Below are 72,089 nucleotides of genomic sequence, written 5' to 3'. Positions count from 1 at the left end.
TTATTGCAAGCACACAGTTGAGATGGCAAACACCCAACACGCCTCGGCTACACTTCAATGATAAATGCCACAGATAATAACTGAACTTATTCTACCGCGTGACTGATAACAGGTTCACACAACGAAGACTCTGGGGTACCTTGAACTACTCCACACGCCCCAAACTAAATGCCAGCATTTGTTTTTATAGTTTTTGTAATCTCACCTGCTAAGACTCTTATCTTTGTAAAACCACTGAGTTCCTGAATAAATATTGTGCCACAGATTTAAATCTTCTGGGGGATTTGAAGCAAGTGGCTGCTGGATTTTGCGTCTCAGAAGCTCATATCTAAAACAGAAGACAAGCAGGAATATCATGATTGTCTCAACGAACATTATTACTGAGATTCAGATAGCTTAGTGGCATATATATGACGCATGCATGAAAGCAGAAATAATACCTAATTGCAATTATGAAATATTTCCAGATAAACACTTTTTCTTCCTGGTTTAGCTGTCATATAGTCTGCTAATTGCAAATTATCATGTAGACTCACATGTTTTGATCACCAGTGGGATGGAAACAGTTTAGATTTCTGTATCAGATTTGCTCAAGATCTGTTGCAAGTTTCACACAAAGTAGGACTATAAAAATCTTATCAAGTTAATGATTTCCTAAGACTCCATTAAAATTTTATAAACAGTGATGATATTATCCACTGTTTCCTATGCCATGTATTCAGTTCTGGTGGCTGTAGAGCTATTTCAGAATCACAGTTCTTGGCTTCCATCTTCTCTCGAGAAGGGAACACTCTTCCTAAGTCCCTAGACAGTGGTGATATGGAAATGGCTGCATGGTTAACTTCATAATTCAGAGACACCGCTGTCCTACCATGTTACACAGAACACACGCCAGAGCGGCCAAGCAGAATAAAATTAGTTTTTGAAAAGAGAAAAACGATGAGGGGAAATATTAGCTATGAGAGAAATGTTTTAAGGATTTTAGTTTGTCTCGATATGATGCTCACTCTTGACTAAAGAGTCCCCTTAATACAATGTGCTATTACACAAATGTTAAGAACAGAGGGATATTGTGTGGTTATTAGGAGTTTGTAGGAGTACATAAGTATCTAGATGGCATTAATTTTATGTTGAGATGTTAGTGAAACCCTACCTCCTTACTTCTTAGAATGACAGAGCTAAAACAAACTGCAGAGGAAAGTCCTTTCTCTTCTACCTCAAATTTGGTCCATTTGGCTTGAATGGTGGCTGCCAAGAAATCCCAACACAAGATTTGCTTAGTGGAATCAAAGACGATGGGGCCAGTTCCTGAGGCAGGGCTGGATGGGGGGTGACAGAGGTAGGGAGACTCTCCGTGCACCCTCCTAGGTACCCATTCCCTCTGGAGCAAGCACAGCAATTGTGATCAAGTAATTAGTGAAAGAGATGAGATGAGGTTCTGTTAGGGATCGTGATGAGAGGGTCTGACATGCAGATCTCATAGCTTAGTATGTCTCTGTTCTGGAGGAATGGGGCTTTCCAAGTGACCTGAAATAAAAGACCAGCAGCATCAGTGTGACAACACAGGAACAGAGCAGTGATGTTCACAGAGTCTAGAGTTTTGCTGGCCTCCTTTGCCTCGAAGTCATTTTCTGAAGGTCCACATTCAACTTAACCCCATGCACTAGACAATAAGGAAGGACTGGGGACCATGAGCTGAATGCTAGGAACAGAGTGGGAGCTGCTTCCTGGGCTTGACTTTTAGCTGTGATGCTTTATAGAACCATCAGACTAATACCCATCCTGGTGATCCATCTTCACCGTGGCTATGCTAAAGAACACAGAGCAAGCACACGGAGGAAGTTCACACACCCACATGCATTAGGGCAGCATGAGGACTTGAGAGTTTGCATGTTTATAACTCAATTACATTGAACTCAGAGCTCCTAATTTTACCTTGTGGGTTAAAGAGGTTGTTTTGCAAAGGCTGGGATGGGTGGCCATTATTTGTATTTTCTGACATTCACAATTGAATTCCTGAAGCTGGTGTACATTTTAACAAATGAAGCAATAATGCATTCTAGTCTCAGGATAAGAACATGTAGAAAGCTTTTAAAACTTCAAAGGGTCGCTCTGTTTGAACAAGTTTCACATCAAAAAACAGAATAACATCTTATAAATTCCATCATACCAGATGAGATATTTCTCTCTACAGTTTACTAGAGCTTGGTGGACTAAGGTTCAAGGTTAGAGGCCCCTGATGGCTCTATAAAAGAAAGCTTGTTGCTGCTGCACACATACATACTTTGGTGATTTCCGCACTTTATTTTATTTCTCAGTTATTCTAAGTGCTTTACCATGGCAGTCTGTACATTGGCTGAATCCTGTTTGAAATCCTTCTTTTAAATCTGATTTTACGCTGCTTAATTATTTCATTAAGAAATGGCTTTCAAATCTTATGAGGTCATTTAAAATGATTGTTGTCATTTTGGGCTTGCCTGTGTGAGCTTCTGTACACCCCATGTGTCAGGTGCCCAAGGAGACCAGGTTGTGTTGGACGCCATGGAGTTTTAAGCAGTTATGGGCTGCCTGATGTGGGTGCTGGGAACTGGAGTTCTTTGCAAGAATAGTAAGAGCTCTTAACTGCCGAGCCATCTCTCGAGTCCCTTAAACCCTTTTGGGTTAAAAAACTACAGGCTTTCTCCTTAATTGGTTAGTGTAAGAGGCATGATGAGAGACAGCAGGGCATTGAACTTCCATTTTTGGAATCGGATCAAATTTGTCCCATTAGATTATTCTTTTGATCTTCTGCTTAATTCAATTTGCTAACATTTTATTCAGAAGTTTTAGATTGATATTCAAATATGAAATTATTCTATACCTTTATTGAACTGTTCTTTTCAGTCTTAGTAGAGACTGTCTACCACCCTTCAAGAAGGAAATAGTCTTCTCAGGAAATTAAGTGCCACAGGGAAGTACACAGAGTTCATTTTTTCACATAATATAATTACTTGGAGTTTTCCTGATGGTTAGATTTTGAGAATATGAGTTAGACCTACCATGCCCTCAGTTTCCCTTGCTTAATACTTATGTCTTTACCAAGCCATGAGCAATTGTTTTTAGTAGTCAAGTATTAAGCTCAGAGCCTCGCACATTCCAGGTAAGCCCTCTACCCCCGAATTGCATCCTCAACTTCTTGTACATTTGTGACCGGGTTTCATTAAGTCACTCAGACTGCCACAGAAGCCGGGGTAAGGCTTCAATTGTATCAGCCTCATACAGGACTCTCTTAGATTTGGCTTGGGTAGCAACTCTTTTTCTACTTAGCAATGTACTACTCTGTAATTGTCTTTTAGTTGTCTTACTTTGTTACTTTTCTTGCTGCCCCTGTTGGACAGTAGCTTCTGCAGGCGGCATTGCACAGAGATAGCAGGGCTGGTGACGTCACTTGAATACAAGTCATCCCTCTGTTTACTAAGGGGAAATTTCACTAGAAGATATTCCCAAGTACAGTGTGAGCCAATAATACTAACACGGAACTGTGTTCTCTGAACAACATTTAAATATACACCATGAAACACTAGATTAAGTCCAGTATCCCTCGTTTTTCCTAATTAAATAATGGGAATTGATGACACTGAGAAGCCCAAAGGCATTACTTGGCTGTCATACCTCTATGTTTCAAGATCTTTCTAAAAACTTGGGGCCCATATGTAGTGGTGTGCACCTATAATCCCAGAACATGGAAAGCAGAGGCAGGTAGGTCTCTTTGAGTTCAAGGCCAGTCTGGTTTACAAATTGAGTTCCAGGAGAGCCTGAGCTGTTACACAGAATAACCCAGTCTTGAAAAACCAATGAACCAATCAAAAATACTCACACACACACACACACACACACACACACACACACACATACCAACAAAACAAATCAAAACTTGACCTAGTGTTTCCATAGTTCTCTTGGGCCTGAGGTGATGACCCATGGAATTCAGCTCCCTTAGACAAGCTGATCAAAACTTCCCTACCAATCCGATAGACATGGACACCCTACTCCCTTTCCTAGATGAAAATGTCATGGCCCTAGAGGGGAAATAAAGGCTGACTAACTCCTTCCAGATATTGGGACCCTGGGGTGTTGACCCACTCAAGCAGACTGGCTCACTGTTAGCTTCTGAAATCACGCACACATTTATTTATTTTTTTTGTCTTTTTTGATATTCTACAATCAGTGATGCCTAATTTTTAAAATTTTGGCGGAAAGAATGAGAAGAACTTTTGAAGTGTAGCTGCTGCCTCTGCGAAGGGACCGTGGGTGCCATGCCACATGCCGTCTGTCAACGCTGCACAAAACCCGCCCCACAGAACTCTTCAGAGAGGTGAGGCAGTCCTGGGATGATCACTGATTCTGGGTTTGTTTGTTTCCTTTCTTTTCTTTTTTTCTTTTTTCTTTTTCGTTGACTGAAGACAAGTTCTTATGATTTTTCGAGTTCATAGATTATCATATATGCTACATGTAAAGATTAAATTAATGTTACATCAACGGAATTCCATACGCTTTACTTATTTTTCACCAAATTTGCATTGCTTTAACAATTCTCGGGTCAAAGATACTTAAGATTATTTTGGGTGTTTAATTTTCAAAGACTAAATTAAAAAAATTGCTAAATGGTCACTTCTAGTTTGTGGGTTAAATGAATTTTCTTCAAAAAGTTAAATTATCTAGCGCCATCGAGTGCCTGCCTTTCGCTGGCAAGAGAGAACTCAGCCTGGATCCAAGCAATAATTCCGACAGACGAACTTTGCTGTTATGCAAATGCCCTCTGCTTTGTGCTCTGGTGAGCAAGCCACTGTACCGAGGCTCTTGGCAGTGGTACAAGGCTGGATCCATGGAAGCATGTGTGTATTTACACAAAAGAGGCTTCTAAGCTGCAAAACTCCCTCCTGTTTGGTTACACTAATTTCCCTTGAATGAAGTTTGTATGCCAGCCAAAACAATGGTAGTTATCCCATCCTCTAGAGTTCAATCCCCAAAGAATGAGGCCAATAATTGAGCTTTCTGGATAGCCCAGCAATATGCTATTTTCTTAATTTCTTTTCCCATTATTTCAATTCTTTGATTTTTTTTCCAAAAGAGCACGGAATATTAGCGCGTGGAGCTTTTGTTTGTTAATATGCTTCTCAGCACTTCCATTAGTCTCCCCATCTCTGCTCATTTCCCGATCTGTTTAAATATGACGTGGTCCTGAGGCTAAGCATCCCACAGTGGTATCAAAGTATTTCATGTGTGCGAGGCAAATAGCAGTCTCTCAACAATATAATTAAGGGGATTCAGGGAGAAATGAAAAACTGACATTGAATTCCAGATAGTTTGGGCTAAAGGCCAAAAAGCCAGTTTCTGCAGCAATTGCCTCAGACAATGAACGTCTTAGTCTTGTCAGTAGATGGCTCTGTTAGACAGAGTGCACTCAGGGTAAGTCCTGCATCTGGAGGACCGAGAGAAGCCAGAATGCCCAATGGCTTACCTTGACTGCATCTGGTCCCAGCAATGCACCCTGGGCAGCTGCACTCCTGCAGGCCGGGAGGGTATATTTGTAACTTCTACCCAGTCGCGGCTTCTTGTGCCTCCATTAAGAGAGCTCCCCAGAACCCGGTATTCATATTGTGTCCAAGGGCTGAGGGCAGGATAGTTGTCAATGAACTTCATGGCATGACTTCTCGAGAGAGGTGACAGGCTCCTTATTTCCTCTTTCCCTTTGACTCGTCTCTCGATTGTCAAGTTTTCAGTAAAGTCACTGGGGTTGGTGGGGGGTTGCCAGATACAATGACAGATGTTGGAGTGTCTGGAAACAGCTCTGGGCTTGGGATACCTTCGGTGTTCCTGGGAGTTTCCACACAGTCTGAGACTCTGGTGACTTCGAACACTCTTTGGAGGTACAGGCTTCTACCTGGAACCGATACCCCGAGGCCGTGAAGTACAGACGGCCATGCCAGTACATATGATAATGGGTAATAGTCCTATTGCGCTTTACGGGCTGCTGCCAAACGATTGACATCACTCTCGAGTTCACGTTCAGAAGAACTGGAGGATCTACTGGCCCAGGCCCTGTAAGAACACACCCAGGAAGTCACGGATCTTACAAACCTCGCATATCCTCAACAGTAAAACTCAAATGAATGAGCACTTGGTGGAGACAAACAGGTAAAGGGCGCACAGATGCGCAAGACAGCCCTGCCCGCGATGGTATGAGAAATACTTGTTGAACTTGTTGAACGTGACTGAGCTGACGCTGCCCTTTCCTTCCTATCATAGACCCAGCAAAACCATTTCTCTTCATTAGAGCTAATGCTGAAAAAATATCAAAAGGATTTTTACAATTATTTTAAATCAAGGCATCAGAAGAAAAACACACAAGCTGACAGTTTAACCAGAGTTCGAGAAGGCTGTGGCCACATTTTGGCCCCTGGGTCCCCAGTCCTGATTCTAACCAACATCACTACGGTAACAGACCCTTCGACAGCATCCCTCATCATACATTCCATAGGATGCTGCCTCTGTTTATCATGCTAATCCATGTTTTGCGATTTATCTACTCCCTGTTAATATTATCAGTGATTTTTTACTGTGCCTGTGACAGAGCTGACGACGATCCAGCTCCTTCACCTGCTGATAAATAAACAACGCACAGATCTGACCTTTAGGTTAACGGGTTTTACGTCTGCCCCACTCAGCACTCTAACTGATTCAATTATCATAAAGGTTCGGGAGGCCCCATGAATACTGAAAAAGGCCCACCATATGCCTGCAGAGGTGGTGGTGGGGGGCAGCAGGCACTCTGCAGCCCTCCAGAGAAATTCCTTAATTGTAAATAATTTCACCGTGCGACACAATCAAGTCACCTTGAATGCGAATCCCCTCAGCCCGCGCAGGCAAAGTGTTATTTAAGCTTTACTGGGCTGCGTTAAATTCTGCAATTTGAAGGGCTGTTAAGTTTTTCAATTGAAATTTCATTTAAAATGCAGGTGCTTTTTATTATATCGCGGCTTTACTGCTCTCTAGGTACAAGCAGGAACACGGCGCAATAACACAAATCTGGCTCAATCACTGATCAGTAACAGCTGTAATTCCGGGACGTTTAGCATTCTTATAAACCATGGCCTGAGATCTATAAATTGCTACAACAGATCAAAAAAAAAATACTATAGCCCTCTTTTCTGCCCACAGCAATTTTGGCATTTATGAGATTTTTTTTCTGTGAACATTAGATTTTATTGAAAATCTTTTAAAAAGATATAGTTGGATTTAGTAATTGTTTAAAACAGCATTGATTTGAGTGTGAATGTGCGGTTCAGTAGCCCACCGAGGGCGAAGTGTTAAAGGTAGCCACAGACTTGTGAAGCCAGTGACCGTGGCAATAGCTATGTAAGGGACGTTTCCAAACAGAATGGGCTACGTTTTAGTCACCAACTGAAGTGCTGATGATAGAATCAAAATTTGTTTTGTGAAGGGACCTAAAATCAAGCCATTTTTGACAATTTGGTCACCCACCCTTTGTGGGGAGAGAAAGCCTAGCATCAGGGTGACGGTGTGGGCATTCCCCAGGCTGGTCTGTTGTTAGCTTTCACTTGAAAGCCGACGGTGACATTTCTTCTCACCTCGCCAGGGCATGGTACAGAAGCAATTATCATACCAACATGGGGATACCGCTCCTTTCTTAGCTGGCCATGCCATGCATGTTTAGTTATTCCCAGAAAAATCTGAGCGTCTTACAAGCTCTAAATGTTTTGCAATCTTAAAAAAAAAAAACCTCTAATACGGGAGCTTGTAAAATCAACGGTGGAGATTCGAGTCTTTAGCCTAACCCTACCTCACCCCCTCTCCTCACTAAAGAATAATAAATGCTTTAAAAAGCCAGAATGTTTTCCAGCGGGTTTTCATCAGGGTCTTGCATAATTATTCCCTCCTCTGTGAGCTATCACACCGCGGAGCTTCTTCAGGGAAAAGCACCAACAAGGATGCAGTTTGTTCTCTGTGATGAGGATACGGCCTTTTATTTCTCCTGAAGACGCCTATCGTGTATTGGTAAAACATCCATGCTAATGAGCCGGACTTACACTTCAAACTCCCACAGAACACAGCCCTTCCTTAAAGACAACCTCTTATCTTGGGAAGAGGAGACATTCAATTTCAATTTCATGATACCCCCACCACACACCCCCAGAGCCAGAATACATTTTATTAGCTTCTCTCTCGGGAAAGCCGAGCACACTCCCCGGCTTCCTCTGCAGAAAGTCCTCTAACGCATCCTGGAGAGGAACAGAAGGAACAGAAGCAAGCTTAATTAGCTCCTTTGGCTAGGCAAGTGTTAAAACCTGACTTCTGGCACTCGTTCAATTTGGGGCTTTGAAATGATAAGCAGGATCATCTAATTCTATATACAAACCAACTGTCCTGCTACTGCTCAGTTGAAAGGGTCACCACAATTATGTAAAACATGAGTAATAACTATAATTGGGGTAGTTGGCTAATACAATAAAAAGCCGTGAACACGAGGAAAGTTACGCTCGCTGCAGTAGCTATCACTCTCTAAAGTAAGAATTCATGGGTGAAATGACATGAAAAAGATGGTTATAAAAGTTTAATGGAATGATAAAAGGCAAAAGTCGGCCTCTCAGCTGAATTCTTAAAATCCCTATACATCACGATCAGCTCCTTAACTGTAAAATCAATGTGGAGTAGAACATGTTGTCAATGCCGCTGTCACTCAGGGGAGATGGGGAGGTCTGGCAGGCGCACAGCTCAGCCGCCCAGTGCTGGAGACATAAGGCAACAGCTCTCTCGGCGGGTGTAACTGTCTAGAGCACAGCCCCCTGGAGCCAGGCACTGAGTCTCCTCTCTGGTCGAGCCACAGACTGCTGTTTCAAGGTGGTCTGCGCATTCACAACTGAAAGCGGTCTTGTTTTGGTGAAAGGCTCGATCTTTGTGGGCAACTGCCTGCTTCATGTGTAAGGTTCAGCCCCAGCCCAAGAGAAAGTCATGACCTTGATGGGAACTGGCCTTGCTGTGCTAAAGTCAGGTGTGCATGCTGGCGCTGGCGAGGGTGTGTGCGTGCGCAGGCTCTACCCTGTCTATGGCTCCCAGTTCAAGGATACGCGTGAGGTTCGGCAGTTTGGGATGAAAAGTCTTTCACACTTGTTTGCTGTGGTGGATTGATTTTCCTGTTACAGTCTCAAATGTTGTCCTCAAGCTAATATTTTACCATTCTCATAAAAAGAACCTCGCGTGGTTTAAAAACTCTTTTCAGTGATATTAACTCCTAAGTGAACAGCCCCTAAATTTCCCAGTGAATTAAAAACCATGGGGGTGGTTTGCGGAAGCCCTTAGACAAAGCTCTGCATCACACTTCAGACGTTAAGGTAGCCATGCTATTCATCTCTGACGCCGTAGCTGAGAGAACGGCAACCTGTCTTTTTAATCATGAATTCTTTCGTCAATTTATTATTTATACCCAACAACTTCCCCAAAGAATTTTTGACAGCTAATAATAAAAGAGCCAAATGCAAGAAGACCAAGAGAATAAAGAGAAGGGAATATTCATGTGGTAATAATGAAGATGGTGCCATGGCATACCCACCAAACAAATATGCAGAACATGAGCTAGCTGTGGGCTTGTCCACTGTCAACTCCCACCTTCCCTGACTGGGAGGGAAACGCCAACACCGTGTTCCGGGTTTAATGGCAGAGCGGCAGCATTCCAGCCATCGCTGAAGTGGAAAGGGCAGCGCTGCCCCGTCTGTCGGTAAGAGGATCACTTCTGAAGACCTTCCGTTCCCCGTTCTCCCGAGACCAGGAGGAGTGGAGGTCAGGAGGAACGGCTGCTCATCTAGACCTGGGGCAGAGGATGAGGGGATCAGCAGTGCATCCTTCTTCAGGGTGCTTCCTCGAACAGTCCAGGGCTGCTAATAAAGTGTGCTGTCTGGCATGAGAAGCAGCAAGGTCCCACAGCATAAGTATCTACTGGTCAGAAATGCAGCCGTCCTCTCAGAAGAGGCTACGCCTGGGTCCCACAGGTGTAACCAACCCCTCAGCTCCGCTCACAGGGTTCTTTTCCTCACCGCCACTGACTGCTCTTCCAGACCATGGCCCTCCTTTCCAGATTCTTATTTAATCAACCCTGGAAAACTGGGTTTCCAACTGGGATTATGATCAAATTGAGTGAGATCCTGTGATTAAAAGAACCTATGTGGAGTTTTAGTGTTCTAGAATGTTCCTGATAGATAGAGGGGTACAGGGGTGTGTGTGTGTGAAAGAGAGAGAGAGAGAGAGAGAGAGAGAGAGAGAGAGAGAGAGAGAGAGAGAAAATCTATTGAAAATGACACAAAGCCCCTACCCTTGTTAATGGTCAGTGGGCTGCAGGTGTGGCATTCAGATGGGCATATCTTAACCCTGGCTGTTTAACACACACATGTGGTTGTTACCAAGAGATCTTCTAACAAAGTCCACTGTGAACTTTCCAACATGGATCATCTAAGAACAAAAACACTTTAAAAAAATTGTTGACGCCATTCCACAGATAGCGATCTGGCACAGAATAGTCTCTTAGTAAAGACAAACGCATAGCAGCAAGGCAACTGTGATAAAAAAATACTTATTAATTTCTTAAACTAAATGTAAGAAAGGCTGGAGAAGCCTGGGCTGCGCGTCACGTCGATGTGTGGTTTGCATCGGAAGGATGTAAGGAATAGTGCAGCTCGAGACAAACTTTGCAAGAGCAGCCTGCTTTGTGTGCTCAAAGGGGATTCAAGAACCCACGAGAGAAACTGAGGCCAGATGGACCCAATTTTCTGTTATTTAGTCCATCATTTTAAAGACACTTCTGTTGGCAACTTGGCTTGGACAAATTCAATGTTAAGATTATACAATAACAAAGAAATATAATAAAATAGTTGCTCCTACTAATTACAAAAATGTAAGAATTTGGGTCAGTGATCTAGGCAATAGAAAACAAAGCTTACAGGGATGAACATGCAAAGCCTTCTATTTTTAAGGTTAGAGAAGCAGCTATGGATTTCTGTGGCTGGAGAAACGGCTCAGCAGTTAAGAGTGCTTGCTGCTCTTGCAGAGGAACTGAATTCAATTCCCAGCACCCACATGGAAGCTCACACCTGTCTGCAACTCTCGTTCAAATGGATCCAACACTCTTTGGCCTCCATGGGCACCAGCATGTATGTAGTGCACAGACACACACGAAGCAAACACCCACACATAAAGAAGAAAATGGGCCTTTTGTTCTCCAATCTCTTGTCTGTAAAATAGACAAGCATGTCCCCCTGTGAAAGTGTAAGGGGGCAGCACCCAGCCCTGAATATTCAGAGTATGTGGGAAAGATGCCTGAAGCAGGAGGAACAAAATGACTACGTGGCACACCTGAAATTTATAGTTCATATTTCTTCACTAATGAAAATGTTAATACTGATACAGGCACTGTTGCTAAAATCTTTTTCCGGGGTAAGTCCTAGCCATGTCTATCCCTCCTAAGATCCCATTAGCAAAGGAAGGCGCAGGTCTGCTAAAACTCACTCTAGGGAGCAACACTTTTATGGGGCTTCCTTACGAAGCAGAGGTTAGGGGTTCCTCGCAGGGTGTACATCCTCCTACCGTGACAGGCTGTGCCTGAAAAGCCTTTACCCTGCATGAACGAAGGCGTCCCATCACTGCAGAGTGGGCGCCTCCCTCTGTCAGACGCCCCAAGCCTACACATGTGCTCTAGCTCCTCCCCGCCACCTGCAATTAAGGCAGAGTTGCTTTGAGGGTCTTGTGACCTATGCCCAACTCCTCCATAAGGAGATGGGACAGTCACTAAGCCCAGCTAGGCAAGCTCCTTTGAAACAGGCACAGCTGAGCTGCCGCAAGGGACCATCATTTACAAGACATTCAACCCAAATTTAAAATATTTTCACATTCCTCTATCTAGAGCCCTCTTAAGGATGCTGGTTAAGGCCTCAACATCCTAAAATATATGAATCATAAAAAAGTTTGCTGTGCAATATTAATTTTTAAATTTAAACACCCCATGGACACACATTTACATAATAAATAGTTTGAGAAGTCTTATCCTAGATGATCTCCACCAGCTAACTGAACTTCACTCTTTGTTTTCCTCCCCTCTCCTCCCCTCCTCCCCCCTCCCCTGCCCTCCCCTCTCCTTCCTTTCCTCCCCTCCTCTCCCCTCCCCTCCCTTCCCTTCTGGCTTTAGAGTCCCCAGAAAGGAGTGTGGAATCTTCCTCTGTGACTCAAGAGAGCTGCTGAGGCCAGGTGTGTATCACAGGTGTCCCTGCATGGAGACCCAGAGAGACCATTGCATGAAGCTGTGAAGGTGAAGCCTGGATTGCCTTGGAGACCCCAAGATATTAGAGATACCAGAGCCATGGATTCCTGTGAAGAGCTGCTAACAGAGTGAGGAACCAGGCCCAGAGAAAGAGAGGTGCTGCAGTCAACAAAGCTGAAGGAGTTGGAGATCTGAAGAGCATTTTGATATCAGATATGGGGATGCAGAATTTAGAGCTTGGCCAGCTTGCTTTTGGTCTTGCTTTGGCCCAGTCTTTCCTCACTATGCTCCCTTTCCTCCCTTGTGGGATGGTGATGTATACTCTGTGTTATTGTCTGTTGGAATGTGATCTCCTCTCTGGTTTTGATTTCACAGGGGGTTACAGTTAAGAGAGTGCCATGAGTCTTAGAAGAAAATTTGAACTTTGGGCTTTTAGATAATGTTGAGACGGTGATAGACTACGGGGACTTCTGAAGTTGGATTAAATGCAGTTTGCATTATGATATGTCCAAGAATTGTGGTGGTTTGAGTAAGAGTGGCCCCAGAGGCTCATATGTTTGAATGCTTAGGTCACCAGGGAGTGGAACTGTTTGCAAAGAATAGAAAGATTAGGAGGTGTGGCCTTGCTGGAGAAAGTGTGTAACTGGGGGTGGCTTTTGAGGGTTCCAGAGCCCAGGTCAGGCCCAGTCTCTCTGCCTGTTGTCTCTGGATCAGGACGTAGCCCTCAGTTTACTCCAGTGCCATGCTCCCCACCACAGTGACAATGGACTAACCTGATATTGTGAAGACGCCCCCAGTTAAACATTTCCTTTTCTAGGTGTTGCCTTGGTCATGGTGTCTCTTCACAGCAATAGAACACTGATTAAGACAGCTAAGCATGCACCCACAAGTGAGCCAGAAACTAAGCCAGGAAGCAGCCTTCATTCATGGATTCTGCTTCATGTTCTTGCTTGAATTCCTGCCCCAACTTCACTTGACACACTGTGAACTAGAAGTATAAAACAAATTAATGCTTTCCTTCCCTAGGCTGCTTTTGGTCATGAGTTTTGTCATGCAAAATGAGGAAATTGAAATAGTCACTTCATGCAATTATAAAAATACAAAAAAATCCTAGATTGTATGCAATGGATCACCAAAGTATGCTACTAATGGCCCTAAATATCATAGTATATGTCATGTGATATATCTTTTTTTTATCACTCTAAAAACAAACTCATGGATAATGGTAAAAAGACAATGAACAAAGATTAAAAACATCTATGTGAACCCCCAGTATGAACTGCTCAGACTCCAAAATTCCATTTATGGTATTATATTATATATGTGTTATTATATAATATATATTATGCTATTATATAAACATTATTATAATGCCATTTAGATTTATGCTTAAAATTAAGAGTGAGTGTCCTGGCAGGGGGGGCTGAAGAGAGGACTCAGCAGACAAGAGTCCACAAGCACTATTCTTTCAGAGAGCCTCAGCTCAGTTCCCAGCACCCACACTGGGTGGTTCCCACTGCCTGGGACTCTAACCCCTGGAGGGATCATGTACCTGTGGTCACCTGTACTGACCTGCAAATATTCCCCTACACACATGTGCATAATCAAAAACAAATCTGTAAAGGTATATCAGTGCAAAATTTTAAATCTCAAGTTTGTGGTAATGGTCAAATCCTTTAAAATGCCTGGCCACAAAATCATTTGTTTGGAGTTTTATTTTGAGGTTAGCAATGGTTTTTAGGAAGCAATTTCGATCTCATTGCTTGTGTATGGATGTAATTTTGTCAGACTGACACCCCCCCCCAAAAAAAAAGCAAAAACCTAAACATTACAGTCGAAATATAACTAAATATTTGTCTCTTCTCCTGGAAAATCTTTACTAAAAGCAAATTACCTGACCCTCCCTGGTCTTTCTTTGAGTTTTTCCTTAATAGTGAAGTGGGTGAGCTCACATTTTGCATGGAGCTGGAGTTTAGGAGGAAAAGCCCCTCTGTGATTTTGTTTAAAGTCAAGTTCACAGAACCCTGCCCCAAACTACAAGTTTTCTATTTATATACTACACATAAAACAGCTGTCAGTGTATGAACGCTGTAGAATAACTGCAGTCCCAAGTGGGAAACCACTGTATGGCTTAGAAAATATCAACACTATGGGTTGGGGAGATGACTTTCTTCTCAAGAACAAGGACCTCAGTTTGATGCTCAATCCTGTAGTATAAAATCTGGGTGTGGTGCCACATGGTTATAATCTTAGTGCAGGGAGGCAGAGACAGGTGGAGGCTTCCTGGCCTGACCTTAGCCAACTCACCAAGTTCCAGGCTAATGAGAGACAGTGACAAAAGAGGGGTGGCCAGCATCTCCCAAGGAATGACACCCACGCGCTGACCTCTGCATTGTATATAGCACACACATACACACACATACACATGCTTACAAATCCACAGATTTATACACACACCCCATACACATGCTTGCCAACACAGAGATTCACACTCCTACACCCATAAATATACCCACATACCCACAAATACACACACATACCAACGCCCTACTCATAAACATACAGATTCACACCCATACACATGCTTGCCAACACACAGATTCACACTCTTACACCCATAAATACACCCACACTCACCTGTAAACACACACACACTCATAAATATACAGATTCACACATACGCTCATACACATTCTTGCCAACAAACAGATTCACACACAAATACACATACACAGAAATAAAATGACTAGAAAATATTTTCAGCTCCTAGGTGTCTTCCTTCTTCCTACTATATTAAGTATATTCATCTGAGTCTAATGTAATCATTATGTAGCTTTGTAAGCTGTAGACATGTCAGCTGCTTGGCCTGTCACTAACACATTAAAAAAATTCGTATGTTGTTTGTATTTATCTGGTCACAGGTGCTTGAACACCACATTGACCAAGTTGGCTGCAATGAACATCTTTTATTAACACATGTTTTATGGGATTTAAAATATTCAAGGGAAGGCTGCATTATTATTATTTGTCATCTGCACCCTAGATTTTTATAAATTCATGGGACAGGATATTTGTGGCCTTCTGATGTAAATGACAAATTAATTGAAAAAAATGCATTTAGTGCCTTGCAGTTTTCATACAGGAGAGCTTTTCTTCACATCCTAGAACTGACGTTAGAGGGTGAAGATCATCACTGCCTACATTTCTCTGGTTTCAAGTGTTTCACAGGCAGAAGATGCTAAGCCTGTATAACCAGAGGTTCAAAGAGACATGATCCCCAAAGATACAGTCTCTACATTCACATACGGCACATGCCTGTGAGAATACAAGAGATGTGTGGTTGTTCTAGCATCTTAGTATCTGGACACAGTTATTTCTAATAATGTTAAAATTTCACTCATTCAGTAGAAGCCTCGCCCTTACCATTTGATCACGTGCTCTTGGGTCTAACATAATCTCAGTGAGGAAGGTTACTCTTGTGCGTGTCTTTCTTTCTGGTTTCACAGCCCTGCTATAGTATTGATAAATATCACTGCCTCAAAATACCACATGAAGCATACTGCCATGGGTGACCTATGGTACAACAGGTAGATTTGTGTCTGTAACTAAAGAGGCTCCTGTTGATGGCAGGGAATTCAAGGATGGGCACCAGAAGACTTCTCTGTCTCATTCTGTGGGACGGAATGGGAAGCATCTCCACTGATAGCCACTCCAGCAAACAGGAGGCGCCAAGGCTGAAGTGCGATTCTGGCATGGATCTGTCAGTGTGGGTAGCTTTCTAAGCCTTGCTTTGTAGCCTTGACAGAAAAACTGCTTGTGCCCAGTGCCAATCATTCAGCCATTGTCACCTCAATTGCACTTCTTTTGAGAGATAGTATCCATCTGCACTGACATCCAAATATATAGCACACTGTCACCATGTACAATGGGAACTGCTTTGCAGAGGTCTATGGCCACCTTCCTGCTCTTCGCTGATGTGTGTGACTTAGTGTGTATGCAGAGTGGGGAGAAACTTTCCATTCATCTCACTGCAAGTGTTTACACAGCCATGATGGCTGGAGTCCTGAGTTGACACCTGTTAGAGGATCAAATATCACTTGTTCTTAAGGGAGATGAAAAACGAAGCACTAATTCCATATGGTAGCAAGATGGCAGGGTCCCTGCATAAAAATTCTAACCACCCACAATCTACAAGGTTAGTCTTATAATAAGAGGCGAAGGGAGGCCAATTTGATCAACACAGAGTGCTGGACTTACGGACAGCATGTAGCGATTTTGACAGGCTTTGGCACTACTTCCCTACCCGTGGACAGCACAGCATGACCACCCACCATTCAGTAAGGTCCGTGGGCAGATTACTGTGGAGAATACACTAAGGAATAAAAGAAGGGGGGACCTTTTCCCCTTCTACCTACATGGTGCTCAATTGAGCCATCACCTCTGCAGAGGATTGAATAGTTTAGTTTTACTTAATCTTTATTGAGTGACATCAAGCATGGTATTTTTTTAAAAGGTGATTAAACATCTATCTTCATTTTTAAAATGTCTCTCGAAAAAAAAAATCTATTTTGAATGTGAGCTTTCCAGTCCATAAACCTGAATACCACACTGGTGACTACAGAGTCTGATTTCCCGGGGTGTGTGCAGTGCTCTACCTGAAGATTACACACCGATGGCTCCTGAATCTAGGGTGCATTTCCCCTCTGCGCTGGAAGTATTTGGAGCGGCACCCTGGGACAAAAGCATTCCATGCACCCACGTGAATTATCTAGCTTGCTTCCCACAGTAATGAAGGATGGGAGGGGTGGGGGAAGTATTTACATTGTTCAGAATGGCATTTTAAAAAATAAACTGAACTTTAAAGATGGAGAACTGTGTTGATTCAGTTCCATTTTATGTCTTATCACTAAGTACTTAAAGTCATTATGGATATTGAAAGGTAAAATAATCTACTTAATACAGAGCTCGTATTGTTTTAAATATTATACCTTTGTATTGATGGCTAGCTGTTCTGAAGGTCACTTCTGTGCTTGTTGGCTATAAAACCAGGCCGGGTAATGTGCACCGAGCAACAACTCCTTAGACGTCTGCGATGAGAAGACTTGACAGGATTAACCCCCAAAGCGCATTGTTCAAACATCGTGTCTTCTTCCCATATTACTTTGATCTCATTGCCAACCTTACTGAAATCAAACGGGCAAAAAATTATACCTCTGTGTTGATATGTTTGCTTTGGCAGAGGTAGTTACTTTAAAAACAAATGTTATAGCTACATGTTTATTTCTTAAATGTAACTAATTTCAATTTTTATTTTCAATGAAAAAAAAGCAAAGGATTCTTTGTTAGTTGAATAAGGCAGTTGAATCTAGCTCTAATTTTCTACACCCCATCAGTCTACCCACCCATCTATCCTGGGGGCTCCATTTGGTACATATACCAAGTAGGGTGGTGCCTGCTTCCAGCCATAAGTGTATAACCCTCTCTATCATGCTGCAACCCAACATTTCATCCCTGTCTGCCTTCCAGGAGTCCCCCAAAGCATGTCACACTTGGCCAAGGTGCGGAAGACCTTCCCTTTTTAGAGTATTCTGTATCCTGAGGGACAGACCACAGACATGCCGTAACTGTGACATTTCCTTCTTTCTGTCTCTGGGTCCCACCCTCCATCCTCCTGGGTGAATAATTTTCTTTCTTCTGTACAGACTGACCACGGCTGACCCTCTTACCCTGGAGGAGATACTCACACTCTGTGACAAGAAATTTGGAGGGGTTTATTTCCCTGTTTCGGCAAACATAAGGCAGCTAAGGATCCCTGTTGTAGCTGATGTTGACTTTGGGTAGCTGGCCTACTTACTGTCCTCTGCAGTCATGAGTGGAGTCCAAGCACTGTGTTTGCTGCCAAAGCCATCGGTGGCAACCGAGCGGAGCTCATATACCGTGAACGGCTGGAGATCACTCACTTCATAGCTTAACGATGCAGAAGGATTGGGGGGAAATCTATGCGAGAAAGAAATGCCCATTGGGCAGACTTAGACATGCAAATAAATAAGACAAAGAAACGAAAATCAGTGAAATCATACTGCAAAGAGCGTTCAGCAACACCAACATAGATTTAAGTAAAATTATCACATTATATCTACTTCAGAATAAGAAGCCATTGGGAAGAATTTGTTGTCTTGTGTTTACAGAAAACACAAATTCTGGTTGCAAGGACAGCCTCTGCTATGAGGACAGTGCCGGGCAGTGGAGGAAGGATCTTTGTAGTTCAGCCCAGTTTACCAGTTTCAGGTCACTTCCAGTGTGTGACACTTGTACTCATGCAAGCCTTAAGAAATGCAAAAAAGATAAAAAAATCTTACTTTCCATGCTATATAACCAAACACTATATTTTTATTTCGTAGAGCAAATGTATATCCACTAAATTGTTTGTTCATGTTCTACTTTGTTTGAACTTTTAAGATACCCAAAGTTTGTTGCACATAAGAACTGACCCTTCCTCTGGGTCTCATTTTTCTGAGAACATTTAAACCATGCTGACATTGTTTAAGGCAGCCCATAGGAAGAGGCACTAGGTGGGAATATGCTCACTCTAGAAAGTTGTGGGTGGAGGGGCCTGGCCTCATCTGGAGCTGGTATGTTCGAGAGCCCGGAGCATTGTTGCGAGCTGGTGTAGACCAGACAACCTGAAGACTGGTTGGAGTGGCAGCTGCAAGCCTGGGAGACAGCGGGCCATCTGGAGCTGTTGGGAAACACAGATGAATTAGAGCAGAGCAAACTGTGGGGGACATATGCTGGGTGGAGTGGAAATGTTCCGCACACTGGAAAACTGTTCCTCGGGATCAACAGCGACGTTAAACACGGTCCATTTAATTTAACATTTTCATTCCTGAAGCACTGTGCTTCCGCCCCGCTCATCTCCGCAGTGACGTCAGCACGTCCGACTTAAAAGCCAGCCCTCAAGTTTCAAGAAGAAAGAGCACAGAGCTGTTCCCACACACTTTCTTCTGTTTGTCTAATTGACAGCATTGAGGAAATCCGGTGAAGCAAACATCGAGCATCTTTTAATTTGACCTTTTTCTAAGAAGACTGGGCGCTGAAGCTACCTGTGTCTTCATGTCATCCTTGGTCCCCTTAGCTGTAGCACTAACACTAACTGGATACAGTGGGCTTCATTCCTTCCCTTCCCAGGGATAAGGGGTTTGCTAATGCTGTGTTTATCTGTAATAATGACACATTCCGGTTTTGAGTCTTCCCAAGAAAATACAAAAACTAAACTCCTTTCTTAGTGTGCCCCCCCCCACTTGAGCCTGGAAGACCACATCATTCAAACATCAGGAGAATTCATTGGAAAGTTTCTTTGGGGCACAGCTGTAATAAGTAAAAATGAAGTCTTTTCTATAAAAAAAATCATGACTTTTTACAGGGTTATTATGATTACTTAATTTCCCCAACAATTAGAATTTGAATGAATTGATCATATCATTTGCTGCAGAACTTGTCACAGACTCAAAAGCAGATTAAACAGAGCTCTGAGGCTTCAGGGAGATCATCGTATGACTCTGAGTCTGTGTTTTCTTATCTTTAATTCAGGGATATTTTTCTCTGTAGGTATAAAACAGAGTATCTTACTTTTGATTCCAGGAATTATTACTTGTTATTGTTATTTTCATCATTGACATTGTCATCACCATCTTCATCATCACGGCTATCGCTACATTTGAGCTAACCTTCCCTTGGCATAATTTAATTACAAATATAATACTATTTATTAATTCATGTTATTTGATGTTATTTACTAACATTGTAGTAATATAATGTTATTACTATAATGAAAACAAATGAAGTATCAAGGTCTACTTTCAACACTAAAATACACACACACACATACACACACACACACACACACCCATATATAGCCTTGGAAAGTCTGTGGCTTTTCTGTGCTATACAGTGTGGGAGACCCTGCCTGTGAACATGAGGCTAATGAATGGGCAATGATGAGAAGGGAAGAATTAGATTACATGTTTCATCAATCTTCAGTAAGGGCTTTGAGTTCATCAATAATTCATTCACTTGTTCAATACACATTCATGGAGGCTCTGCTCTGGGTTAAGTAGGGTTCTTCCCATGGAGGGAGAGCAGCGCTGAGTGAAACAGGCACCTTTCCTGTGGAGCTTACGCGTAAGTGGAGAGATCTGGTAAGAAGAGGCTGCAGGAAGGGCTACAGATGAAGAGAAGCCTGGAGAAGGGAACCCTAAATAAAAAGCCTGCAACACAGGAGGCCAGTGAGGCAGGGAGAGACACTTGCTGCTCAGCCTGAAGACCTGAGCTCGATCCTCAGAACCATGTGTTGAAGGAAAGAACTGATGCATCTAAGCTGCCCTCTGACCTCCAGGTATGTGGGCCTCCTGACAATCCATAAATAAATGAAGATAAAACAAAACACTGTCATAGCATGTTGAAGGAGGCCACTAGTTAGTTCCAGCCACTTAACCCCAAATAATCACACAGAAACTATATTATTTAAAAACACTGTTTGGCCTGTTAGCTCTAGCTTCTTACTGGCTAACTCTTATATCTTAATTTAACCCATTTCTATTCATCTGTGTATCACCATGTGGTTGTGGCTTACTGGCTAAAGTTACAGCATCTGTCTCTGGCAGGGCTACACAGCCTTTCCCTGACTCCTCCTTCTTTCTCCCAGCATTCAGTTTCGTTTTCCCCTTCTATCTCTGCTCTACCCTGCTATAGGGCCAAAGCAGTTCCTTTATTAACCAATGGTATTCTCAGCATACAGACGGGAACCCCACATCAGTAGCAGCAGAAGAGACGAATGCACACTGGACTACAGAGTATACAACTTTACTGATTTGATCACATTTTAGATTTGGTAGGACGCTGGTAGAGAGTATATAACTTTACTGATTTGATCACATTTTAGATTTGGTAGGACGCTGGTAGGAAGGACATGTATTTAGGTGATATTTGAGCGGAGACCTTATGGGAACGTGAGAGACAGCCATGAGGGTGTCTGTGAAGAGCAATGGAGGCAGAGAACAAAAGGAAGTCTGGGAGAACAGGAAGCTCTGACTGTATGAACAGGTGAGCTGAAAGGCCAGTGTGACTGGAGCAGAAGATGGGGAGTAAACGGGACTTCCTCCTAAGTGCCAGTCTAAAGTCCCAGGAAAGGCTTAGACTCTCCTGCCAAATGCAGCAAAGTGTCTGTTAAAGAGAGTGGAATGGTATGATTGAAAATGTAAAAGGACCATCGGGTGGGAATGGGAAGAGTGGAGAAGAGTAGAGATGCGGGCACCGCTGCTGGGACAATAAGGTACAAGGTGGCAATGGTTGTTTCTTTCAGCAGTAATGATGAAGGTAGGGAAATACTTTGCCCCCCAGTCAGGAGTGTGCTGTCGGCAGAATATAAGGAAGTCAAGGGCAATGTTACTCTTTTCAGCCTGGACAGCGGACTGACTGGTAGCATCACTCCTGAGAGGCACTGAGGTGGCCACGGGTTATCAGGGAGTGATCCGGATCTGTGATAACTGGGTAGAAACGGTGGATCAATGGAGATACGGCTTTTCAGGCTGAGACTTGTGAAATTAGCTAGTGATTGAGGGCAGAGAAGGCAAGTCCGGAAGAGGGCTACAGCCTGAGCCAGGAATCCGCCTATAATGTGGGCTCAGGGAAGGTTCAGACTAGGTGCCAGGGAAGGAAAGCTCAAAGGAAGAAGGGCTGATCACCTGTGCTGAGTGTGCTGGCGACTGTGGACCAGGAGTGAAACTCTGCTTTTGGCAAGCTGAGTTGTACAGCGGCACCGCCAGGCAGAGATGCAGGGTGGGGTACCCATGACACACTGCTGTTACGAGGAGGTGGACAAGAGGGGTGGGTGGAGCATGAGTGAGCTGACAAGGTGAGCTCTGACAACTGTATTGGGGGAGTTCATTCTAAAGGGAAGTAGTGAACTTCTTGACATCTAGGCAAGGCCTGGGAAAGACGCGGAAGTGCAGCATCGCAGGAGTGTGCAAGTAATGGTTAAATTCTCAGTGTGACAGAATTAGAGTCACCTGGCCAATGGGCCTCTGGGAACACGTGTGGGCAGGTATTTTGGCTAGGTTAACGGTATGGGAGGACACCGCTTAGTTGTAAGCAGGCCATACCCTGGACAGGGATCTTGGGCTGTATAGAAGGGAGAGCTAGCAAACATGCAGAGCTCTCTGGTTTTTGCCTGTGGACGAGAGATGACCAACACTTTCACGCTGTGGCTACCTCAGCTCCCCACTGTGTTGGGCTGTGCCTTGACCTGTTAGCCACAACACACTTTTATTCCCTTATGGTGCCTTTGTTAGGATGTTGTCTCACAGAACAGGAAGAGGAACCGAGATGGATTACTGCAAGAGTACAGTAAAAGACGAGGGGTTTTGCAGGTGTCAGTGGGAGGTAGACAGTAGCATGAGGGAAGAGAGAATGCTTGACAGAGCCAAGTTCCTGTGTGGAGACAGAAAGATACGCCAGTACCCGTGTCTGCCATGTCCACAAGTAGATTCCAGGTCCAACGGATAAGGAATTGATGCATGATTAATAAAGACTCAGAAATAGATATTGGGGTTTAACCTGAAGGTCAGAAAAGCAAAACAGCCAGTCACTCACTGGCTCTTATTTCTACCTCAATCTGAAATGGTGATCCTGCCTCCAGGAATCTCAGAATGATACTGTGTCTGAGAGCTGTCTCCTCCTGTCTTATAATCCTTTCTAGTTCTGGGATTAAAGGCGTGCACCACTACCACCTGGTTTCTATGGCAAGCTAGTGTGTCTACCAGGATTAAAGGTGTGTGTCATTGCTGCCTGGTCTGTAAGGCTGGCCAGTGTGGCTGTGTTCTGATCCTCAGGCAAATTTTATTTATTAAAATACGAGTGAATTGCCACTACAAGGAACAGAGCAGGAACACACACACACACACACACATGCACATGCACGTACGTGCACACATGCACACACACCCAAATATGCGCACACACACACATGGTAGAAATGGATGCACACACTGAGATGCGGGAAGACCGTTGGCTGCTGATTGGTCAATGGCAAGGACTACCCTCTCCCTGTGGAGTTCCACTTCTCACTGAGCAAGTCAAAGAGAAGGCTAAAGACATCAGGTCATACCAAAGAGCAGGGGTGCATGTGGTGTCTGAGGGAAGAGCAGCAGAAGGAAGTCATTCCCTTAGTGAGAGCAGGGCACGGCTGGGAAACACAGGGGATGACTGTCTCACAATCCAATGACAGCTTCGAATCTTTGCGTGGGAAGACATCCATCGTCTATCGCTAAGGACTTTCCACCTGACATTTTAGGAGACCCCAAATAGTTATTTCATTTTTCTCTTACTCAATACATATTCTCTGGTTAATTTTCAACAAGTGTGAACATACAAAATGAACCCTACAGAAATTAAAATTTAAAAGACATACCAGGTATAGTATAAATCCATAACTCTTATTTGTTATTTGTATATAATTCTTCTATGTTGAGAAATACACCATTAGTTGAATTGTGAAGGAATACTTATTTATTTAAAGCCCTCAATATGAAAAACCAAAGCAAAGCAAACGAGTTTTAACATGCAGACTGGAATTCCCCAGTGCGTGGAAGAGACAGTAGCACAGGTTTGGCCAGCAGTGCCCTGAACACTCTGTGATGTCGACGTGTCAGTGGGTCTCTTCTGCCCAGCTAGGAAAGCGCATGTTCATCAATCCCCACACGCCAGCTATACAGGCCGCTAACACACTTGCCAAGACATGGTGATCTTCCGTGATTTCTGCACAGCTCTCCCTCCCGAAAGCCTTCTTTTCCTCTGCTTAGCCCCTTTTACCCTGGGCCCATTCCCTCAGAGGCTCCTCTGCATGAAAGCAATAACCGGGAGTGGGTCATAACTCCAAGCCTGGTTGCTAACAGGAGGGCCCTGTATCTATCTGCTTGATAGATTGTCCCCAGGACGCCATGTTGCTCAAAAAGCTTCTCTCAAGTTTCATATGACCCTCGCGGGGCAAACACGCCGCAGACAGCCTCCTGAATCAACGCACCCTTCCCAGTAAATACTAATTCTACATGGCAATCGGATAAAACAGCTACCCCCAGCTATAAATCCCCAGGAAGGGAGTTTTTAATAAAATTTCAAATTCAGCCTTCTTTCGAAGGCCAAAAAAGAGAAAACAGCAGGCCATAAATAAATCACATGCTGAATGAGTCAAGATGGTATAATTTTGAATACATGATTTTATTAAACTTTAAAAATAATAGACTTTTGGACCTAGACTAAAAAAAAATTATCAGTCCCCTAATCAAACAAGACAGGTCCCACATGCCCTCAAGCCTTGCTCCTTATACATATATAGAAGCCTCTGCTCTGGATCTACACAGCAAATGCAGGGTTTGTTCTTCCCCATGCAGGTGACTGCTAAGTCTGTCAGAAGTAAAGAAAGAAGGTATATAGAGAAAAAGAATTCACCAAGTTTTCCTTCTACAATAGTATTTTATCCTGGACATCTTAGTCTGTCTCTGTCTCCTGTGTGTGTGTGTGTGTGTGTGTGTGTGTGTGTGTTTCAAAATACTGTATTCAAATGCTGCATTAAGGGGCCAAAGAAACCTATGTTAATCTGCATCAAATTAAGATAACACATACTTGAGTCCTAGAACATGGAGGAGCCAAGCCGGTACTCACCTGGAAGCTTCACGTCCACTGGCGATCATTCACAGTGCTGGAAGGCATGATGCGTGCTACCAGAACAGAAAAGCACTCACCAATCTCATGCATCTGTGAACTCTGGGTGGTGCAAGACACGCCCACTGGTGCAATAGTGAGAGGAAAGTCATGGGAGTGACCAGGATATCCAACAGCTTTCTGATGAATTTAAGGCCTCCTCCACAAGTCGAAACACAGAGAAGACTCTGTGACTTCTGATAGGCCACCAGTTCTAGTGGATAACCTACTAATATTATTTAGCTAAATGGGCACCATTTTAAACTGGCTGCCAGTGAATTACTGTTATACCCACAGTTCATCACATCTCTCGACCATCGTCATAGAAATGCCCATGCATAGTCTCAACCAGACAAAAATCCCAGCATGCACAGGGGAGATGGGCATGGAGTCCCACCCCTAGGGAAGGAGCGACTGATTACTGATGATTGCTGAGATGGGGGAGTCAGTTTTCCTTGAACTATAGTCACTGCTAAGTCTTCCACCATCCAAGAGGTTGTTGGCAGAGTCAATTCTACTTGATGGTTTGCAACGTGATATTAAGCATGATCCCGCAGCAGGGTCTTGCTGCGGGGGGAGAAAGCAGAACATGTTCTAAAAAGGATTCTATCATCCATCCTCTGTGTGATAGGTGAGACAGTAATCGGGAATGATTGTATGAAGCATGTAGTCAGTAAAGGGTGTCTCAGAGCATCAGGGGGTTCAGAAGCTCCAGACTTCCAGGGTTGTTCTGGGTCCCACTGCTACATTCTAAAGAGCATGGGTTATACAGGCACCGCCAGGTGCACGTTGAAATGTCTTGTCTCACTTTCACAGGGTGTCCAGCTCCTGCCAGCCCAGGCTCTACATATCTTCCTGTGCTCATTGCATGCACAGGCCAGGGTTCCCTGCTGGTTCCACTGGGATTGTGACTCTGACCTCCACTTCTCTTCACTCTGGAGATTAGAGGGTTTTTAAGTTATGTAAATTTCTCTGTTAACATAAAAGGAAACCGTGGCTCTTTATCCATCTGTACCCCCATACACTGCAGAATAACCTGGCACCTGTACAAAGCTACTGCCAACAAACTTCCCCATCTCTCTCTGAAACAGCTACAGAGAAGCAAGGATGTCTAAATTCCAGTTTCTAGAATGGACAGTTAAAGTTCAGACACATAAACTAAGTCACTGAGTCATGAACAAATTGAAACAGAAGGCAAGACTCGATTTCCAGTCTCAGAACCATATGTCATTTAAAGGGATATTAATTATGGGCGATGTGCAGATGTGCTGGCAAACGGACGGTCAGCCTCGAGCCCAAGGATGAGCAAACAGAACAGCACGGGGCAGCGGCAAGTAGATTCGAGCAGATTCCACAGCCACCCGCAGCCCCAGCCATGCTAAGTTTCTTAGTGCATTCTATGTGCCAGGCTCTTTAACATAATCATTCCAAATCCCCAGAATTATGCCCTAAAATCATAGACTTATCTTTTTGTGGTATAGATCAAGAGGGCAAAGCTAATAGAAGTTAAATACTTAATCTCAGGTCACAAAACTGGTTATTGCAGAGTACGAATTTGGACTAGGGCTGCTAGCTTGAGGAGACTTCTCTAATTTTACTTCAGTGACTACCCAGTTCCAGCAAGTGCTTCTTACACAGAACAAGCACTACATCCAGAAAATATGAGAGGCCACCACTTACAATATTGAAGCATTAAGCTTCAATGAAAGATAAGTTTTTTGTTCAAATCAGATTTTTTTCATAAAAATAAATACTTTTATGTGCCTGAGTTTTTAGTCAGGCATTCAGTTTGCCATTCTTTATTTTGGAGCCCCCTTCCACACATGTAGACGCTGAAGCTGGAAAAGGCTATGACATGTCTGTGAAGCCAGTCAACAGCAACCTGCGCCTTCACATGTGACTTCTTGGTTTTGAAGACCTGACTTCATCGTTAACAGCATGCTGGATCTCCACTCAAGTCTGGCTATGAACATAACACCAGGAAACAGGAATAAATCATGAAAGGAAGGAATCAGAAACTTACGCCATAAAACCCAGACCGACAGCAGCTGTTGTCACCAAGACACTCTGTTTGGAAGGCCCTGGATGTCAACATCAAAAAGCCTGAAACCCAACATGCAGCCAAGCTTTTAGTAGTCCTGAGATGTTTTCACGGTATAGACATAAAACAGGTCTAAAATAGACCCAGAGTTTTAAGAAGATCATTTCAGGTTTTAAAATATGAGGCCAGTAAGCCAATAGATTTTTCTGATTTCCACATAATATCCACTTATCACTGAATAAGGAAAATACATGGGGATACTGAAGGCTAAGTCGATGACCTTGCTATTTTGTGAGTAAACACACACAGTCTCAAATTCCTAGTAACAACAGATCCCCTTTCCATGTCAAATAAAGTAAAGTCAAGCCCTACTAAGCCTGAGCCATTGCAAACTTTCCTACAGATCTAGGCTTATCCATCCAGAAGACACCAAAATTCAATCTTAAAAGGAAAAACCCAAGATGGCCAGCCCTACAGTTCTCTGGGGGGAAGACCCTGTGTTTGTTCTAAAAATGTCACTTTAAAAACTCATAAGATAATGTTCTGGCTCAACAAAAGCTGAATAAAATTCAGAGTTTGGTAGAGTTTGAATTTGTCATGGCTATTAAATAGACAGACGATATAAATGATGTTCCTTCTGAGATGGGCTGTCGCCTTGATTTTCGCTGGTAAAGAGAGATACATGGAAGTACCCGCGGTAAAACTGAGTAGCTTCATAAGCCAAACCTTGGATTAAGGCTTCCTCTGTATTGTCACCTTTAATCCTCATGAATGTTCTACCTGTGACCAGTGAGATGACTCTGTGGATAAGGCGATTGCCACCAAGCTGGATAACATGAGTTCAATACCAGGACCAAAAAGGTAGAAAAATAAAATGGATTCCTAACTGATCTGTACGTGGGCATACACACAAAAATCATTAAATAAACCTGCAAAGGTTCTCTGAAAGTTCCACATGTGCAGTAGGTGGGACAGGGAAGGGGACCTTGGTAAGATTAAGGGTGAGCTGCATACCCGGATGACTCCAGCAGCTGCCCAGAAACCCAAGGTCTTGATTTTTATTCTATGGAATCTCAAGGGATGGAGCCAAGCCAGTGGGACCTTCCTGGGACCTTCCTCCCAGGCACAAAGGTCATCATTTCTTCTATTCCTTGCCATTGAGCGGATGGGGGCACAGGGAAACAGTTTACAGTGTGGGTACCATCGTAAGGGGTGAAAAAAAATGTACAATGAGTGAATGTGGAAGAAAAGGTCTATTTTCCTTAAATTGTCTCATTTAAAATTTTAGGAGCTTTCTTCATCTTTCTGCCATCAGGTCTCTGAGCTCCTTCCCATCTCTGACTGTTCAGAGGATTTTCCTTGTATCCATCAAGGTATCTTTGGTTTTAAGAAGGCCCAGAAAGAAAAGTCCCAGAGAAAACCCACAAAACTAGATACACGAGTTACATATTTTATCCTATACTGAGAAATGGCCATAATTTCTTGAGGTCTTCTGTCTCCAGACTATGGACTTAGGAGAAAGTTAGAGTCTGGGGACTGGAGACTTGACTCGGTCAGTGGGCTAGTGCTCCTGGCTTATGCATGAAGGCCTGAGGACAGCTTCCAATACCCAAGGAAAAAGCAGGCATGGTTGCCCAAATCTATAACCCCAGTCCTGTCAGAGGTGGGTGGGGATGAGGAGGTAGGGGGTGAGGGGCAGGACAGACAGGAGGATTCGTTACAGCTGGCTGGCCACCAGCCTGGCTTCATGGGCAGCAACAGACTCTGTCGCAAGGGACTAAGGAGAGACTGATAGTATGCTGGACACCTTCTTCAGGCTTCTCCACATGTAAGAGCACTCATACACCACACCACACCACACCACACCACCACACACACACGCCAAGCAACAGCTCTGCTGGTGAAGGAAGCTTATGCTTATATGAATTTTATTTTTAAGAAAAAAACACTTATTTATGATCTTAGTGACAGAATGAATGATTTCATATACCTCTGAAAAAAACTGAAGCTGGTTCCAGACTTGCCTTCAGTTTCCAGTTTGCCGGGTTTACTATTCCCACTAAGAAGGTCAAGAGTTCACCAACATTTCAGAGCTTTGAAAGCGCAGCCTCAAGATCAGCACACACTACCTGTCAAAGCTAATATAGACACACTGGGCACGTCTACATCCTGACTCAATCCAGTAACTACTGTCTTGTGATACACGCACAGGGCCGTGTGTTCACTACAAATGGTTTAACCAGAATGGCGAAGAAATAAGGCTATCCCCAATTACAGGATATAATAGGGATCACACAGAAAGAGGGGACAAAGGTGGTTCAGGCCACTAGAATAAGAAGACTCTGAGTGTTAATTGCTGTGGATCATTTCGGGAAAAACAACCCACTTCCCTTAAGCATTCATTGGATCAAGCAGCCTACTCCCTCGCTCTCTTTGTGACTTGGAAATGAAAGCTTTGCTTTCTTGGTCTCTGAGAGAGGGTTTGGTGCACGCGTCAGCTGAGAGCCAGCAGACACGCTGAAGGGCCCTCCCGTCCCTGGAAATGCCCAAAGGGGTGGATCACGTAGGGAGTTTTGAATTTCATTAGATACACTATTTGTTCAGCTAGAAAGAACTGTCACATTGTCAGACTAATTAGAAACCTGGAAGGGGATGGCCAGAACACCCACAGGAATGGGTTGCCTTGTACTTCAAATCACCTGACCAGTTTTGTTCTTTTCTCTTATAGAACTTTGCTAGATGCAGGCACTGGACTTAAGCCTTTGCTTTTGACGTGTGATTTCATCTCAGTATTTCCAAACACCTTAGTATTCTTATTATTTTGAATATCATAATTTTCATCCAATTAGTTTTTATACAATATTGCTATTTTTCCGCTTGATAAACATCCTATGTTTTGAGTCTATTATGCATTAGAAAAATAATTAAAAACACATACAACAAAAATAATATTTGACTAATTCCATCCTATTTTTAGATTAAGTCTGTGTACGCACATGGGTTAAAGCAATTCTCTGAGAAGCGAAGTGTTAATGGATTTAAAAAGGGTCACAAGTACTTTAAGAAATGTGCTCTGTCTCATATCCACCCCACTCTCAAGAAAGGGGACCTTTAAAATATACTTAAATTTAAAAATTGTTCTAAATAATATAAAGCAAACTAAAAACAAAAGAGGACATTTAATTAATTACACTTCTTTCAATGTATCTAACAAGAAAATAGAGCAGTGAACCTAACTTGGACAAGGAAGCAGAGATGCTACTGTGTTTTAGAATAACACTTTTATCTTGTCACTGACTCTACTGGTCTCGCAGAGAATCAAATACTTAAAATGAAGTCATCTTTGAAGAAAAATTTTGGCCATTTAATGATTGAAGGATCAGAAGAATTTTCTTCAGAAACTCATGTTAACCATGACCATCATTGCAGCTCACATTTAGGCTCATATTTGATCAATTAACTAACGAGGACTAGGTGTGCAAGACTTGGACCATATGCAAAGCATCGCTTCCATTTGGTTGTGTCCCCCATCTGTGCACATTTACAGCAGAATCCACTCCTGGGTGACCACAAGGGGGTGGCAGGTGCTTAGGCCCCAGAGGCCTCTTGAATCCGTTCAGTGTCTATAGGAGGAGACTCTAGAGCACTCTCTAGTCTTTCTGTCATGGAAGGTTAGGGCGAGCAGACAGCTCCGTTTGAGGAAAATGTGCTCAGGCCAGACATCAAACACACTGGTGTCTTGGTCTTGGAGTTTCCAGCTCCAGGACCTGAGAAACAAGTTCATGTTATTGATAAGCTTTCCAGCCTGCAGCAGTTTGCTACAGCACCTGAGTGGGTGAGGACGGCCTCTCAGCTCACAAGGTCGCAACCTTCACATTCTGCATTTGGAGAGGTAAACAATAGTGAGAAGAAAGAAATGAAAGCACAGGTATTGATTTCAGCTCAAGGATCATAGAGCTCGAATCAAATTCTAAAATAAAAACTGACAATTTCCCAGGCTGAGCACGTTTTCAAGAAGGCAAAATATGCCTAGTTTGACTCGCAGCCCATTTGACAGTTGCTTACATAAATAGTTAATGTAAAGAACATGTGTATCCAGGATATTATAATAATTATTTCTAGCAATTTAGTCATGTAATTGTTCCCTTCTATCGCACTGGTATAGACAACATATGGAATTGCTGCAAAGGGCTTTTATCTCTTTCATGTATAGACCCTTGGGAATTTAGAACGCTAAAACCAATGCACTCTTGCTAAGGTCCCTTCTCCAGTTTTGTATGAGAATTTCAACCCAGCCACAAACCCTCAGACTGACAACAGCGTCCTGCCTACAAGACACACTAGTACAGTGATGACACAGGCTTGTGGGAATAACCAACTATCTGATTTGACTGAAGGCCCACTCCACAGGACAGAATCCATACCTTGTCACACTCAGCCCTAAGTGGGATGTCCTCATCAAATCCCTCTCCTCAGGACTCAGTAAACCTGCGGAAGAGGAGGTGGAAGGAGTCTAAGAGACAGAGTAGATGGGGGACACCAAGAAAAGAAAGTCCTCTAAGTCAACCTGATCAAAATGTATAAATTCATAGAGCCTGAGGCAGAAGACAAGGGGCCTTCAGGGGGTCTGCATCAGGTCCTTTGTGTGTATGTGGCTTCCAGTTTAGTGTTGGTTATTTTTTGGGAGGGGGGTACTTGAGACAGGGTTTCTCTGTGTAGCCTCCGGCTGTCTTGGAACTCACACGGTGGACCAGGGTGGCCTCGAACTCAGAGACCCGCCTACTTCTGCCTAGCCAGTGCTTGGATTAAAGGCATATGCCACCTCACCTGTGTAAAAGACTTGCTTTCTATTACTACTCAAACTTATTTACCTTAGTGTATTAAAATTTTCCTTATGTTATAAAGTTGGGCATAGCAGCAAGCCTGACCTGAAAGAACATGTTCCTAATTCCCCAGGACATTCCATGACAAGGCTAATGCTCACTGGCCTTATTGCTTTACTTCCATCTGGAGGGTTAAATCCTAGAGCTACCTTAACCTCAGGGATCGACTGTCAGCAAAAGCCTGGGCACTCCAAGGCAGTTGCCATAGTCACTGTGCCGCGTTCTCCATGTCCCCAGAATCATCAGCCTTAGTCTTCCTATGCGAACCTTATCATCTCTTCCCATTACAAATGGAAAATCTGGGGCCACACACGATGCTCCAAAGCACTCAGGGTCATATAGAGGACAGGATCAGACATTAAGATTTAAACCAGGCTCTGTGATTTTAGAAACCTGAATGTCAATAAGAATATCTTGCTCGTGTGTGAGTGTGCATATTGGTGCTACAGAGGAGGGATTGGGTGGGACACACTCACGGAAGTCATTTTTATCCTATATGACATTTTCCTAACACAGAACCTATACTCTTGTCTTTTCCAAGAAACTAAGGGTTTGCAATTGATTTTTTTCTAAGAAAATAGGAATTGAGAAAACAAACAAACAAAAAACCCCTAAGACTTCTAAGACCATTTCCCTGGTTATAAGGCCTATAAGGTTATATGAAATTTAGGTTTAATCCTTTGTGAGAATCTCTTAAATATTCTTAAATCTTACAGATTTCCGAATAGGCTGCAAGCGCTCCCGACCTCCACTACAAGACAGCGTGTCGCTGTTAGACACACTACCAGAAATTACTGTATGTTTTATTAAAACCTATTTTTCTGTGTGTCTGTCATGCTCTCCTTTTTATCTAAAACCCTAATTTAGTTGTTGTTCCCTTAGGTACAAAGTACACAGTTCATAATTCATTTGATATAAAATGTCACTTTAGATTCTTGCCCTTCTTTGATAAATGAGAAAAAACATGTACATTTCAATTTCCTCAACGCCAGCACGGCCAGGAGCAACCCCCTGTTGTGCTTCTCAAAGACCTTTGTGTTAAATTAAACATCAAGGTCCAGAAACTGTGGGGAGGGGATCTCCAAGGCAGAGAGAACCGACTGCATATACACGAGACAGACGAAGAGACCCCGTGCCTTTCCCACCCAAGTCCCTGCTCCCAGGCGGCTGCTCTCATCCGCAGATTACTGCTCCCTCACAATTTAATAGGCCGCCGCCAGTCTGCTCATCCGGCCCATACAGTTCTTCAGTTGTCATAAGCATTTGAAGTAATAAGAATAGCTGCTGTTGTTGCGGGGGGGGGGGGGTGGGATGTGGTCAGAGGATAACTTGGTGAGGTTCCTTTTCTCCTTCCGTCCTGTGGGTTTTGGGGAGTCGACTTGAGTCACTGGGCTTAGAGGCAAGCAGTTGGTAGATTCATCACGGAAAATAAAAACTTAGATGTTCACCAGTTTATTTTTCAACATAGTAGTGAGAATGAGTATACGTTTTCGCTTCACGTGAATCGTGTTTTACAATCTTTAAACAGTAGCCAGCACCCCCTGACACACCAGCTGGTCCCTTCTACGCAAACCCTCATGACTCTTTACCAAGCCACCAAGGAAGACCCCGTGATCAAATCACCAACAAGTGAAGATGCTATTTGGGGGATCCCGTGGGTCAACAGGGACTCTGGTCCATTTCTTCAACAAATGTGTAATTTGAGAGACATCCTTCTATAATTCATAAGAGTCAACCAGAATATTCACGACATTCCTACTAAAGGTTTTCTTTAATGTGTGTGTGTGTGTGTGGGAGGGGAGAGGGCAGTCATACACATGTATGCTGATGAGTGCAACATGTGTGCAGGATTACGGAGGTCGGAGGTCAGCACGATGTGCCCTTAGCTGCCCTTCACTTCATTCTTTGTGATATACTCTTTTGCCGAGCATGGAGTTTGCCAACAGGCTAGACTGGGTGGCCAGCTAGCTCCAGCGGTCGGTCCTTCTCTGCTTTCTCCACAGTGGATCGCAAGAAGGTGCGCGCGTGGATAACATGTTTGTGTGGGTGCCGCAGGATCAAATTCACATCTTCCTGCTTGTATAAAGACAAGGCAGCTGAGGCATTTCTCAAGCCCCCAAATTCAGATTCTGATGGAAAAGTGTCCCTCCTTTCTGACCAGAAGACACAGGTGAACGCTGGGGTAGCCATCTCAGGGACTTTCTCCATGTATTCCTGTGACTAATGGCGGTGGATTCTATAACATCGACAGCGTTCCACTGCGAACAAATGCCTCTGCCAAACCAGAGAGTTTTAAAACTGTCCACGGAATGGCGTTTAGTAATATATTCTTTCATTCATTTGTCATTGTCCTTGCAGAGGTAGACTTTTTGCCTGTCTTTCAAGGACTTTTTTTTTCAATTTTAAAAAGTTAGTTTCACGAGATAAATTGCATGTCTTTACAGGAGCACACACTATGCTCAATCAGAAAATCAGATACACTCATTTCCTCTGAGACACAGAGAGAATTAACAGAAAGATCTGAAATTTAATACGGGCCCAATGAGACGACGAGTCAGTAATTAACAATAACGACGCCATTCTGACACACTAATGTTGGGTAAATGTATTTGAACATGCTTTAATGAACTTCTCTGTGCAGCACCTGCATGGATCTTCTGCAACAGCAAACAGAAGAGAAAAATCTAAATTTTCACATGAGAGTCAAAGGAAGACCTGTACATTCCAAGCTGAAGTCTTTCATGACCCGGAAGTATAGAAAAGACGCTTTCCTAGAAGGCAAGGCCTTCCCTACACGGAGCAGCCGAGTGCCAACTCAGCAGTCTTTTTTTCTGAGTGTGCAGTAGATTTTGTTTTTTTAAATTGAATTCTACATATTTTTAAAAATTACAAACATATTATTATTATTTTGTGTTTATGCATGATGTGTATATGTGCATGCACACGGGCCATGGCATTCCTGAAGAGGTCAGAGGTCTGCTTTGTGGAGCTGATTCTTTCCTCTTAGGGGGAGTCCAGGGATGAAGCTCAGGTCACCAGGCCTGTGTGGCAATCACTTTTAAGGCTGAGACATCGTTCTAGATCTACTTTATGTTTTTATTAATTCATGTATGTGGTAGGAGTTCCAGGCTGCACCTGAAAGAAAGATGTTGTTTAACTTTTTGGCGGAAAGTTTGTCCTTGTAACCACCTTGGGAGTGGATGGGGCACGTTGGTTGTCCCTTTACTGTCTCTATAGACTGTGCATGGTGGTGTATGGCTCTACACCGTGCTACTCTGTGAGGCTCGTGAAATATGTCTCTGACTTTTCCCCTCATTTGTCATATGCTACAGTGGAAAGCATCAGTGGGTCAGTTCACTCAGGGACATGCTCTGATCCCTTCACCAGGTTTTCACCTTCAGTGGCTCAGCCAATCAATATGCTTCAAATTAGATTAGACACACATGTAGAGTCAAGTTACTTCTTTAGCTCCCATTGAAGGGCGGGGCCTAAAAAAGCATGCTACCTCTGCGGGAGAAGCTAGGGAGGCTGATGGAAAGGCTCAGATGTCCAGGTTCATAGGTCTTGGAGTTCGTCTCCTAGTGGCAAGGCCTAGTGACAAATGGACCTTGCTTCCCAAACTTGTACAGAAACCAAGGCTGAAGAGCAGCTTCCTCATAGACTTTGGGAGAACTGAGTTTTTGTATGATCAAAGCACACTGTATGTATATATGCAAAACACAACAAATCTCATTATTTTATACAATTACTATACGCTAATAAAAAAGTAAAAGAGAAACACCTGCACCCAGTGAGGGCTCCATTGGTATAAATAACCACTCTATCAAAGAACTCTTTTTGCCAAATAAAACACTGCATCATCTTAATGGTCCTCCTGGCAACTAGTAATTGCATCAGGATACTCTGTGGAGTTGTATTTACGAACTTCTAAAAGGAAAAAAAAAAAAGTCAAAAAGCTAACTCTTCTGGTCTAAGAGCCAGAAACCCCTGGAATCTGTGCTAAAGATGTAACCAGATCATGAGATGCTCATTGAGGAGAGCCAGGGGGCAGAGACTCAGGTTCAGTTACATGGACATCCTGGTAACAGATGTTCTGTGAAGGAATCCAGGAGCAGAGGAAATTTCCTCAGCAGCATCTTCACGGTAGGGTCATTAGCGTTCCTCAGTGCATAGACAGTGAGCCTGCTGCTCTCTGGTGCTGCTGGTGTCCTCGGCATCTGGAACCAGCTGCCCAGGGTGTCTGTCTCCATCCCATTCAGGAACGCTGTGAGGGAGACCTCTGTCCCTAAGAATGTTAGGCCCGGAAAACTGGCTGACCTATTTCCCTGCCGGAATTCGGTGACCTACTTACGAATGTGAAATACAGTTGTGAAAATGGACACGTGACATGTTTGCTTTGTGCGCATTTTAAAGATGATCTAATTCCACGGTTGTCAAACTAGAATATCTGAATGACCTGCACTGGGGGACAAAGAGAGGGAATCACTAACACAGAGCTTCCATCTCAGATAAGCTGGCGTGGTAGTTGGAAGGTAGGACTCAGGAGTTTGATCTTGGGGTGCTAGGAAGATGCTCGTGGTTAGGCCCTTGAATCATAAACAACAAGCATGAAGCAGGCACAGAGTTCAGATTTCCACATGCCTGCACGTCATATGGGCAGGGAAGCCCACTAGCTAGCCAGACTGGTCACAAGGGTAAGCTCCACGTTCAATGGAGAGACTCTGCCTCAGTGAATATGATGAAGACTGATTGAGAGAGACACCTGTTGTCAATCGGTGGCCTCCACATATGTGTGTAGTCATATGTGCATGCATGCCTGTATACATACAAACAGACATATAACCCGTACTCATCACACACGCGCACTCAAGGAAACGCATAGAAGAAATCTGGACTTGGAGTAAGTTCTCAGGTAATGGAATGACACACACTAGGGGAAGCACTGGTGGGGCTCAGGTCTGAGAATTCCGCCATCAGAAGCCCCAGACACAGAAAAACACTGAGGCCAAACCTAGTGGTTGAGAAGAAGAAATACTGTTGGTGAAACTCAGCACTGAGACCTGTGAGAGGAGAAAGACGTTCTCAGGAGACTAGTGGTGTAGTGACTCTAGGGGCATCTCCAGGACAAAGGAGAACCTCCAGGGCAAGGGAGCACTTCTAGGCCAAGAGAGCATTTTCATGGCAAGCCAGCAGTCACATAGTCTTAGGAGTGATTGTTTTATTTCGTATCAGGCTTGTTTTTGGAAATTCCCTCCTTTGAGTCCTTAGACAAAAGCTGGCACACACCAAGCCTCCTGGTTTGATATTGTCTGCAAGAAGGCTAAGGGTGTTGTTCTCTACTTTGGCTGTCTCCCTCCAAGCATCTTGCTTCCAAGTAATAAAGCCCAACTCATAGGCTAAAATCATGAAAAGAGCTAACTGGCTCCTATGAGAGGAAAATCCAGACAAAGAGTTTGTCTTCTGTAGTATTAGATTCAATATGGCCAGTGCAACCACCAGATTGCAGCCTATCTTCTATAGGTCATATGGAGTCTTTACTTATCACTCATGGGGCTGTCCCAAGTAGAATAGCAGGAAGCTGCCTGGACCTCCAGTTTATTTGAGTTTTTAAAGGAAAATCTGCACTTGTGATATATGCAGAAGGACAGCTATGGACACCAGGAGCAAGCAAGCTTTGTTTCCAGAAGCAGAGAGATAGTTACGTGGTCAGGCAGTTCTCTTAACCTTAAGGGCAGGGACATGTTGCATAGGAATTTGTGGCTGGTTCAGAAACAATCAGAGAACAGTTTACCCAAGAGAGTTTCAGTGGTTAAAATACATTTGAGAGTGGACGCTTGTCATGAGATGGCTTCACTAGTTCAGCAGACCCCTACACTTTGCTCTGACCCACTCTTCTTTCTCCATGCTGGCGACATTTGCAGACCTTCACAAAAGCAATAGCTGGCGAGAGATTATTCATAGAGTCCAAGGATTCGTGTGGCGGGCACGTGCCCCTGTTGACAGAGTGCTTTGTTTCACGGCTCTGATGGAACACACAACACACATGAGAAACAGAACAATGGAGCCCATGCTCATTCTGAGAGGGAAGGTAGATCCCTGGAGCCACAGGACGAGTCAAGGTAGGTTGTACAAGAATGAAAGATAAAGAAGCCACTGTCATTCGCTGAGGAATCGGTACTGCAGCTCTTCCTCATCTGAGGGCAACAGGTTCTGAGACAGATACCCTGGGAGATCCCCGAAACCACAGAGTACAAAACTGCACATACAATGCCTTATCTATACACTCATCTGCCACACAGCCTCAGAGCTCAATGGACTACAGAAACAGAGTGCAAACCAGCAGCACAACAAACCAGCAGGAATTGTCTGCCTTCCTAATTTCCCTGATTATTCTTATCATTGCTTTTACCAGCCACACATGGAACTTGTTTTCTTTACATCTTGAGCTGATAGTTTCTACCATTTTTATTTAAAGGGAAAACATTACAGCTCGGATGCCTTGCGCCCTGGTTGCCTGTGACCCCTACTTTAGTGCTTTGACGGAAATGTGGGTGAGTTAAAGGCAAGCCCTGGGGGAGAACAGGACAGTTGATCTGGTAACTGAGGTGGTAGCGGGTAAAGAGGAGCTGAGGAGAAACATACATCATGGAAACTCTGAACCAAAGATGGAATGAGAGCATTCAATTTAAAGCTCTCAAACTGTTGGCTTTGGGAACATTCTAGTTAATGATTTAGACCCCAGTTGACCCCCATAACTGAGACGGAAGAAAAGGAGCAGGGGTTAGCAGATATTTGTAGTATCTCTAGGGTTTGCCTAGAGATACTACAAATGCTGAGAGACAGAGGAAGAAGGCCACCCCAGTCCCCTCCTCACCCCGCATCATTCAGCCATTTGTTCTGTACTCTGGGAGATAAGACATCATCCATTACAATAAGCAGGGAAGTCAGCACAAAGCCAAAAGCAACCGCTGACGTATGAGGACCAGGTGTGACTTCCGAGTTAGTCACCTGTCTTTTAAGAACGCCTGCTTTCCACACTTCCAATTTTTTGGTTGGACAATTGCCACCTGCACACTGAAGTTTTCTTTGTACCAATCAAATTAATAATCAGAATAGGACAGGGGTTGGGAGGGATATTCCACTAAAGTCATGGTCTATTATCCATTAAGAAAGCATCTAGCAACTCTGGACCAGGGCAGTCTTTCCCCATGTATGGAGCTAAGCGAAGGGAATGTGTTACTATTTACGTTGTTAATGAAGAGATTGGGGTGAGCCCCTGGTGACAAGGTTCATTAAGGATTTCCTTAGTTCCCTAAGAATGGCTATACAGGAGGGTAAATGTTCACAGGATTTTATGCAAGGCAGGCATTGAGTTGCTCTATGATAAAGGAGGAGAAGAAAGGAATGATACTATTTTCTAAGAAATAAAAGAAACATTTCTTCGGGGCACTCTAAGAATTCAAATAAAATTTCAAGCTGCATTTAAACAGCAAAGCCGTCACATCGACATGAGTTTCTTTTCACCTGAAGTTAAAGATAAACCTTCCTTCCGAGATAAAATGCAGACAGGAGAATTGTACTTACTCCTTTTAAAAATATGATTTTTAATATCAATGAAACTCAGAGAGGCAATACCTCCCATCTTTCTCCCTTGGTAAAGTAGGGAAAAATGTGATTTTCATTTAATTATTTTCTCAGTCTCTCCGCCTTGCCCCAGGATGCTCTGAAGATAGTACTTAATTGTGTGTGGGGGCATGTGTGTCTATATAAACCACAGGAGAATAGTATGCAAATGGGCACGGCTGCTAGCTCTTGGCTGGAGGCTTGCTGCGCGCTCCGTAAGTGCACTTCAAAGTTCGCTTCCTTCTTCCCCATAGCTCAGAAGTTTGCACCTCTCCAGACTGTTTTTATAAGCAGGAAGTCCACTGTCAAGACAATCAGCATAAAAAGTAAAGGAGACTTCACAAACGGTCACAGGAAAATGCCGCCCCTTCTCGGGCTCAGGATATATAATTTTATAAACGTGTATGTGAGCATGCGCACATGCCCAGATGCACACCCACAGCTACTGCACTGCAAACTATCCGTTTTAGGAAACTGAAGGTAAGAACTGGAGTCAAAGGGTCTGAGCATATATTAAAGACAGACACTGACACCCTGGCTCTGCTCTAATGAAATATTTAGGAACAAACACGAATAGAGCTAGACAGGGTGTTATGTGTTTTGAAACACATCTTACTTTATTAAGAATCTAAATACAGTTTATTTTGTGAGTTCAACTACTTTATCACCTTCAATGGGTTGAGGTTTTTTCCCTAGGATGAAAAAGAAATGGCAGCACATTTGGAAGACATACAGAGAAGGAAGACATTGTGCACAACTCCTCTGAAGATTCCTAAGAGCTGGGATATCCAGATATAAACTGCGTGGTTTTTAATATACCGAAGGCAAGGATGAACCATCTGTTTATGTGGTGGTGTGTGTGTTGTTTCAAGAACACTGTTCAGCTCTGTCTTAGGTCTTCTTTGGGTTCTTAGATTAATAAAAGACAGTCAATCTCCCCTTTCCTTCTGCCCTCTAGATACTGGAACACACCACACTAGCCCATTCTTTGTTTCGGTTTCAACGCTTTCAAGTGTAGAGGATTATTTTCTTTATTTTCATCGCTTTGCACACTTCTTAAAACATACTGTGGCCCATTGCATGTGGAAGTATCTACTAAAAATCTCACAAATAAATCAAGGTGGATGGATGGCCATCAGAATGCAGACATCAAACACGTGCTGAGCGGGTCTTAGAGCAGGCAAAGGGAAGTCCTACCTTTTTAAAAACTATGAGTTTGATTTATTTTTTGAGGAGCATCTTGTCATATTATTAAGAAATATCTGCGGGCGTGGAAGTCCAGTAGACTCTCACGGCTGCAGCATTGGGAAATGAAATAGGTGGCCCGAGAGTTCTATGTACCTACAGTCGACTTCTGGGGCCCCAGAACAAGCTTTGGGTTGAAATTATAGAAAAAAAATTAATTTTTTTTTTCGTTAAAAAAGCGAAGGAAGGGAGTAGGTGAAATCACTTGCCACCAGGCCCGCTTTTCTGAGTTTGTGCCCAGGTACCACATGGTGGATGGAGAGAACCCGCTCCCGAGTCTGTCCTCTGACCTCAACACTGTATCATTGTGTGTATGGCCTCCGATGAGATATAAATAAATTAATAAACAAACACTTGCATGAATGACATTAAGAGTCTCAGACTCATCTCCTGGTCAACTGAAGGAGCATGTGAATGATTTCCTTTTTTTTTTTTTTTTTTCAAGGCAGAGCCGTTGTTTCCCATGGCCTGAGCTAAGGGCTCGTCCTGTTCTCTTGAAGCTGGGTTCTCGAGAGCAGAGCATCTCCACACTGTGGGCTCACTCCCTGCTCTTAAACAGCATAGACTCTTTTCGTTAGCCATTCTTAAACGATTTTCTGAATGAACACACGTTTTCTATTTCTTCTGCACTGCACAGAGAGGGATATTAAATGACCTCTTAAGCTCAGAGATAAAATTCGACTGTTCACCACTAGCGCTCTGCTCGCCGAGAGACAGCTTTATTTTGCCAAAAGAGTTCATGTCAGCTGTGCTCCTCAGCGTCATTTTATAACTTAATTAAATGTTACAAAATTATGAGGATAGCAGAGATTAGTTTCTATAAGAATTAATTGTTTTATACAACTTAAAATTAGGAATTAATCATACTATCCTGTCAGTACTGTGAGGTTGTGAAAACAGAAAAACCCTGTAACTAGAGTCCACTTAATTATCTTTACATTTTTCTTCCCTTTTAAAGATTTGTGTGTGTGTGTGTGTCCATGTGTGTGTGACACAGGTGTGTTCAGTGGCCACGAAGGACAGAGAGGTTGATGTATTCCCTATAGCTGGAGGCACAGATGGTTAAATGCCACCCAACATGGGTGCTACAAACCCAACTTCAGTCCTCTGAAAGGGTGGCGAACATTCTTAACAGATGAACCATCTCTCCTGCCCCTAGTTCTGCTTTAACTTTAAATTGGGAATCATAAACTATGCTTTATGGATACAGTTTTTGGAAGAAGTATGCTAGACTCTTAAATGACAAATTAACTCCCTAAGAAAACAACTTGGCTCTATATAAAAACTTACAGGTAAATAATTAGCCACATGCAAAATTAGTATGTAGGTACCTGCTCTTAGTTGAATTATATTCAACATATATTTGTATTTATTTTTTAAAGTCCTGTTTTAATTACCCTTCTCAATAGCTAATTGAAAATGATGGTTAAAATGAAGAATTAAACACAACCTACAGAGACTTCAAGATGTCAAGAGTATGATGTTTCTGTAGTATGATGTCAATATTGACAAGAGTAAGACCAATAATGTGATGACTTCACTCTAATTTTAAACCCCAAAAAAAGAATGATTGTCTAAGTAAAAGACACGGGACAGCAGAAACAGTTTTCAATATAAGTCCTAATGCCCACAGCATGTTCTGCTCAGTCACCTATCCAGCAAATACTTTGTCTCAGCCTCTTGGGCTACAACCATTTAGAAACCAAACATTGTTTCTGCCTTCACAGCCCATCAATGTCTGATAAACTGACATTTTATCAGATGGCAGAGCTAAGAAGAAATCAGAAAGAAAACTTCCAGATTTTAGAAATAACTAAAAGAATTTTTGTAATCACCACACATTAAAGGAACACACTGTTCCTTCAAATATTGAGTTATAGACATTTTAATTAATTATTTTTCATCTATGTGTGGGTACACGTGTGCTGGTCAGAGAACTATTTATGGGGGTCACTTCTTCATTTTTACCCCTGTGAAGCACAATTTCTTATGGCTTTTGCTTTGTACCACATGCTGCAAGCTGGTATTCCAGCCTAGTATTCCAGGCTAGTACTGGCCTGCGAGCATCCAGCACGTTGTCTTGTCCCTACCTCAGTCTCCCTGATACGCGCACCTCTGCATCCTGCTTCTCATATGGAGTCCAAGGATTGAACTTGGGTCATCGGGCTGGTACAACTAAGCATTAAGTCATCTCCCTGGCCCCGAGTTATACAGATTTTAGGCATGATTTTATTGATGTAGATTTCTTGATATTTACACAAAAAGAAAATGCCCATATTAATTTTGCCGGTAAGAAAGATTTTCTTGTATCTCCTTCAAGGAAAAATGTAATAAATGGTTTTCAAAGTTTTGGGTGCCTATCTACTGTTCTTTTAAAAACAGGCAAGACTTGGACTGGAGAGCTGGCTCAGCAGTTAAGAGCATGTACTGCTTTTGCAGAGGCCCCTGTTCTGTTCTGAGTTCCCACATGTGGCTCAAAACAATCCATTACTTCAGCTCTATGGGATCCAACACCCTTTTCTGATCTCTGTTGGCACTAGACATACATGTGATTTGCATAAATACATGTGAGTAAATTACGGGTGCACATATAAATAAAAAAACCTTAAAAGATGAAAATAAAATAAAAGCAGGGAAGAAATATTTTATGTGTCTAATCTCCACATACAGGTCCCTACAGCACAGCAGAGCAATACAGGAAGCAAGCACTGAATGGTCCCTAACTACACAAATAAACACACTGCTCTTGCACCTGCCAGGTAATCCTATAAGGGGGAAATCAAGCAGCCCAATTCAGAGCTGTGAAGACTGAGGATGACTTGACTCGTCAGCTAGAGTGGAGGGGCCATGGAAAGACTCCTGAGGATGAACCACGTGTAGTCACTTTCCGGGTCTCTCTGTTTTCCGCTTTTAAAGAACACATTTCAGAAAACAATGACTTCCCCGAGCCTTCTATTTTAACAGAACATCTAAGCTGTAGGAATTCTAATCAAAGGTTGAAACCACCAATTTATTTATTGCCGGAGCAAACTGAATGGGGTTTAGAATTACAGGTGGTTCTGAGCTCCATCCTGGTTGAATTGAAACCGTTTAGATAAACAGAAGAAAAGGATTCCTTCTGCAAAAATAGGAAACATTCATAGAAAAATATAATCCGCTGTAGCTCGTCAGTGTGAAGTGTGTCAGTAATCATTTTAAACTATGCCCTTTCATGATCCCGCTGTCTCCTCCTGCTCTCTGAGTAGGTCTTTGATGTAACAAAGACAGTTTCAGACAAGATTTCAGTTCATCTGGAAAAAAAAAAGGTTTAAGTCTGGAGGCAAAACGCAGTGTATTTAAAATTTATACAGTCCATAACGTCTTTGTTCTGAACTTGAAGATCCCGCAGAACTTGGGAGCTCCTTCACCCTCATCTCTAAGCACATTCCTTCATCCTCGGCTGATTATCCGGCCACGGCGGCTTTAGCAGGCGCTTCCACCATTTAACTACATGCAGAGTCATGGCTGGCCCCTTCTGATCAATTGCCAATCCATACAGGTTTGACTGATAAAAGAGCCAATTAGATTTAAGCAAATTAAGGGACATCACCAATGTCAACCACTTATTAAACTGAAGACCGAATTCCATGCATACAAAACACAGATGCCCCGAGCCCCATTAAGTGCTGGAATCCTAACCCCATTAGTAACTCCAGACCTTGGTGGGGTAAAGGTCACAGGGAGGTTTCATATTTATGGATTAACGTTTGGATTCCTTTTTTTTTTTTTTTTAACTCTTTGCCCAGAACTTTTGTACCTGTCCCATAATGCTCTTCGAGAGCTTGGATTAAAGTGATCGTTCATTTCCCAAAGTACCTTAACACCAACGAAAATTATGTTGTAGAAACAATACAAAATACAGTGGTTGCAGGATTTCAGAATCCCCAGAGCACAGGGGAGGTGGGGCACGACTCCACAGATAAAAGCAAGAGATACTCCACCAGGATCCCAAAGACTAAAAATTTATTTTTTTATATACAAGGTTTTGGGGCCTGAGTATCATTAATCTACATACTTAGCCCTTGGAAGCAAACTTCAGATAACATGTGTTCATCAGATTTCCTTGTGAGTATGTGTGTGTCTTTGTTCTGGGTGTGCATGTGTATACATGCATGTGGAAGCCAGCGGCTGACATCCAGTGTCCTGCTCAGTCAATCTGCTCTTTCTTTATGGGGACGTGGTCTCTCGCTGGACCGGAGCTAATTCAGCTGGGCTCTCTGGCTGCTCTGCTCCTCAGCACTAGGTTTCTAGGTGTGAGCCATATGCCTGGAATTTCAAATGCCCTTCTGGAGCTTAAATCAGGTCCTCTTGATCTCAGAGCATGTGCTGGAGCCACTGAACCATCTCACCCGTGAGCCTTGTATTCTCACACTCAGATTCCCCATCAGTAAAAGACAGTTAGTTGGAAATGCGTGATGAGAGGTCTCACCAGCATCAGCCCAGAGACATGCGTGTGTGTGTGTGTGTGTGTGTGTGTGTGTGTGTGTGATGCATTGCCAGAAGAGTCCACCAGGGGGCATCATATCTTTTAGAGTTTGAGTGACAGGAAGTTGTAAACAGCCTGACAGGTTCTGGGAACCAAACTCTGAAGGGCCCTCCGCAAGAAGAGATTTTTACACTCTTAAGTGCTGAGCCACTTTTCCAGCCTGGCATTTAAAATTCTTAGGACTGCATTTTCCTGTCTTCTTTTCCCAAATTCCTGCATAAGCTAAGAGGTGTTCATCCTGTGCTCATCTGAGAGAAAGCCAGCAGTTAGGATCGGCAAGCTCACGAAACGTGGGGCTGTTTCCTACTTTAACTTTCTGGATTTCAGCTAGATATACAAGGCCACAGCCTCTCTCTACTGGCTGCTGTGCGTGGAGAGGTCGCAGCTTTGCAGCTGACTATCATATAAAGATACTCAGGTAGAGACTGGACCTGAGGGAAACTGAGGAATGATAACCAAGGGTAACTAAACTCTTTGTCGGGGTATGCATGGAGTATACGCACATGTGTGTGCAAATGCATATATACATATATGGATGCCAGGCGTCCTGATTGGTCACTTCACACCTGATTCCTTTGAGATAGGATCTCTGGCTCAACTACAGCTGTTCTGGTTAGCTTGGCTGGTGGCAAAGCACCCACAACACCCTCTTGTCTTGACTCCCCACAGTTTAAATCCAGGTACCTCCCTGTCTCCTAGTTCACGTGCCCAGTACTGGGATTGCAGGCATGCGGTCAAGCCCAGCTTTTCCAGGGCAGCTGACTGTGCAAACACAGGTCCTCATGTGTCTGCAGTAAGTACTCTTGCATGCTGGGCCATCTCTCCTGAGCATCCCCACCCCAGGTAACATTTGATAGCAAATATTAGGTAAAGAGAAACCAACAACATTCCCCCCTCCACACACATACACACCAAACTTTCGGTTATGGTGTTTTTGATGTATCTGAAAAGAACCCATAGCTCAGACTACTTCATTTCAAACCTCACATTATCCAGTGTGGAAAGACACGACGAGTTCGGCATTACCATCAGAGAGGTCGGCCACAGAGGGCAAAGAGATGGCACGGACTGTTCCAGCCAAACACAACACAAAAGCAAGCCGCACACAGAGGCGCCTCTGCCCACCGGTCGCCTTCCGCGAGCTGGCTCATTTACTGTCCACTTCGGTATGAAGCACAGCTCACTGGAAGGCATGCAAGATTTCTTTAATAACTCTCAGTGCTAATTTAATTCTACTTAAACACACATATTCCACTGGATGCCACATGCTTTCCAGCATGATTTTTATGTGTAAATCATCATAATATGTTTTCAGCTCATTAGGTAAAAGGAAGCATGAACTAAAACCTATTTAATCAATGAGCTATCACCTTTAAACTGCCACAAGGTCATAAAAAAGATCATTTCAAAGCGGCAAGTTTCTTAATTGTAATCAACAACAATCTAATGACGGGAGAAAATAAGTCCTAATGCTGGCAATAAAGTGACACACGCTCTGTCCCTAAAGGCACCACTTCCTCTCTGGGTGAAGGGTCACCTCCTGAATCTGGACTCCCGGGTACTTACTCTCGATGGCACACTGATCCCAGAGTGTGAGCCACAGTGGAGCCTCAGCTTTGGCACACACCTGTGAAGCAATGACGTAGCTAGCCCTGTTTCCGTGACATTGATTCTTGCATGGGCAAACACATCCTCACGCATGTATAGAGTGAGCAATAGGAATGTGCTATTTTACTGAGTCATTATCACTCACACACACACACACACGATCCTCTTAGGACACACAGGCTTAAATGCACAGACAATGCATGAAGTGAGCTCCTTTGTGAACACAGAATGAATTGCTAGGAACCGAGAATGTTCTAAGTCAGTAGGGATGCTGTCCATGGAGCACATAGTTATTAAAGTTCTTTGGTGCCGAAAGTTTGGGGGCAGGACAGACATTCCGTGGTCATTGAGTAGGTTTAGAAAGCCCACATTGGGAAACCCAGTTGAGCCGCGTTCTCCTACTCTGTAGCCTGATTCCCGTTCAGGAGCTATGAATACCAATCTGAGGGAGAGATGTCTTCTTACCACTGAGACCTCACAAATTGTTAGGACATGGGGTGCAGTCGACTGCACATTTTAGGATAATTATGCTTATTTTAAACTGCATCAATTTTAAATAGAAATATTTTAAAATAAACATACCCAGAATGCACTGCATTTCACACAGGAAAGGTGGTAGCGACGGCTAGGATGAAGTGGTTATTCAGTGTGTGGATGAGATGCTACTGTAACGGCCACTTGCCGACCCTTCCAAAGAGGACCTAGATTTAAAATGTGATATTGTCTGTATGTTCTAAGGAGGGGCAAAAGGGTTGTACTTTTTCACGATTCTCCAATAACTCCCGAACACTGATGCCTCCCCAACCATCTCCTTAGAAATATGTTGTCAAAACTAAAAAAGTTTAACAAAATTTGGCAAGTTAAAAAAATGAGGAAACAAACAACAAACAAACAAAACCATCAAACAACAACTTACAAATAAACACAATTACTAATAAACACAATTACTAATGTTTTTAAGATAAAGATATTCAGAGATACCTGTGTATACAAATATACACAAACACATGTGCACACACATATACATTCACACACACAAATAAACACACATGAATGTACATACATACACATACCACATGCACACACATATGCACACACATATGCACACACATAAGCACACACTATAAGAATTAAAAACAGACTCATCAAAGCAATAAAAGAATATAAATAATGAGTCTTCAAAAGACAAAACTGCCCAAACATTCAGAATTACAGCTGAGCCTCTGTTTTAAAATAAAGTGTCCCAAAGTCACTCAGTTCTAGGCTTCCTGTACAAGATCAGAAAGCTGAGAGCAGTTTTCAAACTCACCCGCTGGATGTATTTCAACAGACACGGGGTCACTGAGGATGCTGCTTTGGCTGTTGGAAGCATTCATTTGGACCATGTAGTGTGAGCAAGGAACCAAGTCGTGAACCAGCATCCAGAGATGGTTCCCTTCACTGCTGAGGGTGGTTTTTGTGCCACTGAGGAGGGTGTAGTTACCACCTGCTGGTTGAAGAGGAAAATTCCATTTAATGAGTATTTTCTTTGCTTACTTGAGTATTTTCTTGGGTTGATGAAGATGCAGTGCCAAGCTGAATGATCACACCCGCACCTGTGAGACATTGCCTGTGTCCCAGTTAGTGTCTACACCCACTTCACTACGCTATGGATAAAATGCAGGCTGTGTGAGTAGCTACAGGTCACGGACATTAAACTGCCCTGACAGGCAAAGGCAATATGACTTTATATAACAAGAACCATGCACACAAATAAAAACTATCCAGATATAAAAATGTATCCCTTGATTTTTTATTTTTCATAATCCTTGAGTTTTCATTAATATACATAGAGAAAGAAGTGATGTCTCCCAATGAAATGGTTCTGACTCTAGATAGCACACTCTGACATATTTTGTCAGATTGAGTGATAGCCTGGCCCCTTTCTAGTTCATGTCTCCTTAAACTGGGATTGATCAGAATATCATAAAATAGTTGCTGTTGGTGGACTGCCAGATGTGTCCATTTTGACTGGAACATCTGTATCCATCTTTCTTAGCAGATGCAGAAGCCACCTGGTTGCATAAAGCAATTGCTCCCCATGTGCTCTCATCATGTCCCACCATCTCAATCCTTTCACATCTCTGGTGAGCCCATACCACATCTGTCTGTGTAGGACATAGAGAAATGCTGCACTCTGGATAGAATGGCTCCTCTCTTTGGAAACCCTGCATACATACTAATAGTTGTTGTGGGATAATGATTTTGTACACTATAAAGATTTGTCATTCATATTGGTTTAATAAAACACTGATTGGCCAGGAAGCAGGCAGGAAGTATAGGTGGGGCAACCAGACTAAGAGGATTCTGGAAGAGGAAGGCAGAGGGTCAGTCACCAGTCAGACAGAGAGGAAGCAAGATGAAAATGCCTCACTGAGGAAAGGTACCAAATCATGTAGCGAAACATAGACAAGAATTATGAGTTAACTTAAATTGTAAGAGTTAGTTAATAATAAGCCTGAACTAATAGGTCAGACATCCTATTACACCTCAGCCTCTGTGTGTTTTGGGGGAGTAAATGACTGTGGGACTGGGTGGGACAGAAACTTCTGTCTACAAACATTCATGGTAAAACAGAGAGTCAGGGGAGAGCTAAAAATTAGAGTTAAAATGAGAACAGAGTTTAAAGTTATGACATATACCTCAAAAGATATACTTTTAAAGTATACATGGGGAAGACATTGTTTTTATTTTTTGTCAATATAGGAATGTGTTAGTACTCTTTAAAACACAAGGTAAAGAACTATTTAAAGATCATTAATTAGTCAATCAGGCTGCCTTCCTTTGTCAAAATATTTCCTGTTATACATTTATTTCACCAGTTTTGAAAAAATGAGTAAAAGCCACCAGGATACTGGATATAGTGGGGTAAACAAGTGTATTTGCCAGACCTATCAATAACAGCATACTATCTGATTAAAAAATCCAAAAGATAGCCACTTGATATAAGCAACCTTATATTGTAAAGAAATTTGAATGCCTAAACTATCTGTAGAAATATATCCTCATAGATCAGCAGAAAAAGTACCAAGAATGTCTGCTGACTGTTGGCATGCCCTGGGTTAGAACCTGTCCTTTGAGCAATGGGCCCTCTTCCAGAATGCTTAATGTTCCTGAGTGTCTAGCTCTCCATCTCTGAGCTTGAGCTCATGCACAGAGATCTCATACAGAGCCACCATGAAAGCCAGCAAGGTCTCACTTTCCTGCAGTCAGCATGAAATATATGCTCAAAACCACATGATACTGGAGTTACTTGGGCTTCTTAGCATAATCTGAGGATAAGAACATAAAGCTGAGCAGTGTGCATTGCATGTGTGGCCCGTCAATGTATATAGTTTGATTAGCTGCCTTGTGAACACATCTACCCACTCTCTCATTACAATGAACAAAATAGTAAGGACTTCTGCTGATTTTTTCTTGCTATAATCCATACAAATTATACCTGCAAGACAAATATTGAGCATTGGCAAGTGGGTAAGGTATAAGCATCTGGCATTTTGTTTTCTTGGGTATCACTAACTATGTCTTAATCATCAAGATCCATTGTTGCTCATTTAAGTGATGAACACAAATCTGACCATGTCATGATGTTGTCCTAGAACCAGCAGGAGTCTTATAGTTGGTTAGGGTGTGGTCATTTTATGAAATTTGGGTGGGGTAGATAAAACTAGACATATACATAGGATATATTTATAATAATTTCAGGCTGAAGGAAGTAGCTGAAAATTTTATTGTGACAAAGCATACACAGTTAAGTATCTTCTGTGGCTACAAGAATCTCAAATAATTTGTCATTTTGGTCTTGAAATTGATGTAGGCAAAGGGATGGTTATTCCAAAGAGAATAAACAGGGTTCATATGCACTGAGAAGCATAATTTCTATTTGTTTTCAATAAAGAAATATCCTAAGTTTACAGGGTGTCATCAAGTCCAAAATGGGAATAGAAACTTTATCTTGACATCTGTGCAATGCATGCCCACAGAGTGTTCAATGCAGCTTTTAAGGGTTCACTTAATTTCATTCTGAGCGATGCTATTTTAGCATTTGGGGGTTCTTTATGGCTAGCTCTGTGACTTGATTTGACTGATGACTGTTGAGTGTCAACTGTGTGTAAGAAGCCTTTGCTGTCCATGAGATGACAAATGCATAAAATGTGGCACCTGCTCCCGAGAAGTCTACTGAGATAGGCCAGAGGTTCTTTCTGATCCTTGCCTAAGCACAATCACAGGATCACACCAGCACATCTCTAGGTCTCGGGATGCCCAGTTCTCTTTAGAAGAACGTGAGCCATTTTTACTTATGGCTCAAACGATGCTTGCTGATGTCACACACTTAGCTGTAAAAATCCCAAAACCAGGTCACCTTACCCTACACAGACACAGGCAGACGCTCATCTGGCAAGGAAGTTGTGTCATTTGCACATCTTATAAAAGATTGAAAATTGTAAAACATCAACAAAATTCTATAATTATGTCACGAGAGCCCAAGTTTACCTATATCTAGCCAGTCATGAACACAAGGGCACATACATATTCAAAATACTGGTGGAGGTGTCATTCTTTCATCTGGTTTGCTTGTTTGTATTGGAAGCAATTTCTGATCCATAAACCAGATGCTCTCCTCTGTTTTTCTCTGAAAATGGCTTGGCAGAGAGAAATATATTAAGTACCACTTTATTCCAAGTTTGCCATATAACGACATTAATACATGGTAATTATACAATTAGTTGTAATGCTAGTTTCTAGCTATAGAACAATGATTACTGAGTAATTATAAGAAGTATATAATTACTCAATAATTATGAGAAGGAAGCAATTATATAACCATTTTGCTCATCTCAAAAAAAAACGAACACGTGTATCTTCAGGAGCCATGCAGATGAATGAGTGTGATCTACTCTCAAGCTTCCACAAACACATGGCTTAGTTCGCACTTCCTGGAGAGAGAGTCTGGATTTCCACTCTCTGTGAAGTTCAAACCCCTTCAGATTCAGAACCGAGTGTGGATCTACAGGTCAAAGCTCTTTATCCAACCCATCACCCAGCCCTCCCCTTCGCTCTCAGCTTGAAGACTTTGGGCTCTTAGACACAGGGAACAGTTTGTTAAAATGCACAGCCCGGGCTGCCCCTCTGCGCTGAGCTGCACCTTCCCATTTCCCTCTGCCTGGCCATAATGTTCCGTGGGCTGGAAAGGTGCGACCATATTGGTTCAGTCTCAAAAGCGAAGCTAAGGAAGTCTGAGGTGATAAGCACCTCCTGTCACAGGTGTCCCTTCCTGTTTGTCAGACTTGGCCCACACTGTGTGGGAGTGACAGTGGGTGTCGCAGGTCCCTTCAGGTTTCTGGATTTGGGAACCACAGCTCACCAGGCTCTGAGCTTCAGTCATGGCGATGTTTAGCAGTACCTCTCCAATCCATGCTTGACACGAGGTACTAGGCTTCAAGCCCAACGAGGGTGTACTAGAATGGGCTTTTGCTAGCAATAATCAAGGGCTTGTCCCCACTGAAGTCACTTAGGGCCATCTCACGAAAATGCACACACATGAGTATTAGCGCAGGAGCCAGAAATCACTGAATGACCGGTTCCTCAACATGTTGAAGTCTGAGAGCTACTGGCTGAATGATTTGTTTGCAGTTATCCTGTTTTTAAAAATTTTTTTATGTGTATGCCTGTTTTGCTTGTATTTATATCTGTGTACCATATATGTGCCTGATGTCCACGGAGGTCAGAAGAAGGCACTGGATTCTGGACCTTGTGTGATAGATAACCGTAAACCACCAAATGGGTGCTGGAAATGGAACCTGGGTCCTCTACAAGAGCAGGAGATGCTCTACAGGCTGAGCCATCTGCCAGCCCAGCTGTTCGGCTGCTCTTGGGGTAATGATCACAAGTCATCTCATTTGCTTCTTACTGGTAAAGCTTTAGACTCTGGCTGTGGGCTGTAAAATGTTTACTCTGTTAGTACATTAGCCATATAGAGAGGGTAAAATGCAAACAAACAAGACCGATCTTCAAAGGCTACAAAATCTGATGCAACTGTTGCATAAGAAATTCTAATGCACCCTTTGTTTACGAGACACCTAGCAGCAAGGAGTTCCGGTCCAGGCACCAGGAGAGACATCACTGGGAACCTTCATCTGGTGATGGATGGAGATAGAGACCCACACTGGAGCACTGGACTGAGCTCCCAAGGTCCCAATGAGAAGCAGATGGAGGGAGAACACGAGCAAGGATGTCAGGACCACGGGGGGTGCACCCACCCACTGAGACAGTGGGGCTGATCTATTGGGAGCTCACCAAAGCCAGCTGGACTGTGACTGGAACAGCATGGGATAAAACCGGACTCTCTGATCATGGCGAACAATGAGGACTGATGAGAAGCCAAGGTCAATGGCAAGGGGTTTTGATCCTACTTCATGTTCTGGCTTGGTGGGAGCCTAGCCAGTTTGGATGTTCACCTTCCTAGACATGGAGGGAGGGGGGAGGACCTTGGACTTTCCACAGGGCAGGGAACCATGACTGCTCTTTGGATAGGAGAGGGAGGGGGAGAGGAGTGGGGGGAGGGGGAGAAGAGAGGGGGGAGGGGGAGAAGAGTGGGGGAGGGGGAGGGAAAGGGGAGGCCGGGAGGAGGCGGAAACTTTTTTTTTCTTATTCTCAAAAAAATAAAAAAAAAAAGAAAAAAAAAGAAATTCTAATGCATGCAGGAAGGAATTTTAAGGTGGGTTATCATTGATCACCGTGCCATCCAAGATAACAATAACTTCCTCGTTTCTGAGTTCGTGTTTTCTTCTCCTTCTGTGTCTCTCTCATTGATGGTGCAGGGACTAGAAACAGTCGTATTATATCCTAAGGAGGGTAAGAGTTTTGTACAGATTGTGGAACTGGTATCTTATTGTTACTGTTGTTTTTATGTGTGTATGTGTGGGTATGTGCATGGGTGTGCAGAAGGGTTAGAACTCATCGGTTCTCCTAGAGCTCAAGTTACCGGCAGCTGTGAGCTCCTCTAGGAGGGCGCTGGGAACTTTATGTACTCTTGACTACTGAGACATTTTCAGGTCCCTCAACCACATAATTAAACAGAGAACCCCTGGGAGCTAATAACTGACTGTAATTCTAGTTCCTGGCAATGAGACATCATCTTCTAGCTTCCTGGGTACCAGGCAAAGGCATGGACATGGTATACAGACTCATATACAGGCAAAATACTCATCCTTATAAAAAATAAAAATAAATCAAACTGTTTTAAAACAGGACCCCCACTGATTTTTCAGGATATTCCAGATATTGATGAGTCTTTAAATATACTATATCATCTAGTTCTACTTTCCTGTTTTTTGCAGGATAAAGGAAGTAGAGGAGGAGATAATCACAGTGCGCTCATGTGGCCAACAGGTTCATTTGTTGTTCCTAGCTTCATTACGAAGACGTCCTGCTAAAATGCCAACTGCATCAATGCCCATTTTCTCAGGTGAAAACCTCAGTGTTCTTATTTGCCGAATACCAGAATATTGTCCGTGAAAGTATTTTGTTAAGTGAGAACCAATATAAGTAGATATTTTTGTATGTCATATGGAAGACGTAAAGATGGTTACTGTCCTGGGATAGCATCCTCTGGGAGTCTCCTTATTGAAATCATGTAAGTGGGAATCCTTTCTCATTCTGGTAATGTTCACTGTCACAAAAATTTTAATGCGCCATATATTCCATAATTTTTTTTTCCTCTGTGCTGTACTGCTCTGACCTTTTCAATATTCTATAATTTGACTGGCTGGCCATTTCTGTTCTCTTCCTTTTTACAGCCTTATTAACTTGTAGGAAAGAGGGAAGACGAACCACCAATCAGAATACATAATATTACAAAGGTCAGCACAGCCGCACAAGGTGTCATCAGACACCGATACTGCACGCCAGGCATTAACGCCTGATATCTTATTCATGTGACAAAAAAAAAAAAACTGTAACGAGAACAGAAAACGGCACAACATGAATCCATTCTCCAGACAGAGACCATAATGAGAAATGACAGCGAACAAACCAAACCCAGTCTTGTTTCCTTGTGATGATTTCATATGCCACTCTTGGTGCTGCTTCAGACCGGCCCTTGTCGGAATCCAATTAAACCTCAAGGTAGGAAAGGTGCTAACTAATTTTCCTATTTCCAGTTACCAAAAAAAAAAAAAAAAAAAGAGCTGTGTTTCTACCATTTGAGATCTCAATTTTAGAGGTGCTGTACTCCAGCCATACCAATCCCTTAGCCCCCTGCCAGTACCCCACCCCACAAAAGTCAGGCATGGAAGACGGTATTGCAGATCACGGTAGCAAGGTGAGCCGGCACTGGGAAGCTGCTCAGGGCACTAGGATACTCTAGACAGCAATGGCTCATGGTTATGCTTTTGCTGCTTCTTCCCAGAGACGTTATTTTAGATTATTTTACCCACAAAGTGTATTTCCCTTGTCTCACCAAGCTGTAGGTCTTTGGGTAGAGGGAATCTCAAAGGCGCTGGGAGTTCAGTTTGTAACTTATATATGAATGCATCAACCTCTGGCCAGGAAAAAACATGTGATAATAACACACAAAATGCTCATCAGAAACGACCTAGCTAGTGTGTGTCTCCTGTCTCTCTGCCTCCCTCCTCCCCCTCTCCTTTATCCTCCTCCCCTCTCTTTTCCATTCTTTGACTAAGTTTCATTTCTCTCCCCCTCCCCCAGTAGTCTTGAATTTGTGATGTCACTGGCAGTGGGCTTGAACTCTTACCCTTCTGCCAGCAGCTTCACAGTCTTGGAATCACAGCCAAGAGTTGCCAGACCTGGTTATGCTTCCTACATGCTAGGCAAGTGCGTGGCCAACCACTCTGCTTCCTTAGTGTGCAGCTTTTGTTCTTTTCTCTTCTCTTTTGGCATTAGAATATAATTACCTCATTTCTCCCTCCCCTTTCCTCCCTCCAAACCCTTCCACATGCCCCTCCTAACTGTATTTCTCCTTAACAGAACATTTCAAAGGAGGAAGAAAGGGCTTGCCTGGGAACCTCTTAGTCCTTCGAGGACAGTGCCCTCTGAATACATCAGATTTCTTACCACTACTGTGATTATTCTATGTGATTTTAATTAGTTGCCATCAGGTAAAAGGTCTACTTCTTTGATTGCTCTTTAAATTAGTCACTCCACGGGGTGACACGGCTCCGATGGGGAATAGATACGCACACTACCTCATCAGTGCAATGGAGGTGCCTCAGAAACACATGGCCAAGCTGCTCAGGGGTGAGCGCAACGGTGGCTCTGCTGTGTTCCAACACACCCTGTCCTATCTGGTGCTTCTCCAGCACATGAGCAGGGCTATGACACTTGCCTTTTAAGTGTCTTAAGTCATTAAAAGAGTCCTTGGAGGCACAGTTTGGGACCTTCAGTTTACACACTGGTGGGCGTGCACACAATCATTTTGTCACCAGAATGTTCCTGGTGGAGTCCCTGCATCCTTTCCACACACTGAACATATGGGCTCTGAACCTTTTGTGCCACTGTGATTGGTTGGAAAATCCAACTGCCATTCCTGATCCTAGTGCACAGGCCATCACCCAACTGCCGTTCCAGGGCAGCTAAGAATTTTGACTTTTCTGTGAGGGTTTATATGTGCTTGCAAATCATTGTCAGTTTAAGGACAGCAGCCATGTGGGGGGTGTAGCCTTGGGTGGGACTGTATAGTTTTTCTGAGGACTTCTCTCAGTTTTCCTTGGGAGTCATGCTTCCAGGGCTCCTATACTTCCTGTGCCTTGCTGTCATGCATTAGGACCGCCACCAGGAGCAGCTCAGAACTCGTGCAGGACCTCACCATCTCTCTAAGTCTTGTTGCACCAGCTCTTGAGCTGAGGGTCCCAGAAAAAGGACCATTAAGGTGTTGCTGGGACAGAAGCCCCACTTCTAGGTTCTAAAGAAAAAAATCCTCCTAACAGTGCAGGTTGGTAGGAGGTGAACCTTGCAGCCTGCCTGTTCTGAGGGCCTTGGTTTCTTGCTAGTGTTGGACTGGAGGTTGCTGTCAGTCACTGGCTGTTGTTAGTGAGGCTTTCCTTCCAGATATCTCCATGATAGTCTTTCCACTGTTGTTGGGTGTCCCCAGCATGGCCTCTTGCAATGCCAAAGACATCATTTCCCAGCAAGATGACTTCTGATCTTTTTCAGCAAGCCCACAGAGTCACACCCCACCTCCTTCATCCCATTCTGCTGGTTAGAAGCAAGTCACAGATTTTGACCACAGTAAGAGGAAGGCTTTTCACAAGGGCATGAGACCAGGAACCGGGGATCACAGATGCACCTTCCAGTCTGTGTGTAAGTTTCTAAACGTGTGACTGCAAATTATCTTGTGGGAGAGAATTGGAAATCAGTTGTGAACTCTAAAATGTGTTTGTCTGGGAGAGAAGGATGCTAAATTTAGTATCACCAAAGTCTCCCACCCTTCCCAAATGTCTAGCCAAATCACAAGAAAACCAAAGAACAAAAATAACATTAACAAAGCAACTAAAGGTTTTGATAAGGCAGTCAGGAAAATGAAAAGATGGTGTAGCTAGGCCTGGTGACACATGCCTGTCATTCCAATGTTTAGCAGGTTGGGGTAGAAGGACCATCATGGATTTGAGGTCAGCATGGGATATAAAGTGAGTTCAAGGGTAGCTGGTCTATTCAGTGAGTTCCTATCTTAAAAAGAAAGAAAGAGAAAGAAGAAAGAGGAAGGATGGAGGAGAAGAGGAAGGGCGGTCATTCTGATACTTGGATGTAGAAGGCAGTTTAGAAAAGCCTTTGTGCTAAACAACAGAGCTGCTCACCGCTCATAGAGCAAGCATATAAACTAAGGAAAACACCGAGATCATGCTTTACCTCTCCATTCAGCCAGAGAGTCTTTAGAGGTGGGAGGCTAGCCAGACAAATCTGGCTATCCGGTGAAGTCAGAGCTGCTTGTCCTGAAGAGTTTTATACTGGCTAAAAATCCAAGAGCACGGGAGGTGACTGTGGGTGCCTCCTTAGAGAACACGCAATTGGATGTCAGAATGAACTAAATTATTCAGGTTCTGTCCATCCCTCTCTGTAATCTCTACCTCGCGCTATCCTCCCAAGTAACAGGTATGTCATTAAGAGACAAGCAGGGCTTAGAGAACACCCAAGGCTCGGATTGATAGAAAACCAACTGTAAGCCAAAGGCAGCCAAGTTCAGAACATCAGAGCTGTCCCAAAAGAAAGGTTAAAAAGGTGAAATTTTCACATAGCCTGGGGTACGAGTGGAGAGATAATCACCTTTAGTTGGACATTTTCATCGGGTCCGTGGGCTCCCTGATAATGCCATGGAGACTTATTATTAACTATGAAAGCTCTGCTGAGCTTAAGCTTGTTTGTAACTAGTTCTTATAACTTAAATTACCCTATATCTTTTAATTAAATTCTTTTATGTGACTTGGTTTTCTTTACTCTGTACTCCTCATTCTGCTTCCTCTCCATCTGGCTGGTGACTCCACCCTTCTTCTTCCCAGCATCCTCTGTGCCTGGAAATTGTGCCTAGCTATTGGCCATTCAGCTTTTTATTAAACCAATCAGAGTGACACATCTTTGTTTTGTACAAAAAGATTATTTCACAACAATCACCTTAAAAAAATGAAAGAAAAAAATCTCAAAGACAGAGGAACACCAGAAATAAAACCAAGAAAACAAAAACAAAAGCAAATAAATGATGTGGGATGTCCTTCTGTATATGTATTACTTTTATTGGTTGATAAATAAAGTTGTTTCAGCCAGTGGCTTAGCAGAGTAAAGCCAGGTGGGAAATCTTAACAGAGACAGAGAGAGTAGGCAGAGGTGAGAAGATGTCATGTAGCCACTGAGGGAGAAAGATGCTAGAACATTATTGGTAGGTCACAACCTCGTGGTGATACACAGCTTAATAGAAATGGGTTAATTTAAGATATAAAAACTAGTTGGGAATATGCCTAATCCGTTGGCCATACAGTGTGGTAATTAATATAGTTTTTATATGATCATTCGGGTCTGGGTGACTGGGAAGCAAAAAGTCATCTCTGTTTACAAATAAACAAACAAAAATCCTTATTAAGTATTTAGCAAACAAGCTAGTTGAAACTCGTTAGATGGTAAAAACCAAAAGCACAGAGTAATGAAAATATTTGTTGTAATCATCATTTATCAAGAGCAAGATCGAGACATCAAGACAGGATGCTCATCCCACAGGAGGAAAGTGGCCAGGAACATCATTTCGTTCCATGGGGATCTGAGTTTTCTCGCTGGTGTGTTGTGGCTGAAAGGCCACAGAGGAAGGTCTTGAAGGGCCTGTGGCCATCAGCTTGCTAATCAGATGTTCCCACCTGTAGATGGCAAAGCTTGATGGAGAACCAATGGCTGGAGATGGTTTTAGATAGCTTTAGAACTGTCCATCCAGAAACAGAGTTGTGATCTTCCGGGCCACTGCATAGTGGTATCTTCCTACCAGAGAGTCTGCTGTCTTGTGTGCAGTCTGTCTGGGTGATGCTACCTGCGGAATCTGCATACAACTCTCGCTCCCCACAGCTTCCCAAGACACTGGATTCACTGCCACAATGTGTGGAGGCCCAAAAATGTGAGCCTATTTCCACCTTGTCTTGAAGGTCTGAGAGTTTGAAGTTGTTCAGTTGTTAACAACAATCAGGCCAATACAGCCTGAATCAGAATGTGGTGACCTGGTTCTTTTGACATTAAGGTGGCCCATACAGGTAGCTCCATTCCATCCGGACAAATGGTCAAGATATGTAAGCATATGTTTGCTCCTTCCTTTGTAATAGGAGGTTACCTGGGGAGTGGCTGCTTTCAGGATACTTGCTCTAGGGTGGGCTCACTCCCTAAACAACAGAATGCTAAAGACTTGATGTCTCAAAGTGTTAAAGCAATTAACTGTTTGAGTTGTCCTTTCTATCATGTTAAAGAAGTCTTTTGTTGCCTTCTTCCCCCTTTTGTACTAGGGCATGAAAGTGTATGGAAAATTAAATGTGGGCAATTTCAGTGTTCACTGGAATGTCCTCCTGCTACTATTCTGTATTTCTGTTTTATTATTTTAAAATGCATCTTCATATTCTTCACTAATATTTCTGATTCCCACACCCCTACCCTGGCAAGTGGTATTTTTGTTGAGGATGGTCCCTGACACAAGGCTTCCTGTTCATAGACTGAATTCTCCCTGTTTGATACTAAAACACAATCTCTGACCTGAAAGTTCTGAGGAAGTTCACATGTGCTACCATGCACTATTTAGCAGTGGGATGTTTTTCTTTTTCTATATTAAATACATTTTAATAGCATTCATAATTTCTGTAAAACAAGGTCATGGGAGAGCCCAGATGTCTAAGGAAAGTACAGACATCTTCAGACAAGAAGAAAAGGCTATGCCAGACTAGACCATTGCTGCAAGTGTAAAATGCAGATTTGATCGTGCCTTCACACTTAAGAGAAGCAGACACACACATAAAATCCTGCCTTGTTATATGTATTTTTTAAAGTGAGCTACTAAATGTGTTAATTAACTTGTAAAAAAAAAAACTGGCTTAGGACTGGACCAGTGGCCACAATGGTAAGTATAATACGGTACCAAGAGTCCCCAAATAAGCCTTCAATACGTACAGGTCATAAGATATAAATCTGTTTGTGGAGCAAAGGGAGTCTGCTATATAAATGTTGGCCTCTTGAGCAACAACTTAATCAATTTTATTCTGCAATTTAAAGTTGGGCTGTTTTCCTCTTTTCTGTCTCACAGGCGGTGTCTTTCCAGCCCGGATAATTACAGAAATGAAAAGCAGCAGCTTGGGTCCACCCAGAGACGTTTAACTTTCCTTGACTGCTGTTCCCTCCTTAACCTAGAGAAGCTGGTGTGCTACAGTTCTAAAACAAATGTGTACAAGTAGATACACCTCTGCCTTCGGACACAGTCATCCGCTCGGCTCCCAATGCCCCAAGAATGCAGCTTCTTCCACAAATGATCAGGCTGTCGCTCAAAAAAAAAAATGTTATTTTAAAAGTCAGGCTCCATCTGAAGAAAAATAGTGGAAATTTAGACAGGTTCATGCGATCGTGAGATATTTAAAGTTTGTATCTTTGCTCGCGGGAGGGGGGTGGGGGCTTACGCTGTTGCTATACAAATGATGATTATGATGATGGCGACAATTATCTGCTTTTTAAACACATCCATAACTCACAGATGCCAATAAGAATATGTAATTCTTCAGGGAGACGATCAGAAAGAAAATGACTGAAAAGCAGACCCGGGGAATCTCTAATCCATAATCAAATATCTAGATTGATTGTGTCACCTGCACCTGTATTGATTTCAATTGGAGTTGCTCACCCAGGGGAAAAATAAAAACGTGGATTAAAACTGATTTATGAGAACAAAATAAATCCTTTTGTGAGCGGTAATGAATTGGTACTATTTAACCCTTTCAATCACAAACGGAAAAGTCTATTTATTTTTTCAAGAATGCTGAGCCAGCCAAAAGCAGTCACATTAAAGTTCCACGTGCCACTACCCTCGGCCACCACGCCAGGGAAGACATGCCACTCTAAACGTGATGGAAGGCAGGGGTTGACATATGACATACTTTTTGCTTTCTTGAGCCAACTTCAACACGTCAGCTCAGTGATGGACCTACAGACCCGAAGCGTTCGGGAATCAGTCAGCAAATGTTTGCTGTACTTATTTCCATGATTTATAAGGTGATTGAGGTGCAAGAGCAAGCTCCGGCAGCACAAGGCACCAACCTCACCTAACTTTTTTTTATTTTAATGTAGGTATTCATTAATTTTCTTAAAACTTTGGTAGACAACAGCTAAATTGAGGGTCATCCGAGCAAAAACAGGATTTTTAGGAGAAGTTAGCATGATTTGGAGCAACTATTTTACTTATAAGATACCATTGTTATCCTTGTATCTCAAGTAACAAAGGATATGGTTGCTAGAAAAATCCAAAGCAATTGTTTAAGTCTGTCCAGTGAAAGTATTGGCCAACTGTGCATTCAATCGTGGAAAAAACACATCCCCTCACTTTCCTTACTATCTAGTAGATAAAATGTCACCAGTGCTTTGCAAACTGCCTTTTTTTTTTTTTAATTTTTTTGAGACAGGGTTTCCCCATAGCTTTTGGTTCCTGTCCTGGAACTAGCTCTTGTAGATCAGGCTGGCCTCGAACTCACAGAGATCCGCCTGCCTCTGCCTCCCAAGTGTTGGGATTAAAGGCGTGCGCCACCACCGCCCGGCTTGCAAACTGACTTTTATCTCTTCCTTTTCCCCTGTGCCACATCCACGTGCGTACTCTGAGATCTGACTACACACATTCACTCAAAACAGAAGTGAAGCATTTCCCACGAATTAAGAGACACCGCTTAGCAATTTTCATTAAAAGTCTTTCCTCATAAGGGACAACTTACTGGGAAAAGTGAAGGGAAGGCTGTTAGGGATTCATCTAACAACTATACGATAACGATGAGCAATTGTGAGTGCTTGGGCCTTAGAGGGAAACAAGCTTCAGATTCTGAAACACCCCTGCCTGATGTAAAGAATGCTGGCCTTTGGTTCCTAAGTCCTTGGGTTGTAAGGTCTCTGTTTAAGTTAAAATCTTCTAGTAGATTTGCTATAAAAATGTTACTGACTGACTTTCTTCTCTTCCTGCCCATCCTTTCCCCTCCCTTCCCTTCCCCTCCCTTCCCCTCCTCTCCTCTCCTCTCCTCTCCTCTCCTCTCCTCTCCTCTCCTCTCCTTTCCTTTCCCTTCCCTTTCCTTCTCTCCCCTCCCCTCCCCTCCCCTTCTGTTCCCTTTCCTTCCCTTTTTCATTCAGACAATTCCTGACTACTAGGGAATGCAAACCTTAGTAGCAAATCAAGGGCTCCTGGATAGTTCAGTGGGTAAAGTTCTTGCAAGCAGGAAGACATGAATTTGATCCTAAACCTATGTGGAACTCACCAGGCACAAGGTCAACAAGACAGGTCAGAGGGGAAGGCATAGCTTTCTATCCTGAAGACCGTAGTTTAAACTCCACATGTGCACCATGGCACACAGGCACCCACACAATTACATACACACAATAAGCAAATGTGAAAAATAAGAAAGCCAATAATGGTGGCTCACACCTGTAATCCTAGAGCTGGCGATTCCTGGGCTAGCCAGGGAGCCAGTGAGAGACCCTGTTCCACAAAAAGCAAGTGAATATCCCTGGAGAAACGGTACCTGAGGTTCTCTATTGGTTCCCAGATGTATATGCACACATATGTATTCCTTTACACACACATGTACCTGCACACACATAAATGCATACACTCAAATATGCACATATACATGTGTGTTCATGCAGGATTACACACACACACACACACACACACACACACACATACACACACACACACTACCATATCAAAAACCAGGAAGACAGAAGCTAGTCTTAAGACAACATGATGCTGTCTTTGGTTTTGTATCTGTCGAATTTGGTTGCTGCAGTGTAAGCTAGAACCACCTTTGTAACTGACACTTGCTGCTCTGCAGATGCAACAATCTGTGTTTTCTTTGCATGCGTGTGCACAGGTACAGTTTGATGTCTTTACTCCTCCCCACACTGTGTCGATTGAACCCACAGATGTTGAAGAGCATTCTCTATCCAGTTCTCCCCCATTCCCTGCTCCACCCTATGCAGCCCCAACTTGATTTTTATGATATAAAAGGCAGGGGCACAACTTTACAAATATTTTTATGTGTCCATCTGACTTTTTTCTTTTAAAACAATTAAGGAAGGGAATTTCTAGTGGTCTTACTCTATTCAAATAGATATGAATTTTAATCTTCTCATACAGGCTTTATGTTTATTTTAATAATCTCAAATTAATTACTATAAACAAATAATTGAGCAGATTCTTCTGTTGGGGCATATGCAAATTATAAGGGTTATATTTGCAGTGCAAAACTTAAATTCGAGGTCTTTTCATTCAAATGAGTATTCACTGTGTGTTAGAGTGATAGCCAGCTGGTATCCCATAATGGAGTCACCCAGAATGCATTCTTAGAGAATACTTCCTGTCTTTGGAGAGCTGTAAAAATTGTTGACCTGGATATTTATAAACATGCAAAGAGGCAATAAGAATGGCATCTTTTAAAATACCTCGGTGACACCAGTGGTTCCGTTAGCACTATAATAAAAATAAGTGAACATAATAAGAAAAAGAAAAAATAAGTGGACAGATCTCCAGCAAGAAACACAATATCCTTATGTAGAAAATAACAAAACCTTACAGGATGATATAAACGGCATAAATTAATGGAATGGTGATGCGTTTTCACCAGGTGAGTAATATCCAAAGATTTTAAGTCCTCAATAATGGATTTATTAGCGGGAGAGTCCATTAAAATGTCTGTGGCATTTTGTTCAAGTTAATCTGACATGCAGTCAGGAGAATATGCATATGAGAGCTGAGATCTTCAATAATAACAAACAATAAGTTGGAGGGCGCAATAGAACTTTGCTTAAAGATATGAAGGTATTGAGGAAGACTTTAGCTGTTAGAATCAGCAAGATTAATTGAGCACATGGTGATCTACCCGAGAGATACAGGGGAAACGAGCACCTTGAAGCCAGAGGCAGCAGAGCTGTGAAGTCAGATCTTTTATGTACCTTGCCAAGTTCAGCAGCCCATGCGCTGCAGCTCTCGATGGAGAACGTACACAATGCAATAAGCAAACACTTAACCAGCCGAGAACACAGAACCATTTCCAGATCTCATAAACATATAAAAATAAGTCAGGTAAGATTTGCGATGGTAGACTCATTTCTGAGCACCATCCATAGCCTTTATGCTGCCTTGGATAGCAGGTCAGATTTTAGGGCCTCAAAAAAAAAAAAAAAAAAGATAACTAATGCAACCTTCTGTTTTACCTATCAAATTAGCATAGTCACAGCCAGATGGGCATATCTGTAAATGTTTGGATGGCATCTGAATTGATGTGACTTTTCCTGAGAGCATTTTGCCAATGAAAATCAATAAGTGATCTTAAAAAATAATCCTGAATCTGTAATTTAATAGCCTTTTAAAAGCTGGAAGTCATAAAAAATGTGCAGAAATACTCAAGGATTCAAAACCCAGCAAAAGGAGTTAATATATTTTGATGTGATCATACTAGGGCATGGTGTGTGTCTTTGTGTGTGTGTGTGTGTGTGTGTATGTGTCTGTGTGTATGCGTGTGATGAGGAGATGGGGCATATCCATGGACTCATTGTAGGTATAAAGCCAAATCCCAGAAATGTTCATAGTAAATTTCAAATTCATATGTATGTATGCCCATGTATGTACATACACAGAGAGAAAATGAACATATTAAACATATTTAATTAGAGAAAAAAAGGGTCAGATACTCACCTAAACTAGTAAGTCTACCAATACTAAGTGTAACTTATGAAAATCTGCATCACACGACTGAAAATTTCGAGAATTTGTCAGCTATTGGAACTTGAAGCCAAAGTCTTTAAAATTCCTTCCATGACTCTGAGGAAACCACTTCTGTCTTGCTCGCCAGCTTCATTTTCTTTCATTCTCTATGCATGTGCATGAGTATGAGTGTGTATACATTCATGTCTGTGCACATGTGTGTAAGCAGGCATGTGTGTGTATGCATGAGCGTAGTGTGCATATATGTTGGGAGGTTAGGCATATGGGTATATGTCTGCAAAGAAAGACAAAGGTATCAGGCATCTTGCTCTATTGGCGTTCTCCTTATCTTTTGACACAGGGTCTTATAATGAATCTGATGCTGAAGTCTTAGTCAGTCAGTTCCAGGGAGGGATTCTCCTGTCTCCACACTAAACCCACAGTACTGAGTGGTAGTCACTCATGACCTTGCCTGCCTTTCACATATGTACTGAGGATTTGAACTCAGGACCACTTGCTTTCACAGAATGTGCTTTTACCCAGAGTCCCATCTCTGCAACCTACTAGTCTCTTTATCCAGTCTGTGCCTCAGGCATACTGACATCTCTCTCTCTCTCTGTCTCTGTCTCTCTCTCTCTCCTCTCTCTTATCTATCTGTCTCCCTACCTATCATCTATCTATCTATCTATCTGTCTGTCTGTCTGTCTGCCTGTCTGTCTGTCTGTCTATCATCAGCCTATACATCACCTATCCATCATCTTTTTTTTTTAAAAAAAAAAAAAACACAAACCCATGCTTTTGTACATCTTCCAAAACAAATGTTTTCCCTCTGGGATCCTCTTCCTGGTTGGCTCCTAAGCATCTGTTTCAGTTACTTCAAATATTATTGGCTTGAGGAACTTTCCTGACCCTCAAAATATATTAAATTCCTTGTTAAGCAATACCTTAGTGATAACTGATTTTGATTTAACTCAAGCCTGCAACTTCAAGCTTTTGTATGACTGCTTGGCTATTTTTATCTTCCTGGGACATTCGGAGCCCCTCGCTTTAGGAACTGCACCTCCCGCCCCATCATCATCATCTCTCCTGCTTCATAGGACAAGCTCCACGCCAGTTTTTTCTAGGGACAAATGAATAAACAATTGAATTTGACTCTGTGTTTTCAAATTTCTCCTTTTCAGATATAAAAGTTCATTCAATATCTCTCTAAAATTTTATGACTGGAAAAATACGTGATTTTTGGCAAATGTTTACAAACTAGAAACACAAGTTTCTGAAACCTATCACAAGTTGAGTTTTCTTAAATCATTCCACAAGACTCTTAGATCCCATGTCACTGATAAACAGGACTGAGTAATCTCGTGTGTCCGAGGCTGGGAGAACAAGAACCAAGTCTCTTGGTTCCCATGAGTCTGTCGATGAAGGACGATCTCTTTACCACACATGCGTGTTCAGTCCTGAATCCCAGCAAGAGGAATTTGGGGATGAGGGAAGGAGTCTATGTAGAGGAATGTGTCATAGAGCCGGATAAAGATGCTGCCAGGAGTCTTTCTCTTTCTCACTACGACTCCAGGGAGTCATTCTAGAATCCATTCACAGACAACATTTATGGCAGTTATTCATTGGAGAGTGCCTCATTCAAAATTCAGATGATTACACTTCCTAGGGACACCCCCTTTCCTCAATCTAGAAGCTGGCACTCAAGTTTCTCTTCATCCAGTGGGTGATGAAAACACTGGCCATAGGAAAACAAGTGGACCCACAGTAGACAGAGACATGGTGGGGCCAGCGCAGGTTCCTGATGTCAGGAAAACAGCCAACTGGCTATCAGACACAGATCCAAGCAGCTGCTGCGTGAGGGTTGAGAGGAGAAAAATTCTAAACCGAGTTTGATAAATTAATGCTTAACTCTGCTCCTGTGGAAGGATCTGCCCGGATAATACATTTCTGCAGCTTTATTGGCTGTGACCTGATGTATAATCAGAAACGTCAATATGTGCTGGAAATGATCATTCTCCAACCAAAGTTTTAAAATGGTATAGATGTTATTTTTGCAAACAATACTACAATTACTTTTAAGCCTGAAAATGTGCTTTTAAATATCCTTCACGTTCATGTTCACATTTTTCTTGTTTCCAGAAATGCATTGAAATTTTATGCAAGGCTGTAACTTTTTCTTTTCTTCCTCTTTTGTCTTTTATGAGGTGCTGTTTTCCTAATTAATGCTAGCTATGTGTCTCCATTCTTAATATCTCTTACAAGGATTTCAATACACCTAAAATGGTCAAGGAAGGTCCAGGACTGTTGCCCTGTTGTCTATAATCCAACAATTCCCCACCACAACACTCCATTTACTTTATGTCCCGGAGGAAATACACAGCCAAAATTGTGCCACACAAATGGATCCATCCTGTCATCTGTCACTGGTCACTCCTTGATGAGAATTTGTGCAAGAGACAGTCATAACTGCCTTATACTTCTGCTGGGTGTTAATGTCTGTACACTGTAATTTCATTTTAATACCTGGAATAGGAATGGATATTCTTTGGCCTTATAGTCTCAAAATATGGACCCTGGAGTCAGGAAAAATGACCCTAAGAAACAGACCTACAAGGAGGTGGGTCAGCATTTGGCAGTCACTGCCGCAGAGGCCATCATACTGACACTGCTCTCCTTTACCCCCAGCTTCCTTCTCCTTCCGCCCTGGGAAATCCGCTCCACAGCACCTCAGCTGTGTTCAGTCTGGCCGCCCTTCCCTCCAACTCATTATGGAGAAACGAATTCAGATTGCTTGAGAAGAAACAGCCTCTTTCATCTTCCCCCTGACTGACACACAGCTACAAAGTTCTCCGACGGGATTCCCAGTTACAAGCTGTCCTGAAACCCAGGAACAATCTCCCCCCTCCCTGGGCTCCCTCCCAAGGGGCACCGTGTCAGAAATACTGCATGGCTTGCCAGCCGGACGCAGAAAATACACAGCTCCCTCCGCACTGAAAAACAGGCCCCAGGGATGATAAAACAAAGCAATCCTTTTCCTAACAGCCCCAGCCTTCCTGCAGTCTCCTTGCAACTCACAGGGATTCTCAGGGATCGTTATTTTCTTTTACCTTCCCAAGAAAACAAATGTTCCCTCTCTCTGTTCTCTTTGTAATTTTGATAAAACATGGTCCATCGGTGGGGGAAAGAGGGAAGGCGGGCATGGGGAGGAGATACTGTGCACAAGTCCCTGGGTTTCTCTAGGTAACCTTGACCCCCACATCGTGCTTTCTAAGTTTTTCAGCATTTGTTGGTATCTGCAGCGTTGCAATAGCCACAGTCTCTTCCTGGTGACTGGTAACTTCTAGGCAAAGTAAATGCACCAGGGTGGGAGGATTTAAAGGGGTATGGACCACAGAGGCACTCCTGTCTCCTGGAGCTGACACACAGCCAGGAGAGGAGAGAAGGCTACTTTATGTATCCCTCCTCTTTGTCTTCTACAGGAGGAAAATCTCATCAGTGTGAAAGCAACCACCACCTTCTAGCAGCTCTGGAGGCTGTGAAAGCCATGGTGCTCACTATGCATCAAAGCAACTCAAAAGCCAGGTGCTCCCACTCTTCAGTACTCCCCACACCATCTTAACTCCTGGGTCATAGGACTCATCCCGCCCATTCCTATCTAGATGCCTGATTTTGCCACATTCTGCTTTGATTTTCATTGACAACCACTGGAGGAAGACTTGCAGGCGAATCATGAAAGACAAAGACTGTTTAGCAGTGTAAGAGGCACTCCAAGTGTTTTCCTGCTGAAGCAGGAATCTACACCAGGCTCTCTTCTTCCTCTCGGGCACCCACCAGAGGGCTGTGTCACCCAACCCAGCTCTTTAAGTCTGAAATAGTGTGATGATTCCAGACTGTTCTCCACACTGATGATGGGTCCTCTCCAGATTTCTATTTCATTTCCTGCCAAAGCAAGAGGTATCTATTGTAGAAAATTAAAAATCCTAGTTCATAAAGAGGAAAAATAGGCATAGAAACCATTCCTAAACATAATCACGCACAGTGCACAGATAATGAATGCCCCTGTTCTTTCCAAACTCCAGCTTGTCCTTTTAAAAATAGTCTTTTAAATTAATATTTCTTGTTTGCTTTTGTACAAAGGCTGTCAGTTCTTCTGAGCATGGAAACGTGGTTAATGTAAACCTCATACTCATTTTTCCCTTCTCCCTTCCCTGCAGTCTCCTACAGCTTCTTCCCTTGGCTCTTTGTAGACTCCTTTTTGTCAGAGGTGTCCATTCCCAAGGGGGAAGACTCACATGAAGTCTCTGTGTTCACTCTGTCTCTGCTCTGGAAGTGGAACTTCCAGAAATCCCCAAAGTCATGGTTACAGCAGTAGGAGGTTATCAATCTGCTTCTACACGAAAAGCATCTCCCTTTGAGAGGTTGCAAGACCATTTCCATTCATCCTCTTTTTTTTTTTTTTTTTTTAAATTTTCTCCCTAACCTACAACATCTTTTTCTCAAATTCGTGTCTCTATTCTGTGTGCTTCAACACCAAATAGGGCATTTGGAAAAAGGGAGCCTTGGAGACGAAACCTGAGCTATGGTGCACAAAGGACTCAGCAATTAGGACGTCTCAGACACAAAACAATCTGCCAGGCCATCAACCACTGAAAATCACTTCCCGTCCATTCAAAGGAAGGATAATGAAGAGCTAAACAATTCGCTGAACATTCCGCAATCACCGCCCGGGAAAAGAGCAGGATGTGTGGCTAAGGCACAGCTTTGTCTACTAAAAATAGGATTGCTCTGAGGGCTCCCAGAAAGCCTGGTGGCGGCAGAGGGCTGGCACTGGGGAAAATATGCCCTGAGGGGATTCAGAACCTTTCCTTTCTCGCATCACGAAGTTACTCTCTCTCTAGTTCCTATCTTGGTGACTGGATAGTTTTATAAGGTTTCAGCTGAAAATGTTCGGAAACTCTGTCTTACTGATAGCCTGCACCAAAATTCTTGGCACCAATTGCTTTCGTAAATGTGGTAAGATAAATGAAATATCAGCTGTAACTCTGAAGCCAGTGTTATGTGATCCAGGCTTCTGTTACTTGGCATAATTTACTGTAATTTTTTTTCTTGAATTCACATATTCTCTTTATTTAAAAATCACGCAAATTAAATATGTATGATGCTATTATAAACCTATTACCTAAAATTAAAATTATTAATGACTATATATGAAGTAAATAACAACAACAACAACAAAAATTTCCACACACAAAGCATTTTTTTCTACTGATTGCTGAGGGTTTACAGCTCACCTGAGTGAAGTGAGCGATCCCCCCCCTGAGAGTCACTGGATAGAGGACACTCTGCAGACCAGGGCATGGCACCTGCCTACCCTGAGAAAACGGACTCACATCAGATGTCTCTTGAGTTGAATGGATGAGGCAAAACAGGCATAATTCCAAGAACTAAGTGCTAAGTCTTAGTGCAAATGGCAGGAGATGGAATCCTCCATTTCCTGGTGAGGAAGGAGAGCCCTACTTAACTTGGTGACTCATAGTTATTTGGGCCTTGCTGTCCCTCTGAGTTTTCTCACACTCAAGTCTGTAATTGAACCGAGGGAGATCCCGCTGTCCCCACATCCTCCCCTGATTAATTCCACCCCACTTGTCCTTCTTGCCCTCCATGCCTGAGAATGGACTGACTGGGGTGCTCCTCTTACCTAACCTGCCTGCAGGTGTCCTCTGGGCCCAACCTGTTGGTGCTGTTTTGTTGACCTAGTTAAAAACCAGCTTAAAGTCTAAGTACCCAGGTCTTTCCCACCTGGGAAGATTCTTGTACTTCAGGGACAATGACACTAAATTCTTCTGTCAAAAACTGCAGTTATATGTAGAAGATGGATGTTATGACTAGACAGATAGAAATTCATGTTGGTACAGCGTGGATTCAGATCTGAGAGTGAAGGCGGCAAGGTATTCCCTAAAAGTGGCCTTTAAAAGCTACTTAGTGACATTAACATCTGAATGCATGTGTTACAGTCTACAAATATATAAAACCACTCTTAACTAGGAAATATGGGAGAATAAGTGGGTTTATGTCTATGTGGGGAAATGAGAGATAGAGGGCCAACAAAAAGCATTGTCCTATTATTGATTAAGAAACCCCAGCATCACAAGGGTGTAAGTGTGCCTGGCAGCCACACATCAGCACCGCCCCCATCACAACAGCTCTGGCAGTTTCCCAGGGAACGGGAAGTACATAAACATGGCTTGAAGGAGTAGAAGGAAAGAAGGAAATTCCACCAAACAAGGAAAGAACCAGAAGTAAAAAGGAAACATAGATAGTGGTGCAGCTCTGCCTACAAGAACTCACAGCAAAGGGGACACAGAAAATTCTTCAACCCTAGGGGATAAAGTAGGTAGATTATTTAATGAGAGACTTCTGAAACAAAGGGATGCTTAGTGTTTGATTTATGCACCGTAAACTACATATCTGAGTGAAGCAAGTAGGGGCGTTCTTGAGGGAATGACTTTAAGTGCTAGGGAAAACATCAGTGGGAAATTCCGCGATGTTTAGAGCAGGTTTTCCTAATATCTAAGGAGACTCGTGCTCAGTAAAAAGAAGCACCAAAGACTGGCAAAGAACAAATTCACACAGGACAGTTCCTTCAA

This window comes from Alexandromys fortis, unplaced genomic scaffold (genome assembly GCF_014885135.2).
Source record: "Alexandromys fortis isolate MF-2015 unplaced genomic scaffold, M_Fortis_MF-2015_v1.1 scaffold_62, whole genome shotgun sequence".
In the NCBI taxonomy this organism is placed as follows: Eukaryota; Metazoa; Chordata; class Mammalia; order Rodentia; family Cricetidae; genus Alexandromys; species Alexandromys fortis.
This window is presented reverse-complemented; position numbering follows the sequence as displayed.